We start from the raw sequence: 72089 nt of genomic DNA on the forward strand, positions 1-72089 counted from the left end.
AGCCACAACAATTAGATAAGAAAAAGAAATAAAAATCCAAATTGGAAAGGAAGAAGTAAAACTGTCACTGTTTGTAGATGACATGATACTTACATAGAAAACCCTCAAGACACCACCAAAAATTACTAAAGCTCATCAGTGAATTCAGTTGTAGGATACAAAGTTAATATAGCAAAATCTGTTGAAATTCTATACACTAACAACAAACTATCAGAAAGAGAAATTAAGAAAACAATTCCATTTACAACCATATGAAAAAGAATAAAATATCTAGGAATAAATTTAACCAAAAAAAAAAAAAAAAAAAACCCAACAACAACAAAAGGCCCAATGTGATTAAAAAACGGGCAGAAGACCTGAATAGACACTTTTGCAAATGAAACACCACGCTGGCCAACAGGCACACAAAAAGATCCTCAATGTCACTAATCATCAGGTACATGCAAATCAAAACCACAATGAGATATCACCACCTCACACCTGTCAGAAAAGCTATTATCAAAAACACAGCAAATAACAAGTGTTGGTAAGGATACAGAGAAAAGGGACCCTTCACACACTTTATAAACAAAGTAGACTTTTAAGTCAAAATCCATCATAAGAGACAAAGAAGGACATATAATGATAAAAAAGGTTGATTCACCAAGAAGATAAAACACTTATAAACATATATGTACCCAACATCAGAGCTCCTAATATGTAAAGCAATAATTTCTTATTAGCAAAATTAAAGGGAGAAATAGATTTAGAAAGACAGAAGAAAACTTCAAAACCCTCTTTCAATAATGGATAGAACAGCAAGACAGAAGATCAATAAGGAAATGGAGGCCTTGAATAACATTAGAGACATATACAGAAATGTGTTACTGAACAGTAGCTCTCAAGTGCATACGGAATATTCTCTGGGGTAGATGATACGTAAGGCTGCCACAAATAAGTCCTAATAAATTTTAAAGACTAAAACCATACAAAGCATCTATTCTAATCATAATGGATAAAACTAAAGAAATCAATAGCAAGAAGAAAACTGGAAGCTCCGCAAGTATGTGGAATTTACACAGTATATCCTTAAACAACCAATGGGTCAAAGAAATCACATGCAAAGTTAGAAAATACCTTTGAGATAAATGAAAATGAAAACACAACATATGAAACCTTACAAGATGCAGCAAAAGTCAAGCTAAGAGATAAATTTATAGTTGTAAATTTTTAATTAAAAAACATTAAGTCAGTAACCTAACTTTACACCTTAAAAAACTAGAAAAAGAATAACAAACTAAACCCAGAACAAAAGCAATAATGAAGATTAGAGCAGAGATAAAATTTAGAATAGGAAAAAAAAAAAAGAAAAAACAATAAAACAAAGAGCTGGTTCATTGAAAAGATCAACAAAATGAACTTTAGCTAGACTAAAAGAAGACTCTAAATAACTAAAATCAGATATCAAAGAAGGGATATTAGTATCAACTTTACAGAAATAAAAAGAATTATGAGGGAGTACTATGAACTATACCAGGAGTCCCTGGTGGCTCAGAGGTTAAAGCATCTGCCTGGAATTCAGGAGACCTGGGTTTGATCCCTGGGTCAGGAAGCTCCCCTGGAGAAGGAAAATGGCAATCCACTCCAGTACTCTTTGCCTGGAAAATCCCATGGAGGGATGGAGTCCCAGTCCATGGGGTCACAAAGAGTCGGACACGACTGAGCGACTTCATTTTCACTTTCACTATGAACTGTATGTCAAAGCAGGATAACCTAGACAAAAATGGATAAATTCTAGAAACACAATGGGCCAAACTAGAAACAGGAAAAAAACAGAAATATGAATAGACCTGTAATTAGTAAAGAGACTGAAATGATAATTAAAAGAAACCACCCAACAAGAAAACCCCATGACAAGACAGCGTCACTGGTGAACTCTAGCAGACATGAAAACAATTAACATGGGTTCTCCTCAAATTACTCCAAAGGAAACTCAAGGGGAGGGAACACCTCCAAACTCCAAATTCTGAGGCCAGCAGTATCTTGATGCCAAAAACAGAGAAAGATTGTACAGGACAAGAAACACTACAGACCAATATCCTGGAAGTATACAGATTCAAAAATTCTCAACAAACAAGGGGTGGGAGTGGGTGAAGGGGATCAAAAGGTACAAATTTCCAGGGTAATTAAGTCATAGGGATGTAATGTACAGCAAGCACACCAACTGTAGTTAATAGTACTGGATTGCATATTTTAAAGTTGCTAAGGGAGTAAATTTTATAAGTTCTCATCACAAGAAAAAAATATGAACTACGTATGGTGATGGATATTAATTAGACTTATTGCAGTGATTTTACAATATAAAGACTGAATCATGTTGTACATATGAAACTAGGAGAATGCTGCCTGTGAATTATATCTCAATGAAAACAAACAAAAAAACACTGCTTCAGACTGTAATATTAAAAAATCTATCTGAAAATAACCTTTAATTGTAGTAATTCACCCCTCCGTACCCCCCCACCTTTGTTACAATTCAGCTTAAGGAAGTATATCAATTCTTTAAGAGTCACATGTTTAAAAGAACTGTTACAATTAAATGGGGATATTGAACAAGATAGGTGGAAACATCCTCTACACAGGAGAATCATATAACAAAGTAAATAAACCTAATAAGCCGATATTAATCACATGTAACCCAGTGAAGGCCCTCTTCAGAATGACTTTTTGAATATTGCTATGACAAAGATGATTATGTATCAGGTGACTGTGAGGTTAAGTTAAAAATCTCTGATGCTATTAGTATCATTAGTGATAATTATTACTGATTGTCATTAGAGTAAAATTATCATTTCTAATTATTTCCAAGGTTATCAACTTCCTGAAATTGGGTTCATACTTTCTACACTTTGAGATTCCCTATATTATTAAGTATCATGATCTAAGTATAAATGTTTGTTAAACTGAATTTCTGCCTAAGTTGACAGCCTTTTATTTTCAGTCTAGGAAAATAAAATTTATTAAGCTAAAAAGACAGCGTCTTTGAATTATTTTATAAAATGTATTTTGACTAAGAAAAAAAGCTCTTAGCAATAAAAGTTATATAGATACTAAACAATTATCTCAACTTTCACTTTAGTTAAGAGATAACTTTATATATGGATAAACTGTATATATTACATTTTCAAAAATAACTTGTGTCAAATTGGATGTTAAAACAGAGCAGAGATTGCCCTTAAAATTCTGAATTGTCTGCATTACAGGTATTTGGCTAATTAACCCTTTATTCTACCAGTAGAGGCGGGTAACAGTCACCATGCTGTGATAATTCTCTTGCCGCCTATAATACCACTGTGTATTACACCAATTTAAGCAGTTGAACTAGGCCACACTGCCAGCATAGCCAGAAAAATAACGGTAACTTTAAAGTTAAAACACCAGTTGCTTTTTGTTAGGGAAGAACTATCAATGAGCAGGAAGAGCAAGGCCATCGTCTAGGAATCGCATGGCTACAGTGTACAATATAAACAAGAGTACGTTCATGAGCTATCACAGGTGTTCAATGCTTTCAACAGTTAAAACAAGACAGTATTCGATTAATATAGAGGTAAACACAAATTTTAATCACCTTGTGACTAATGTTAATGACAGCAACAAAATCATGGTATTTTTCCTAGTAAATGTTTTTTAAAAAAATCCTCAACAAAATCTTAGCCAACAAAATTCAATAGTACATAAAAGAATTATGTACTTTATAGTTCAAAACACAAATATCAATTAGTGTGATACATCACATTAACAGAACAAAGGGTAAAACCCACATGACCATCTTAATTGATGCACAAAAAGTGTTCGACAAAATTCAACATCTCTTCATGATTAAAAACATTTAACAAACTGAACAGAAGGAAACTATAACAACATAATAAAGGCAATACATGACAAGCCCACAGATAACATCATACTCTGTGGTGAAAAACTGAAAGCTCTTCCTCTAAGATCAGGAAGAATTAAGGATGCCCATTTAAAAAATATTTATTGGATTGACTGATGTGGCTGCTTCCGGTCTTAGCGGCAGCATGCAGGATCTTTCGTTGTAGTACACAGGCTATTTATTTGTGGTGCACAGGCTTCCTTGCTCTGTGGCATGTGAGGTCTTAGCTCCCTGATCAGTGATCAAACCCACATTGCATTGCAGGAGGATTCTCAACCACTGGACCACCAGGGAAGTCCCAGGATGCCTGTTTTTGAGACTTCTAATCAAACAGTACTAGAAGTCCTAGCCAGAGCAATTACCTAAGGAAAAAAAAAAGTTAACCAAATTGGAAATAAAATCTATTGGTAGACATAATCTTCTATGTAGATGTGCCAAAAGATTCTATACCCCACACCCACACACGTTAGAATTAACAAATTTAGCAAAATTGAATGATATAAAATATGTAAAAATCTGTTGTATTTCTACATGTTAACAATGAAAAATCCTAAAAGGGAATTAAGGAAACAATTCAATTTACAACTGCATCAAAAAGAATAAAATACTTAGGACTAAAGTTAACCAAGGAGGTGAAAGAGAGACTTGTGCACTGGAAACTACACTGGAAACAAAGCTGATGAAAGAAGTTACAGAAGATGACATATAGGAAGGCGTCATGTGTCCATAAGTTGGAAGATTCCCAAGATGTCAATACTACCCAAAGTGATCTACCAAACCAATTCAATCCCTATCAAAATCCCAATGATGTTTATTACAGAAAAATATAGTTCATTCTAAGATTCAAACAAAATTTCAAATGACTCCCAAATAGCCAAAACAGTCTCAAAAGATAATTAAGTATAAGGACCCACACTTTCTGACTTAAAATTTTAATACAAAGCTACAGTAGTCAAAGCAGTATACTGGCACAAAGACAGGTATACTGACAAGAGTCCAGAAAAAGACATAATAGACATACACGGTCAAATAATTGTTGACAAGGGTACCAAGATCATTCAATGGCAAAGGACAATATTTCCAACAAATGGTATTTTAAAAACTAGATATTCACGTCAAAAAAAAAAAAAAAGGTATATGCTTACCTTAAATCAAATGCAAGTTAACTCAAAATGGATCAAAGACCTAAATACAAGAGAGAAAACTCTTAATAAAAAACTGTAAGAAAAGCTTCAGGACATTGGATCCAACAATTATTTGTTGGACACCACAGAAGAACAGGCAGTTAAAGAGGAAACAAATAAAGTGAACTACACCAAAATTAAAACCAATTATGTGTCAGAGGGTACAACAGTGAAAATGCAACCCAAGAAGTTGGGGGGAAAAATTACAAATCTAATAAAGTTATCCAGAATACATAAAGAACTCTGACAACTCAACAAGGAAAAACTTACTTTTAAAATGGGCAAAGGATCTGAACAGACATTTCTTCAAAGAAGATATCCAAAGCCTCCAAAAGAATACAAATGTTCAGTATCACTAATTATTAGGGAAATACAAATCAAAACTACAATATAATACAATTTCACATCTATTAGGATGGCTACTATCAAAAAAAACAGAAAATAAGTGTTGGTGAGGATGTAGACAAATTGGTCCTGTTGGTGAGAATGTTAAATAGCCATTATGGAAAACAGCATGGCAGTTCTTCAAAAAATTAAACAATTACAGTATGATCCACCATTTCCACTTCTGGGTATATACGTGAAATTGAAAGTAGGGTCTCAAAAGAAGTATTTGTATACCCGTGTTCATGGCAGCATGTTATTCACAATGGCCAAAAGGTAGAAGCAACCCACCAAGTGTCTGTCAACAAAATGGACTGACAAAAGGTGGTATATACAGACAACGGATTATCATTCAGCCTCAAAATGAATGGTACAACATGGATGAACCTTGAGAACAGTAAGCTAAGTGATCAAGTCAAAAAAGGTAATATGATTCCACTTACATGAGATACCTAGAGCAGCCAAAATTGGAGACAAAGTAGAATGGTGCTTGCCAGGCTAAGGGGAGAGAGGAGAAAGGAGTTACTGTCCAAAGGGTAGTTTCAGCTTTGCAAGCTGAGATTTCTGGAAATGCTAAGTAGTGATTGCGGCACAACAAAGTGAACGCTGTATTGCCACTAACTGCATACGTAAAAACTGTCCTCTATGATGGCAAAATTTATGGGTATTTTACATATTCACAATTTCCCCGTTAAAATTAATTAACAATTAAAACTTGTTAACTGAATAAATAAATGATTCTGCATCACTGCCATCCATGTGGTCAAAGCTGCCACCACCAACACTGGGAAAAACTAAAGGTCCTCGTTTTGGAAAGAAATATGCTTAAGTATTTGGGGATCAAGAGGCAAGCTGTAAGTACCTCACACTTCTGTGAAAGCAAGCGTAGCACAATGTTCACACTTGCTGTACACAGGTGAAATGTATATGGGATTTATTTTTACCATTCTTGCAACACTACTGTAAATTGGAACTATTTCCAATTAAAAAAAAACGAGGCTATTCTTGGCCAGTTTTGAGACTAAAATAAACCATGCAGCAATGGCCATTTATACAGAAAACTATTTTTTTTGACATTTAAAATTTCTCAGGTATGATTATCACATTAATACCTGGCACCATCACAAATTTTCACCCTATATGCGTGAAAGTTTTAGGTGACTGGGACTTACCACTTTAAATGCTAGAATGGTGCACGGATAGCTTTCAAGTCTTTTTAAAGTGCTACTTTACTTTTCTTGTTTATAATTTTTAATGGTCAAGGTCATCAACATCTGCTTCAGTAGATGGCTGTGCTTTTTCTCACAAGTGTTTCTGAGAATATGATGCAAAAATGATGCTGCAGATAATAGCTGTTCTTCCATCTCCACCTAGTGGTTAGTTATTACCTCTATCTTTACCTACCTGCTTTTTACAATGATCACATTGGTACTTTTAAATTTATTGAAAATAAGGGTAAGAGATCCTGAGCGATTCTTTTGTTAAGTGCACAGACTTCACATTTTGGTTGTTCAAAGACTTTTACCAACAATCTCATGTGTTTCTGAATATCAACAGTCAGATAACCCTTCCCCAATTTGTAACATAAGACTTCTATAATTAAAATCAATGACTTATTCTTGGATTTAGTCATCTTGATTAATGAGATTTCTCATAAATAAGTCTGCAGAGACTATAAAAATGACTTTAAAGTATCACAAAAATAGAACGATACAGCTGTACGTTATACTATTCTCTGTCTCAACTGCCTGGCTGCTCATCAGCAGTTATAGCGATTTCCAATTATGTCCCTGTTTCCTCTTAGATAGCACTTCTTAATCTTTTCTCAAATTGTAGGACCCCGCTCCCCCAAAGAGAAAATGAATTTGAAGGTGAAGGTGAAGTTGCTCAGTCGCGTCCGACTCTTTGCAACCGCATGGACCGTAGCCCACCAGGCTCCTCCGTCCATGGGATTTTCCAGGATAGAGTACTGGAGTGGGGGTGCCATTGCCTTCCCCAGGGGATCTTCCCGACCCAGGGATGGAACCCCAGGTCTCCCGCATTGTAGGTAGACGCTCTAACCGTCTGAGCCACCAGAGAAGCCCTTATAATTAGTTTTATTATAAAGGATTCAAATGAGGATCAACCAGATGAAGACACACGGAAGATGAGCTAAGGTCTGGGAGGGAAGGCCGAGCTTCTGCACCCTTTGTGGAATCAAGGCACATCGCCATTGCAGCACATCAGCGTGTGCACTGACGAACACAGGAAGCGCCACTGAGCCTCAGTGGCCCGAGTTTTTAACTAAGGCTTCATTATTTGGGCACGACTGATTACAACATGGGGCATTACAACTAGGTCAGGTCAATCTCCAGGGTCTCCACCCACCCACCACAGGGCCTGCCCAAAATTCCAACCCTCTGTGTGGTAGGTCCTTTCTGGTGACCAGCCCCCATCCTAGTTACCCAGGGGTCTACCATGACTTGCCTCATTAGCAATATAAAGACATTCCTCGTGCTCAGGAAATCCCAAGGGTCTTAAGAGGCGCACAGTGAGGAACCAAGGATGGAGGCCAGACAAACCATACCAGAGTTGGAAGGTTGAACTTTGAAGGGTCAAACCACTGCAACAGCTACAATTTTCCTTCACTCACCAAGAACCAATTTTCACCCTGGTAGAGAATGCACCCTTGAAGACAATGAAGAGACAGCCCCCCAAAATCAGAATGGAATTTTATTGTGTAAAGTTTATAGAAGTATGACTAGTATTCTTCTGTACAAAGTGCACAACAAATGGTTTTAAATATAACTGAGAGAAATGCGAATCCTATGACGTTTGATACAAGCTGCATCATTTACAGGTACACTAAAAAAGTTTTTAAAATATCATCTTTCTCCAAAGAGTCCATTGCGCATTTCTGAAGAGTAGCGACGGGGAACCTCCCAGGCAGTCACAAGGGCATCTTATTGCCCTCGATGCTGATTTTTACTGCGTGTGCAGATCTGCTTTTTTTCCTGATGTCTGTGAACTTTCTCATCTGTTTATCCAGTCGACTGATACCCTTCTTGGAGGTCCCCTGAAACTAAGAATGGGGTAAAAATTAAAGAGCAAATTACTGAAACACATATATTTAGTTTTGTCGTTTACCTTCTTTTATCTGAAAGTCAGCAGACTGAAGAGTTCCCAGCTCTGGAATAACCAGAGTAAGCTTTGGTGACCTCAGGAACAACAGGGCAACAACCCTTTTATGGTTAAAGATTTGTTGTTAGGTAATTTCTTCTATATTTTTAAAAGACTGTTATGTCTCAAAAAAGTGTGGTTTCCAAGAAATTGACACCTTTAAGAAATGCTGAAAAGGTCTGCCATTTATGTTGGATCAGGGCAAACTCTTCTTGTTTGGTACAGTAATGCCAGCAATCCCAATCTTCATGAACGCTGAGTAGTTAAAAAGAAATGAGTTCTTTTAGTTCTTTTCCCCAGATATTTACTACTCAATTACCTGTGAAGCTTAATCCAAAGAATGCTAAATAAGGTAGAGACTAGGAGATACTTCAGGGCTGGTACTAGTGTGGTGAAGTTCTTTTGAGTTGGGGAACCCCTCCTAGGCTTATCTCACCTTTAGATTCAGCTTCTACTTCAGATGTAAGCAAGGCTCTCTAATAAAATCACTCTTGAATAAGAGCTACACTGATACCCATCCTAGGTTTTCTATGTACATCCCAATTACAAATATTATGTTAACATCAATTTTAGTATTTGGCACTAGTACTGTGAGGGGGTGTAAAAATTCATTATCAGACGAGAAAGCGCTATCACCCTATGCCATACCCCAGATTTCTGGACAGTCCCAAGTATCTGACTTCCTTTCAGACAATGTGCCCTGATTTTTAGTATGTGCAGTCAGTGCACACTGGAAGCCTTACCGGCTCAGGTCTCTGGCAACTGCCCAACTCCCAGCAGCTCTACACATCAGCCTGGACTTCTTGTCCACTCCCAGCACTTTCTGTAACAATTTGAGCCCTCTAACCTCAGCAACTGGGACATGCCCAGGCTGCGCTGATCTACCCCTTGCTATAGATCATAAGACCTGTAGCTGGCAAATGCCTGGTTACCCCAAGTCTGAAAACACACAAAACTGAGTGCCTAGCATGTCAGATTCAGTAGCTTCTCTCTTGATTACTTAACCCTATGCCACCTAGGACAGTAAACTGTATACTGCACCACTTTATCAGTGAAAATCAAAAGTAGCCTGAAAGATTAGCAAGATGGGTTTGCTTTAAAAAATATGGTACAATTATATTATAATACAATATTTAGTCACTGAAGAATGTTTCCTCAAATGAATTTTTACCATGTTAAGTAAAACACAAACCTAACAAGGTATAAAAGAATATGATCACAATTTTGCTTAAGAGTTAAAACTCTACCACCACAACAAAAGAAACCCCAAACCAGTAATATGTTTATGCACACATATATAAAGGATTAAAGAAATAACCCAGAATGTTAATATATGGTGTGGTGGGATTGTAAGTGACACTAAGTTTATTTGTGCTTTTTGTATTTAAAGATTTATAGAAAAACATGCACTGCTTTGTCATTTTAATGTTATTTTAAAAGCATTCCATGGAATAAATTAGCATATAAACATACAATGTAGTGCAGGTTATTAAATTATTTAGAAGTGAAATATCAGAAACCTTAGAACAATGAACAAATTATTAATATATTTTTACATGATAGCTTATGCAGCCATTACAAATGATAAATATATAAGGTGGTTTAATGAGAGGAAGTGATCAAAATTATATAATTTTAATTATATTAAAATATCAATAGGAAACAAGGCAAAATTTTTGTCAAATTGCTTTTGAGTGGTGAGTGATTTTTCTTTTTATAATCTCAAAATTTTCTACAATTATAAACAGGAAAAAATAAGTTTAAAACATTACTGAAAATACATTTAACACATCAAAATTGTTAACAGTGGTGCTTTACATGGAGGAAGAACAGAATTTTGGGGAATGGGATTTATTCTACAGTATATTTACTCATGTAATTTCAAAAATAAGAATTACACTTAAAACAAAAAGAGTTTCATGTGAAAGCCATTAATTCACTGCAGTTTCCTCTTAGGAAGCATGTTCTCCAGTGACACTCATAGTGTCTGCAGTGTGGGAGCCGGGAGGGAACATGTGAGGGATCTTAACAGGGCGACAGCGCAGGGCAATCACTGCAATGCAACACGGGATGTGCTGGCTTGTGGTTTAGTTGCTCAGTCGTGTTCGACTCTTGCGACCCCATGGACAGTAGCCCGCTAGGCTCCTCTGTCCATGGGATTCTCCAGGCAAGAACACTGGAGTGGGTTGTCATTTCCTTCTCCAGGGGATCTTCCCAACCCAGGAATAGAACCCAGGTTGCTTGCACTGCAGGCAGATCCTTTACCAACTTAGCTACGAAACCAGCTCCCAAAACATGCCTTAATTATTATTTTTTGGACAGAGCTCTAGAAGCCAGACAGGCCAAGATAAGTAACAGTCCATTTTGATGGGAATGCTGGACAAAGAACTCTGAACTTCCCTCTCGTCATGCTGGTCACGTCTCAGTCTAGCAGGAGGCTGGGCCACCTCTTCCCCCCTCCCCAACACCTACAGGGAAGGCGGGATCCAGACTGTCAACACCAGCAGACAGGCACGTGCCCTTCCAAGAGAGACTGGCCATTAAACTTTTTATTACTTTTTTCTCTGCCCTATTGTAGATCTTGATTTTCTAAAATAAGTGTGCTGGGGAAGAAAATATATTATGAAAAAGAAGAATAAAAGAAAGGAAGAGACAGTGAGAATAGTAAAGGTAAAGAAAAACAGGGGTGGTGGGGAGGGGAAGGAGGGATATCAAGGGAAACAGAAATAGAGGAGAAAAGGGAAGGAGGAGACTCCTGGTGGTCTTCTGGTTAGGACTTCAGGTTTTCACTGCCTGGGTTCAATTCCTGGTCAGAGAACTGAGATCCCACAAGCCACAAGGTGTGACCAAAAAGAGGAGTAGTGGGGAGAAAAAAGGGAAGGAAGTAGAGATGAAGGAATTCTTAGCACTGAACCAGTGCTCTTCTACCCTTTATTTATTCTCAATGAATAAGACTGTGCTTGGACTACACAGTAGCTTGACAGCAAAGTGAACCGGCAAGAAAGTGAGTGTGTCTGTGGAAACAGCTGCCCAAGTAGGTCTAACAGAGGAGGCACAAAAGGCAGGCAACACACTTGACTCTCAACTGTTCACTGCAGCAAAGTGCTGCTGCTGACCTGGGAGCACAGCGGGTCAGTGGGTCTGGCTTTGTGAATGTTCCAAAGTCGTCTTCATTTCAGGCCATGGACCAAATGTATATTAATTAAATTTATCTCCTAAATATTCAGTGTCAGGATTTATGCAATGAGCCCTCAAAGGCAGGTTACTGAGCCACTGACAACAGGAAGCCACTTCCCTTCCACCAAGATGTTACTAACCAGCTTATATGCCTGTAAGGCAGACCAAACACTATGAATCTGGGCCCTGACAAAAACCTTTTTAATAAAAAGGGTACCAGGCAGAAAGACCAAAATATCTATCAGTGAGGTAATTATGTACTGGGGTACTGATAAAGGAAGGGAACCTCATATCAATTTCTAAATATTCAAGATGACCAGAATGTCACTAGGTGCCTGTCACAGTCATTATGTCAGGACTAAAAGTGGTTTTGGCCTTTTCTGGTTAGGAAAGCACACACACACACTTGTTTCCGCTCTAGCTGCTCAAGCCCATGCACAGAGCATGCTTCCCTAGGGATACCTCCCATAACGCTCTGGCAGGGCCAGGCTACAGGGGCATCCTGTTGCCTTCAATGCTGAACTTGACGGCACGGTGCACTCGGCTGAGCCGCTTCTGTTCTGCAAATCGCCGCTTATGCTTTTCCAATCGGCTTAGGCCCTTTTTAAGAATACCAGGCTAGAAAGAGTAGTTTGAATGGAGAATAAAAAAAGATTACTGAGCAGCAATGAGGATCAGCGAGTAGTGTTTACAGTGATGGCGACAGTGTCTCCCCTAAACACCTCCTAGCAGGCTGACTGACAACAGCTCAACAGGAAGGGAGGGGTAGGCTGCAAAGCAGGCGAGTTCTGTTTCTCAGGGTTCTAGAAAATAGAAGACTACACCAAAACACTCTAGCCTTCAAGCTTCAGTTGAAACAAAAGGAGTTAACATGAAGAGACTTCCCAACTGATAATGTTTCTTTAAGTCTGAAATAATGCTCACCAGTAATAATGGTCAGAAATATTACCAAACCAGTAATATAACCAGATAAACTGGCTAGATAAAGAGAAAATAGCTCTCTTCAAATCAGATAAACCTTAAGAGCTGCTTAAGGGTTCTCAAACATAAAGTAAAAGATAGACAGTAATCTGCATTCCAGATCCACCTTGCTGTCCCTGGACTGATGACTTACCCTGGATGATTCCATTTCCACATTCCACTTGGGCCTGACAACATAGTCCTTGTTCGAGGGCATGGGGACCCTTGCCCGGGCGCAGAATCCAGGATCTCCAGGTCTAAGAGCTCTGAGAATGGGAAGAAGAGCATGCTGCTTATGTGGCCAGCCTCAGCTGGGCCCAGGCACTCATCTGCACATCTGTGTCAGACCTCCTCTGCCCTCCTGACGTCACCCCACCCATGCCCTGCTGTCTTAGATGGCTTCATCACCACTCACACTGCCCTATCAACTGCAACTTTCCCCACAGAGCCAGCTTCCTCTGCAGGATTCCCTATCTCCTCTTCTCAGCTTCAGATATAATCGTGCCTCTCTCCTTTCTAAGGCTGGTTCCTCCATGAGGACTCTGAATCTCAGTTTCTCTGGTCTAACGGAGTTGCTTGTGTTCACTTGTGAGATGAGAAGTCAGGCAGTTGAAATGACCTCCCAAACTGAGTATGCCCATAAAGCGGTTTACATGGTTGTGCATATGCAACTCATACAGTAATCTTTTGGTCTGTTTCCTGTTTTGTTAAAAAAAAAAAAACCTGAGATATAGATTCACATGAAGTTTTAAGAATTGATACAGAGAGATCCAGTGTCTCTCTCAAAAAACAGCATGCAAACCACTACAGCACACTCACAAGCAGGATAGTGATGGTGCTGTCACTCAATTCTTACTTACATTCTCCCCAGTTTTGCTCGCACGCATTAGTCTCTGTGTATGTGTTTCTTCATAAGAAACCACGACACTATTTTCCAGAGTGGCTGTACCATTTTACCTGCAGCAGTGGATGAGTGATCCAGTTTTTCTGCATCCTTGCCAGCATTTAATGGTGTCACATACACTAACTTTCACATACAAATTTAAGAACTACCATGCTAAAGTAAGACTGCCATCCTTCAAAAGTCAAGTCTATTCAGTGTCTGGGAATTCGAATCACTCAACTTTTAGTATATGGAGATTGTTATATATGGTATATGGAGATTGTTGGATATGTGGGTATGTTGGGGTGGGGGGTGGAAGAGAAGGCTAAAAGATTCTAAACTGTTTCTATTCCCTGGTATGGTTTGCTCTATTCTTAAATATCAAGCTTCTATAACTTTCATATATGTGAACAGATCAACTGACTAGAAAATTTCCCACAACTCTTACTTTCCCCCTGAAGCCACTATCAGCAAACCTATCCACAAGTAAATGTCACATGCTCCCTCCAACTCATTTCCTGTTTTCCTTTTGTGATGTGGGTGCTGCGTAATTGCCAGCATTCACTGCACAGCCCCTCTGAAGTCTACTCTCCGCCACAGCCCCCTCCAGGGCAGCCTTGTCCTTCTCTAGGTTCTCTTCCAATATGTAGGATCACAGCTCCTCACTGGCCTTTGGTGGCTACACCCCTTTTCAAAGCATTCAGTTTATTTTTTAATGCATTTTTTTTGTTTTGTTTTGTTGTACTGTGCAGCTTGCGAGATCTTAGTTCCTCAACCCGGGACTGAACCTGGGCCACTGTGGTGAAAGCACCCAGTGCTAACCACTGGACCACCAGGGAATTCCCCATTCAGATTATTTTTCACTCTGTTAATTTCATGATTCAACATCTTTTCTAGGGAGATAACTATCAATGTCTCTAGCTGAAACTCCAGCTCTAGACCCAGGATATTTACAGGACTATCTCATTCACCTTCTATTTAATATGTTCAAGAAAAAACTCACTTATGACTTCACATCAACTTTTCTCCACTCTAGTGAAGGGTAACACCATCATCTCAGTTAGTTAAGTTTAAAATTCTGGTTGGTATCTTCAACTCTAGCCAGCTCTTTGCCACCAAGTCACCAACTCCTGGCAGTTTTGCGCCTGCAAATTCTCCTCAACTTTCTGCTTCTCCATTAGTTTCAGTTGACCTGTATCACTACTTTCAGCTCTTCTACCCTGCAACCCATCCCACAGCATGCCACCAGCAGTGCATTCCAAGTCAAATTTAACTTCACATCCATGCTCAAAGAACTTTCTAGGAAACCAGAGAAGTAAACATCCCTCATCTTGATTTAAAGCACTCCAGAGTTTGGTCAGTATCTGCATTTCCAACCTTATCTTCCACCACATCAGGCACCAGAGTTAGTGCTCGATCACTTCAGCCTACTCAGTTCAGTTCAGTTGCTCAGTCGTATCCGACTGTTTGTGACTCCATGGACCGCAGCACACCAGGCTTCCCTGTCCATCACCACCTGCTGGAGCTTACTCAAACTCATGCCCATCAAGTTGGTGATGCCATCCAACCATCTCAGCCTCTGTCGTCCCCTTCTCCTCCTGCCCTCAATCTCTCCCAGCATCAGGGTCTTTTCAAATGAGTCAGTCCTTCGCATCAGGTGGCCAAAGTATTGGAGTTTCAGCTTTAGCATCAGTCCTTCCAATGAATATTCAGGACTGATTTCCTTTAGGATTGACTGGTTGGATCTCCCTGCAGTCCAAAGGACTCTCAAGAGTCTTCTCCAACACCACAGTTCAAAAGCATCAATTCTTTGGTGCTCACCTTTCTTTACAGTCCAACTCTCACATCCACTCATGACTACTGGAAAAACCATGGATTTTTAGATGGACCTTTGTTGGCAAAGTAATGTCTCTGTTTTTTAATATGCTGTCTAGGTTGGTCATAGCTTTTCTTCCAAGGAGGAAGTGTCTTTTAATTTCGTGGCTGCAGTCACCATCTGCAGTGATTTTGGAGCCTAAGAAAATAAAGTCTCTCCCTGTTTCCATGGTGTCCCCATCTGTTTGCCATGAAGTGATGGGACCAGATGCCATGATCTTAGTTTATTGAATGTTGAGCTTTAAGCCAACTTTTTCACTCTCCTCTTTCACTTTCATCAAGAAGCTCTTTAGTTCTTTGCTTTCTGCCATAAGGGTGGTATCATCTGCATATCTGAGGTTAATGATACTTCTCCCAGTGATCTTGATTCCAGCTTGTGCTTCATCCAGCCCAACATTTCACATGAGGTACTCTGCATATAAGTTACATGAGCAGGGTGACAATATGTAGCCTTGAGGTACTCCTTTCCCTATTCGGAACCAGTCTGTTGTTCCATGTCCAATTCTAACTGTTGTTTCCTGACCTGCATACAGATTTCTCAGAAGGCAGGTCAGGTGGTCTGGTATTCTCATCTCTTGAAGAATTTTCCACAGTTTGGTGTGATCCACACAATCAAAGGCTTTGGCATAGTCAATAAAGCAGATTTTTTCTGGAACTCTCTTGCTTTTTCCATGATCCAGTGGATGTTGGCAATTTGATCTCTGGTTCCTCTGCCTTTTCTAAATCTAGCTTGAACATCTGGAAGTTCATAGTTCACCTACTGTTGAAGCCTGGCTTGGAAAATTCTGGGCATTACTTTGCTAGTATGTGAGATGAGTGCAATTGTGCAGTAGTTTGAACATTCTTTGGCATTGCCTTTCTTTGGGATTGGAATGAAAACTGACCTTTTCCAGTCCTGTGGCCACTGCTGAGTTTTCTAAACTTGCTGGCATATTGAGTATAGCACTTTCATAGCATCATCTTTTAGGATTTGAAATAGCTCCACTGGAATTCCATCACCTCCACTAGCTTTGTTCATAGTGATGCTTCCTAAGGCCCACTTGACTTCACATTCCAGGATGTCCAGCTCTAAGTCAGTGATCACACCATCGTGATTATCTGGGTCATGAAGATCTTTTTTGTATAGTTCTTCTGTGTATTCTTGCCACCTCTTCTTAATATCTTCTGCTTCTGTTAGGTCCATACCATTTCTGTCCTCTATCGAGCCCATCTTTGCATGAAATTTTCCCTTGACATCTCTAATTTTCTCTAGTCTTTCCCATTCCATTATTTTCCTCTATTTCTCTGCATTGATCACTGAGGAAAGGTTTCTTATCTCTCCTTGCTATTGTTTGGAACTCTGCATTCAAATGGGTATATCTTTCCTTTTTTCCTTTGCCTTTAGCTTTTCTTCTTTGATCAGCTATTTGTAAGGCCTCCTCAGACAACCATTTTGCCTTTCTTTTTCTTGGGATGGTCTTGATCACTGCCTCCTGTACAATGTCAGAAACCTCTGTCCATAGTTCTGCATCTATCAGATCTAATCCCTTGAATCTATCTGTCACTTCCACTGTATAATCGTAAGGGATTTGATTTAGGTCATAGCTGAATGATCTAGTGGTTTTCCCTACTTTCTTCAATTTAAGTCTGAATTTGGCAATAAGGAGTTCATGTTCTGAGCCACAATCAGCTCCCATCTTGTTTTTGCTGACTGCATAGAGCTTCTCCATCTTTGGCTGCAAAGAATACAATCAATCTGATTTTGGCTACTAGCCATCCCTAAAATAGGCCTTGAATGCTTACCCTACATCTTTGCTTAAGCTCTCCCCTTTGCCTCTGATCCCTCTAAACACTTTGAGAGAATGTACTACTTTTAATATGATTCTGTATTTCTGTGGCCTAACACAGTTTATTATATAGCAGGTGGCAACAAAATCTTTACTCAAACTATTTTTCAATCTTCTTGTAGCCGCCAGAGCACCAATACAGTGCGGATATTCAATAAATACTACACTAAAAATCATCCCCCCTCACTCTGAACCATTATTTAATTTGCTATTTTTCTTAAGGCAGCAAGAAGAACATTTACAATATCGTGTAAGAAGAAAATCAATACAAAAAAATCTTACTTTTCCTCTCCTGTCAGCACCTTTTCCAGATCTCTTCGGGGTGTCTGACCACCAGTGCTGGGAGAAAAGCAATTGATGAGATATTAGGAATGTTAGAACTTTACAATTAAGGGGAAAAGAGCAAAGTGAAATATCAAACTCAGATCACAATTAGGTCCTTTATATTCGATCAGAGAAAAGTAATTTCTAATCTTATAAAAGTCCTATTTATTTCAGTCATCATTTGCACATCAGGTTTCACTCACCTGTAATGATCCTGCTAGATGCAACTGTATCCAGTTTACGGATACAAATTTAATCAGTAATATCCACCCCCCCACCCCCAGACCCCCTAAGAATCTGGAAATGGGACTAAGAAAGTTGTTCCTGTAAGTGGCTGCAACAACAGAAGCAACCTCCAAAACGGTGGCAGAGGCCAGATGCAACCAGGAAAGTCTGGGAGGGGAGCAGGTGACAAGCTTCACTGGTCACTGCTACTGCTAAGTCACGTCAATAGTGTCTGACTCTCAGCGACCCCATGGACTGCAGCCTACCAGGCTCCTCCGCCCATGGGATTTTCCAGGCAAGAGTACTGGAGTGGGGTGCCACTGCCTTCTCCAACTAATTCACTAGTTTGAAGTGAAGTCACTCAGTCGTGTCCGACTCTTTGCGACCCCATGGACTGTAGCCTACCAGGCTTCTCCGTCCGTGGGATTCTCCAGGCAATAATACTGGAGTGGGTTGCCATTTCCTTCTCCAGGGGATCTTCCCGACCCAGGGATCGAACCCGGGTTTCCTGCATTGGAGGCAGACACTTTAACCTCTGAGCCACCAAGGAAGCCCCGTAGTATGCAATAAAATAACAGAGGCTTTGAATAAGACCAGACTAGTGTCTAGTCACTAGACACTACCCACATTTAAACTTAAATGGTATTATGAACTACAAGAGATAGCAAGCAGAAAGACAAACTCCTATCATCTTATGGGTTTCTTAATCATCTTTATTTACCAAACAACAACAAAAACCCTGAGTTATCAGAGCAATAGTATTTGCTTCACTTACTCATACCTGTTCCCTCATACCTGTTCATTCTTCGCCTTTGGGGCATCTGTTCTAGGTCTCTCTGCTCCCTTTCTTCTCTTGTCATTCCTTTGTAGTTTGAGGTAAGACCAAATATAGGCCGAGACCATTCATCTACAACAAAGGGAAATTAATTATTTAGTCAACAGAGTGGCATTCTTGAAATACTCACACCCTATGGGAATGTCATAGTCTAGGCATTCAGAATATTCTCTCCTTAAAGACACCATTATTTCAGAACCATTTATAGGATAAATATCTATTTAAGTCTTCTGCCCATTTTCTGATTTTTTTTTTAATACTGAGTAGTATGAACTGTTTGTATATTCTGGATATTAAGCCTTGTTGATCACATTGCTTACAAATACTGAAAACAGAAAATCATGAAGTTCTCTATGTTCTTATTCTAATCAAAAACAAGCTCCTTTACTACTTAGTTGTCAAAGTGGCTTAAATCTTTATGCCACTGCTGATCTGACAGGAGGTAGAGCTCAGGTGCTAATGCAAGTGATAGGGAGCAGCTGTCAACACAAAAATACAAATGAAGTTTTGTTTGCTCGCCAGTCGCTCACCTCCTGCTGTCTGATCTGGTTCCCCTGGTACACACTATCAAAACAATAAAGGACCTTTACAGACAGAACACAGGTGTCATCAGACTAAGAAGGAAGCAAGGAGTCTCGGGGGTCTGTATCTCTTTAAAAACTGACATGCCTTCCTTATCTCTGGATTCAGAATCACTTGTAGTGCATCATGGGTCTCAGTAGGAACTGCTTCCCTCTGCCTAGGGCAAAAAGAAGGCTGAAAACCACTGCATCAAAGCATCAAAAGCTTATTATTTAATAGGCAGTAAACTGCAGATTAATAACAAGATGTAATACTCCTCTAGTTTATTTAAAAAATTAAATTTCTTCTAAAAGTTTTTGATAATCTTAAAATACACTGTATTCAGATATAAAGTCAAAGTGAAAGTGAAGTCGCTCAGTCCTGTCCAACTCTTTGTGACCCCATGGACTGTAGCCCATCAGGCTCCTCCATCCAAGGAATTTTTCAGGCAAGAGTACTGGAGTGGGTTGCCATTTCCTTTTCCAATTCAGATATAAAAGTAGTTACTACTTCAATCTAGTCTTAAAGTTTAAAAATCTTTCCAACACAAAACACGGGAAGAATTAAGGAGGGGGATGAAGATACACATGGTGGTGTTCAACACAGCAACTGATTAGATGAATTTCAGTTAAGACTTCTTGGGATTTCTCTGGTATCCTTAACTAATAACACACAAAAGGCTTTGGAGATCATTATAAAAAAGTAACAGCAGCAGCAGCAGCAGCAGCAGCTAACATTTCTTGAGGATTTACTGTATTCTAGGCACCATGCTTTATATATATCTTGTTTAATCTTTACGACAACCTCAATTAAACACACAGTTCTCTGTTTTACAGAGGAGGAAACGTGATTTAGAGCTTAAATCACTAGCCCAAGGATATGCAGTAAGGCAGGTGGGAAACGGGAACCCAGGTATGACTGACTCTAGGGCCTATATTCTAATCTCCCTCTCTCTACATTTTCTTGATCCATAATTAGAAAATGCATGATTTTATTTGTTATACACTGCGATAGCATCCTTAAATATACTGAGAAGCATTTTAAGTCTAAGGACAAAAAGCTTGGTGTCTCTAAGAAGGTATCAAAAATTTTTCTACTTTGTTTCATAGACTCATTTTAAAAGAATACTAGTGAAAATATAATTTATATATATATATATATATATATATATATACATGTCTCTCTATAAACATGAACACAAGAAACAAAAAGCAAAATGTACATACTGATTAATTTCCCTGCCATGTCCTTGTTGGACCTTGATTCCTTGGGGTGTTTATAGAGATACATCACTGCTCGTCCAATCCCACTATGCTTCAGGGTCTCCTGGCTCACACTAGGTAGCTGGGGAACATAAACACATACACACATATTAATCATTAAGAAGCTGGGAGTCCTGTCAAGCTACTCTAGCGGGCCTGCAACACCTGGTTCATTCACAACAGAACAAATGACAAAAAAGTTCTATTTTCAGTATCTATAGTCATTGAACACAAAGATACTCTGTGTTCCCATAAGGAGTTCAGAGTTCAGTACCACCACTGAGTTGAAGTAAAACTTAACAGTGTGAGAAAGTGTAAACTAAGCACCTCAGAGGTTGGCAGTTTAACAAATCAAGGGTCCTCTCAGGTCTTTGAACCAAACAGACCTATGTCTGGACCCATAGCCACTTGCTAGTTTTGTGACCTTGGACAAGTCATTTAACTTCTCTGAGTCTTAATTTCCTCATCTGTAAAATGGAGATAATACACCTATCCTGCAGGTTTGCTGTGAGGAATAAATGAACCTCTACGTTTAAAAAACACCTAGTACATAGCAGGTTCCTCAGGATTCCTTCAGAAGTTAAGCAGCTTGCCCAAGGTGTCACAGCCACATAAGGTGGCCCAGACCAAGATTTAAAGGCACATCTGAGGCTGAAGTTGTTGCTCTATGTCAAGTGCCTCCCTAAAACACGCCCACTACCATACTACTCTTCTCAGATAGACCAGAGAATCTAAAAGATCTACTGCAAGATCTTTTCTCTTCAATACCATAGTCACAAGAAGTTTTCAAAGGCCTTCCTTTCAAGTTCATTTTACTTGGTATGCTCCTGATAAACATACCGAGTACAATTCTTCTGATAGGCGATGGCAGACACAATACAAAAATACACAGTAAAATGCAGAGGTTATGATAATACAAGCCATGTCAAATAATTAATCCAGAGCAAACAAGTCAGATTATCTGCCTCTCACCTCTTGCAGAATCCTCAGCAGCTCTTCTCGAATCTTCAGTGCTGGCAAGCTCCTATCTGGTAGAGGGGAGAGCCATTCTTTGATGGCAGACATCACACCACTGTCAATAAATGTTTCTTTAAGGTCTTGCCTAAAACAATAACAATAATGGAAAAGGTCAAGGCTATAAACGCTGGTTCTACTGTCGCTTCCTTTGATTTTCTTATATATTTAGTGATGTTTCAAAAAACTGCTTAAAAAAATTATGCATTTTTTTTACTGAGCACCTGTTCATAGATTTCAACAGCTCTATGAAATTTAGTTCCTGTTTTCAAGAAACAGACACGATATGCAAAGGAAGATGGTTTGTTAATGGTAACCCGCCAACCCCCCAAAACACACCAACTTACACGAGGGTAGGCTAATGTTGGTATGAGTGGTGCAGACAGCAAGCATAATGAGCTTCAACTATCACACCTAAAAAACTTATGTTGAAGCTAGGAGAATAGTGACCCTCAAACTGTTTCAAGTAATAGAGAACCCAGAATTATGCTATTCTTTGCAGGCAGGAATACCACCACTCTCCCAGCAGAAAAAAAATCACAATGAAATACGGATTACTATTCAAATTCCATTTTATGTACCAGATCAATTATGTTAACAGAGAACATGGTATTATATATATGAAGTCTAGCACAGATAATTTTCTCTGTTGGCACAGAGGTAGCAATTTTCTAGTATAAAGTCCTAGACCATGTGTTTGGCTCATTGGTATACTAATACAAAGATAAAATTCATGACGTAACAGGTCGCAGGAGTCTTGTTCAATACATCCTCCAAGTAGTCTTCCAGGATTTGCTCTGCTCTCAATCATACTGGGAAAAGAGACCCAATGTATAGTGTATAAAGAACAAAATTAGTAGTTTCCAAGTTTTCTTTCATTAACATCAGCTTGCTATTTGTTCTGTTTTTATCAGGCATAAAAGTTTAAGAAAAATCTGTGAGAACGTAATAATTGAGGGAATTCTATTCATTACTATTTTTCTGTAAATTGATAGAAGGCGATCATTCTTTAATGTCTCTAGAACACCAGTACATAGCTTGAATGTCATTCCATTAAAAGGAAAGCACTTTTTAAAGAAAACAGAACACTTACTTCTTAAGGTGCATGACCACAGTAGGTAATAATGTTAATTTTTTCAGTGCTGGTTTTTTTTGATTATTCAACTGTCTGTCTTCCTATAGGAAGAAAAAGATTTTTCTAAAAAAAAAGTAAAAAGAAAGCAATGGCTTTTTTTTAAACTTTTTTAAAAAATTTATTTTTAATTGGAGGAAAACTACTTCACAACACTGTGTTGGTTTCTGCCATATATGAACATCAATTAGCCACAGATATACACGTGTCCCCTCCCTCCTCCCACCCCGTCACACAGCACTGGATTTGAGCCCCCTGAGCAATACAGCAGATTGCCACTGGCTGTCTCATCTTGCACATGGTGATGTCTATGTTTTAATGCTGCTCTCTCGATTCGTCCCACCCTCTCCTTCCCTTCATGCCCATGAGCCCATTCTCTGTTTCAGCTGCTGCCCTGCAGATAGATTCATCAGTACCATCTTTCTAGATTCCCTATGTATGTGTTAATATACCATATTTGTCAGAGAACAATCACTAATAGCAAATTATTAACACTATAATTCTAAGCTTTAAATATAACAAAGTGGCAATTTCTCTGAGACACTAGAGGTTTTCCTACAAGAAAGAACTACATACAATATAGGCATTTTGTAGGGCCAAAACCCACAAAATTGTTAGAATGATTAGTTTTAACAACTACAAATTGAGAGTAACAATTTTAATTTAAAATACTGGCACAAATGTCAGGTTTTCAGAGTTCATTCAATGTAAAATTATACATGGAAAAATTTAGTTTATCATCAAGAATAATATTCTAGCTATGCGGTTTGTAACAAAAAGAATATGTTATTAAAAACTTTTAGTCTTTGGTATTTGGGTATTTTTTTTCCTACTTTAAACACACACAGCCCATCTTGCTCACTGATCTCTCTAGCTGCTTTCCCCTTCACCCCTGAATTATTCTGGAACAAATCCTATACACATGGCAAACTACCTCAGCAAGTGCCTCTACAAGAGCAGGACTTGTTTTCAATCATTGTATTTGGCCAATTTTTACATTTGAGCACAATTTTAAAATGCAATGAATTAAATGTAATCTCTTAATCAGAGGCAAAAGCATGACACGTGAGTTTAAAACCTATTAGGCATAAGTTTATAATTTTTTTGTATGTGAAGAAACATCACTTTGTGGTAAACTAGCCAAACCTGAGAGCAAAATCATTCCTCCATAAAAACAGCAAACCAGAGACTTCCCTGGCAGTCCAGATATTAACATGCCATACTTCCAATGCAGAGGGTGCCAGTTTTGAACCCTGGTTGAGGAATTACATACTGTGTGGCCAAATAAATAAAATAGCAAAATATTATGAAAAAGGCAAACCAATTCAGCTAAAAAGGCTCATTTTACTAAATATTCAAGTCTTCATTTTTTTTCCCCCTAAAAAATACTACTAAGAATTTCCATGTTTAACATTTAGAACATTAAACACTTATCATAAAAAAATTAAGTATGTTTAATGTAAATTAAGCTTTTTTTTTTTAAAGGCAGGAATTCCCTGGTGGTCCAGTGACTTGGGCTTGGTGCTTTCACTGCCAAGGACATGAGTCCAATCTCTGGTTGGGAACTCAGCTCCTGCAAGCCACAAGGTGTGGCCGAAAAACAAAACAGGCTATACAACCATTTATGGGAGAGAAAGAAGGATGAAGCCGGAAGTGGCCCACCTCAGCAGCTTCATTCATCTTGACAATCATGGCGCTGACAACATCATCAGCATCACTAATAAAAGTGCCGCCATCGCGGTTGCGTCTGCGCTTGCCACTCATGCTCTTTTTCCGCTGTAACATCATCTCAAAGTCTGACAGAAAGTCCATGCTAAGCAGTAACACAAAAGCAAGTAAAATATAAATTCTCTTTTAAATACACATCTTCTTTTATGAGTTAAGAACCACCAATTTTTAAAATTCTAACTCAATGAAGTGCTACTTTTTTAAGTACAAGTACTTTTAAAATTGTTTTTAACAGAACACAATAAGTGATCATAAATTTTATGCTCAATTTTTCTACTATCCCAACTGTTACACATAAAACACATTTCAAATTTCAAGTTTTATCTGTCACTCCATGGTTCAGTTTTAACTGCACTGCCTTTTGGGGGAGGGAAAGAGTGGTGTTCAATCATCTAAATACTTCTGTCTTATATAGGAATAACTAGGGAAAAAACTGCTGTTTCTTAGTAACAAGAAGTACATAATATGTACTTCTCTCAAATAGTATGACTGAGATAAAGATGGAAATGTACAAATCTGCTGCTGCTAAGTCACTTCAATCATATCCGACTCTGTGCAACCCCACAGACGGGGGCCCACCAGCTCCCCCGTCCCTGGGATTCTCCAGGCAAGAACACTGGAGTGGGTTGCCATTTCCTTCTCCAATGTATGAAAGTGAAAAGTGAAAGTGAAGTCGCTCAGTCATGTCCCACTTTTTGAGATCCCACAGATTACAGCCTACCAGGCTCCTCCGTCCATGGGATTTTCCAGGCAAGAGTACTGGAGTGGGGTGCCATTGCCTTCTCCGACAAATCTGCTAAGAGCCTCAAAAAGTCATCTTAAGCGTTCACCTGAATCTTTACACTTAAGAAGGGAGCAAATATGCTCCACCAAGTAAGTAAGATGATATGGTTTATATAATTTAATTTCCAAAGGTACTGGAAACTCTCTCAGCTTAATTTTTGCATGTCACTAGGAATTAAGAAGGAAACTATTATTTACAGTATCATCTCTATAACCCTAACAGTAACTAATAAATCTTTCTATGTTTGGCACCTTTCAAGACACCAGATTTTTCTGTACAGATTCCTATCATCTCAACAAAAGTATGTGAAATACAATCAAGCAGTATCCTGTATCTAAAACTTTCCCCTCCGGGGCTCCTACATCAGCTTTCTCTTTCTCAACAAACTTTTATTGGGCTACTTTTTAGACTGAAAAGTAAGTTGAGATATGAATTAAAAAAGCCTGACAACCAAATAGCTCCACAAAGATAGCTAAGCACAGAGAAAATGAAAGAAAAATAACAAGTGCAAATAATTTTAAGATAGTAACTGTATATAGAGAAGTAGATGGGAGAACAAAAATGGAAGATTCTTTCCTACACTTAATCAGGAACCAAAATAAGAAAAACAAAGTTTGTTAGTCTTCATCTCATTTTAAAGTTCTCTTTAACAAAGTCCATTAAAAAAAAACAAACAAACTTACTGTTTTCCTCTCTTTATGTTATCATCAGAATCTGAATCTTCTGCTTCTTTTACCTGTGTTTCACTTTTTTCTTCTTCCAAATCTTCTTGGTTAAAACCCTAAATGCAGGGTAAGTCAGTCAGTTATCACAACCTCATTACAGACTCTTCCATGTAACTGCTTGCTCTTGGATACCAAAAGATATATAGCAAAAAAGCTCCCTTCCCCTCTAGCCATTAGTGTTACTGGTTTTGTTTCCTTCCAGAAACACTTATGCTTACAGAAGCACTTTTACTTACTACATTCTTTTATTATACACACTGAGTATGGTATACTGTTTTGCACATTTCACATTTAACAAAAGAATCTGGAGTCAAACTGATATTGGTACAAACTACCTTTGTTTTTAAGGTTTTGTTTGATTTCATCAAACAATTGCAGCCATAATTTAAATATTTCCCTACTGACATTTAGATATGTGTAGTTGAAATCTTGAGAAATATCTGCAAACTGTCTGCAAATTGGTTATACCATTAACTCTCCTTCCAGCAAAGCACAAGTGCACCTGTTTCCTCACCTTCTCAGGACTAGAGCAGGTTATCAAGCACTGACATTAGTAATCTCTGCACTGAGAAAAACAAAAGACATCTCTGTAGTTTTCTCTGCATCCACTTATTATGAGTAAGGCTGGGCCTTTTTCAGGTTTCAAAGCTATCTGTTATTCTCTGTGAACTCTCAATATCCAGTGGCCATTTTCCCACTGGATCTTTGTCTTACTAGTACAGAAAAATTTCTTTAAAAATGAAATCAGCCCTTGTTATGTGATGGGAACAGCACAATCCTCACACCTGTACAGTTTTGCAAATACAGTTTGATTTTGTTTATGGTCATGTTTTCCAGGCTCAATTTTTTAACTTAAATGGCCAGTCTTTTCTTCATAGCTTGTAACTTTCATATTATACTTAGAAAGACCTTCCCAATGCTTTCCCTAGGATGCTGTTTTTCTCACTGAACTGAACCTACCAGCTGATGTCCATTCTCCACACTAGAACAATATATCTTGTCCTTGTAAATGTGGCTTAATGTTGAGTATAAGGCCCATGAGGGCAATGTCCAAACAATCTCTGGCACTCATTGAGTGAATTCTTTTCTATTTTCTTTGGATTTGCTATTTTTCTACCATCTTGAACTATACTCTAAATTCATCTACTTTCATTCTCTCTTGCTTTAGTAATGAAAGTACTGACTTCTTTTTCAACATAAGAATTGTTTGACAAGTTTTAATTTTCTCTGGATGGCAAGGGTGTTTTATTTGCTAATTTTGTTTCCAACTTTTAATTTCACTGCATTCAGAAAATGCTGTCTACAGTTTCTATGTTTGGCAGAGGTTTAAATTTTATTTGGAAATGCAAAGAACCAAGAAAAGTCAAAGCAATCTTTGAGAAAAACAAACTTAAAGGACATAAAAAACCAAATATCCAGAGTTATACATTAATAGTATAAGGACAGACCAATGGAACAGAAAAGATAATTCAGAAAAAGACTAGAAGATATATATACACACTTGATTTATGACAAAGATGTCACTACAGAGTAGTGGAAAAGAATAATCTGGGTCAACTAGGGGGTGGGGGGCAGAAATCTTGACTATCTCATACATATTGTACTTGTTTTTTATTCACTAAGTCATGTCTGACTCTTACAACTCCACGGACTGCAGCCCACAAGGCTCCTCTGCCCATGGGATTTTTTCCAGGCAAAAATACTGGAGTGGGTTGCCAGTTCCTTCTTCAGGGGATCTTCCCGAACCAGGGATCTAACCTGTGTCTCCTGCAGTGGCAGGCAGATTCTTTACCACTGAGCCACCAGGAAAGGCCACATACTGCACATAAAAACTCATTCTAGACAGACATTATAAATTAAATGAAAAGATACGCAGGATTCTAAAGAGGTACTCACAAGAATGTTTTTATAACCCTGGGAATAGGCAAAATTTTCCTACAATTCGAAAAACTTTCAACATAAAGCAAAAGACTGGTAAAGCGGATTTACACTAAAAAGCTTTTGCTCATTAAAGACTCCATTAAGAAAGTGAAAAGGCAAACCACTGAATAGAAGATATTTTTATCTTTTATAATCTCCAAAGGGTTTCTATATCTGGATCATATCAAAAGAGAAACTTCTCGGACTTCCCTGGTGGTACAGCGGATAGGAATCCGCCTGCCAATGCAGGGGATGTGGGTTCAGTCCCTGGTCTGGGAAGATTCCACATGCCACAGAGCAACGGAGCCCATGCACCGCAACTACTGAGCCCGAATGCTGCAGTTACTGAAACCTACGTGCCGAGAGCCTGTGCTCCCCAACAAGAGACGCCACCACAGTGAGAAGCCCACAGACCACAACGGAGTAGCCGCTGCTCTCTGCAACTAGAGAAAGCCCTCACGCAGTAACGAAGGTCCGGTTCCAACAAAAATTTAAAATTAAAAAAAAAAAAAAAGACTCTTTCCTATCTTTGGTGGTATTTTTTGGTCTGATGGTTCTATTGTTTACATTTCACTTACAGAATTGTGCATTCTCTTTGCAATTCTGTCGATTTTTGCTTTGTATATATTATGTGTATTTAAAGCCATGTTACTAAGTACATGGCTAGGTACAATTTAAAACCTTTTTCCAATATAAAGTGACCCTCTTTATCTTGAACAATGGGGTTTTGCCCTAAAGTCTACCTCTTTGATATTCATATAGCTACATCAGCTTTCTTGTGGTTAGTGTTCAGAGAGAGTATTCTTTTCCATTCTTTTATTTTCAACGTTTCTTTATCTTCTGTTTTGGATAAATTTTGAAATGAGTAATATATATGCTCATTTAAAAAATCTAGTCTTTTTAAATTTGTTCTGTAACTGGAGCACTTAATACATTTCAGTGTGATATTATCAAAGTTTGTTACCTGTTATCTTACCATGTACTGTTTTCTAACTGTCCCTCTGTTCTGTATTTCCTTTATTTTTCTCTTTCTTGCCTTCTTTTGAATTGACTGGCTTTTATTATTTCCTTTTTCCTTTCTATTAGATTGGAAGTTACACATTTCAATAGTATTTTTAGAGATTACAATGTGCATCCTCACTTACCAGGCTACTAATGTCTTTTTACATACCTTTGCAAAGACCTGTGAACATTTCAATTTCATGTAAATGCCCAATTTGTTACTGCCATCATGTTTTAATTTTAAACACATTTTAAACCATATCAAACGTGACTTTGGCTTGCATGACCACTACCCATTTAGACTGAGCCACATGCCTTTGCTCCTCTTTTTTCCTTCCTGCATCCCTGACTTTCTGCATTTACCACTTCTTTCAGTTGGCGTTTTGATAAGATGAAATAAGAAGGGAATCTTCATTTGTGTAGAATACAAAAGAACTCTAAGTTTTAGTTACTAGATTCTATTACTTCTGCTGACAAGTCAGCCATTAAAATAACTCGCTCTCTGAGGGCTTCCCTGGGGGCTCAGACAGTAGAGAATCCGCCTGCAATGCAGAAAACCTGGGTTCAGTCCCTGGGTTGGGAAGATCCCCTGGAGAAGGGCAGGGCAACCCACTCCTCTCTGAATGCACTTGTTTATTACCCTTTGGCTGCTTTCAAGACTTTCCTGCAATTTTATTGTGATGTATTTATGGGCAGATTGGTTTGTATTTATCCTACTTGTAATCTGAAGAATTTCTAGACTCTATGATTTATGAATTGTTTCTTTAAATACTGCTTCTGATATACGTATATTTTTCCTTTCTCCTTCGAGGATTCCAATTCACCGTTAAACCTTCTCATTATGGTTTTTACATTTTCTACACTAATATCTCAGTATTTCATTCTACATGGTTCCTTCTAACTTACCTTCCAATTCACTCATTTTCTTGTCAAATATGTCTACTCTGTTGTTAAACTCATCCGCCAAGTTTTAAATTTCAGTTACTGTAGTTTCATAGTTTTTTAAAAAAATTAATTAATGTATTTAACCACCCTGGTTGTGGTGGTTTAACCATCACTGGTGTTTAACCATCCCAGTGTGGTTCACGGGATCCTTGCTGCACCACGCGGGATCTCTCCTTCCAGCCAGTAGTGGTGTATGGCCTCCAGAGTGCGCGGGCTCAGGAGCTGCGGCACACTGGCTTTGGCTGCTCTGCGGCACATGGGATCCCAGTTCCCTGGAAAGGGATCACACCCTCGTCCCCTGCACTGCAAGGTGAACACTTAACCAGTGGACCACCAGGCAAGTCCCCAGAATTTCTACTTGGTTCTTTTCCAAATATTTAAAAAAATAAACACACACACAACTATTTGCTCTAAGAAACTTTTTAATCTTTTATCTTGCTGAACACAGGTACTATCTAAAATTTCTGTATCTAGAGCCCTTAGGTCTATTTCTACCATCTATTGTTACTACTGTTTTCTTTTAAATTGTTAAGTGCATATTATGTATTTGAAAAACTACAGAAATAATTTGAGCTCTATGATTATGTTAACTTTATCCTGCAAGGTTTTTTTTTTTTTTTTAAACGTTTTGCCACATGGGATCTTAGTTCCCTGACCAGGGATAAAATCCAAGCCTCGTGTGGTGGAAGCACAGTCTTAATCACTGGACTGCCAGGGAAGTCCCTGTCCTGAAAGGATTTCTGTTTGAATATATCAGGTTCCTGAGAGCCAATGGGCTAATCACGGTAATCAAACTTCCGAGACTGAGGTTCTCCATGCTGCTAGATGACTCAAAGGTAACCTAAAATCTGAGCAAAGGCTATTTCAACTTCCAGTTCACCCTTAATCTTAGGAGTCTCAATCCAGAGCATGGGGTTTTCCGGGTCACCTAACCTCAGCAGGCCCTGACCTCGAAGATTTGTCTCTTGAGCATTGAGGCAACTGAAAATAAACTTACCCTCTCAGCCTGACTAGATGAATAGCCCAGAGAAAGCAATTCTAAATGCTGAGGTTACCTCTTTAGGTTTCTACCTTTCGCTGGGTTTTTTCTCATTTTTATGATGATGAGCAACTTTCTGAAACATTTTGTCTAGCCTTTGTAGTTGTCCTTAGCAGAAGGACAAATTACCCTGCCTGCCATTGCTATAATTAGAAGTTCCGTAACTACTGTGACTCTCTCTCTTTAGCACTGTAAAGTGCCTTTCATTGCACTTTAATGTGTTCCTTCCTGCCCTTAGTACAATTTTGCCTGTTATATTCCTTTTATGCCTTTGCAGGCCCTTTCATTTCACTTTCTGAATATCTTTTTTCTAGATTATTCTGCTGGATACATCATAGTTGTTTATTCTTACTTACTGGAATCCCTTAATAGAGAACCACTGCCATAAAAACAAATAAACAAAAAATATATACAAATAGGAAATATTTCCATCTTATACTTACTGTAAATTCTTCCTCCTCCTCATCACCAGATTCTCCAAATATGTCTGCAATAAGATTTCTAGAAAAGAAATATAAACAATTTTCATTTGTTTTCTTCTCATTTGCATACAAATCATGAAATCTTTTTCTACTAGGGTATAATTTACATATAGTAAAACATGTGGGTCTCATGTGTCCACTTCAATGGGTTTTGACAAAGGCATACATTTATGTAACCATTACCTTAACAGAACAACTCCATCTCCCAGAAAGTTCCTTTGTGGCCCTTTCTAGTGAGTCCAATATATAAATATCCCAGAGGCAACCGCCATTCTACCCACCATCACATTAGTTTTGCCTGTTCTTGCACTTCACATGCGTGGAATTAGATAACATGTCCCTTATACGTCTTTCACTTTTAAGATAGTGTTTTTGAGATTCACTCATGCTGCAGTATGCAGCAGTAGCTGAAGAATTAAAATCCTACATCTCCCACCGGCATGCAATTAGGCAGGGTATACTGTATTACGCTTCAACACAGAATTTTAATGTAAGGTGAAATAACTTAAAAGACAAACTCCTCTCTACCACCTTATATGAACCCTGGGAAGTTCAGGTTACACTGTCACTTACTCTTCTTCATTCCCTGACTCACTATCACTCCCAAACAGGTCCTTCTCTTCATTTTTCTTGTCAGACAGTTCTTTCCCCGCTTCTTCGTCACTGTCAGATGCTATCGTCTTCTCTCTTTTGCCTGATTTGTCCGATATAACATCACTGTCAGAGTCATCTGCATCAGAGACAACACGACTCTTCTTTGCTGCTGTTGGAAAAGAAAACCATCATGAGTCTTATTCACCATGGCTACTGTGTTAGTAAGTACAACAGGTGCTCTAAGATGGCAGTATGTGGCAAAAATCAAAGGTCTTATAGCACAGTTCAGAATAAAAAAAACTTAGAAGAGTCACCCAAGATTCATCTCACAATTAAGATGATGTTAGGAAAAAGAGGCCAAAAGATGAAGGTTTTCACCAAAATAAAGTGGGCATCAATAGCTACCTTTCCTTTGGGGGAACGAAGAAAATAAGACTAGAATCTCTTCCATGCTGCCTAGTATTAGCAGAACTCTTAAGGCTTGGATATTCTTTTGTGGAATCCCCGTTTCTCAATTATCCATCACTGCTCAATCTGGAATTTCAAACTGCACGTATGTTGCTCTTTTCCCTTCTCCTCTTAATAACTGTCAGGTTATTGGGGAATGTCTTTTCCTAAGAAGATATTTCATAAAAAAGTAATCAAGCAGTAAAGATCGGAATACTCTGTGGAGACACTGAGTCTCTAAAGAAGAGTACCTCACAAACTTCCCAGCACTCAGTGATGTTTAACAAATGAAGACAGGTACCCGTGGGAGCCCAGTCACTGTATGGATGGGATGTAGCCATTAGCTGTCACAGAGACCCACCGCTAACTCTGGATACAGCTGAGTTTTCATGTAAACATATTTCCTTGACCATTACCCTTTCTAGTAAAAAACAAACAAAAAATTCCCATGTGAATCTTCCATACTGCCACTGTCATGCAGCCTATCTTACCAACTGGCAGCAGTCAGAACTTAGCAAACACTGCGAAAAGAATTCAAAGGAAATTTAATATTAAGACTTGCCAATGAGGGAATTTCCTGGTGTCCAGTGGTTAAGATGCTGCACTTTCACTGCCAAGGGTCTGAGTTCAATCTCTAGTTGGGGAACTAAGATCGCATAAGCCAGAACTATGCTTCATAGTTTAAGTTTAGACAATAAGGAAAACTACTGATAAACAGCCCAAAATAATTCCTTACATGCTTTCTCTTCATCATCACTATCAGAAAGCACAGCAGCTTTTCGTTTTGCTACTTTCTCGTCCTCCCCTTCTTTTTCTTCATCCTCATCACTGTCAATTTTGGCCCTTTTAGGTTCCTCCTCCTCACTGTCAGAACTGTTGAACCGCTTCCTGTCTACACCAGCATCTGCAGGAAGGGAGTCTTTCTGCACTTCCGTATCCTCTCCCTTATTCTCCCCATCACTGTCCTCATCAGACTCTGGTTTCTGTTTGTGTCTGGAGGCATCCTCAGTTTCTGAATCACTGGCAGGTCCCTTCTGAGGCTCCTCACTCTCAGAGTCACTGACTTGGGGTTTGGGAAGCTCCTCATTTTCAGAATCACTGGCCTGGTTCCTTGGGGGGTCCTCACTTTCCGAATCACTGATCCGGGGTTTGGGAAGCTCCTCATTTTCCGAGTCACTGGCTTGGTGCCGTGGCGGATCCTCACTTTCTGAGTCACTGATACGGGGTTTGGGAAGCTCTTCATTTTCCGAGTCGCTGGCTTGGTGTCTTGGTGGGTCCTCACTTTCTGAGTCACTGATTCGGGGTTTGGGAAGCTCCTCGTTTTCAGAGTCACTAGCCTGAGTCCTCTGAGGCTCCTCACTTTCTGAGTCACTGATCCGAGGCTTGGGAAGCTCCTCACTTTCAGAATCACTAATTCGAGGTTTAGGGAGCTCTTCATTTTCAGAGTCACTGGCTTGGTGCCTTGGAGGTTCCTCACTCTCTGAGTCACTGACTTGAGGTTTTGGAGCACCTTCTGTTTCTGAGTCACTGGCAGGACTTTTGGGGAGCTCTTCAACTTCTGAATCACTGGCAGGAGGCTTCCTAACACCTTCATTTTCGGAGTCACTTGCGTGCCCATTAAGCAGTTCCTCATTTTCAGAGTCACTCGCAGGTAATTTCCTGGCCTCCTCACTCTCGGAGTCGCTCCCATGGTGACTGACGTCTTCATTTTCAGAGTCACTGGCAGGAGGCTCTGCGTGCTCTTCGGATTCAGAGGCACTGTCCTTTTGTCTCTGGAGCTCCTCACTTTCAGAGTCACTGGCATTAAGATGTGAGGGGTCATCATTGTCAGAGTCTGTCACCTGATGTCTTTTGTTGAGGCTATCTTCTCGATCACTAGGTTCATTCTGAAAAATTAAGGGAGAAAAAATTAGAAAAGTAAAAAAAAGTTTGGTAGTAAAAACGTTAAACTTTTCAGCCACTTTTTAAAAAATGTAGGAGTATGCCTGCTTAAATGTAGAATTCTTGTAGTATACATATATAGGAACACCCCACTTTAAAAGAGGCCCACTGATCTGTGAAATGGCTAATACAGTTTAGATATCAAAATGAGGAAAGACAGTATGACTTCATGAAATCTGTAAAGCATACCTACTCTATAGCACAGTTATATTTTGAAAAGCTAGATTAAAAAACAGCAACAAAAAAATAAACCTTAACTTTCTCATATAATTATAGCTCCTAAATAAATTCTTTAAATAAATACATGCAAACATATATGCAAGTTCTTTTTTAAAAAGGAACAGTCTTTGGTTTTATGAGGTTAAAGCTATTTTAAAGAAAAGAATTATAAAACTTTACTTAAAGGGCCAAACTGTACCTAAAGCACAGTCTCCCAAGTGAATCTGAACAAATGGGGAGCAAGCAGTTCACAGAGCCAAATATCAAGTGTTAGGGTTTCTCCTGCTGGTTTACTCCTCACAACAGTGTTTTTCATAAGAAAACTGAGGTTTAGAGCAGTCTTGGTCATACATCCAAGTAACCTTGGCACAAAAATTTAAGTTTTAGGGGATCATATAACATCACATGAAGTAATCTGAAAACTCTAGGGTACAAAGGTAATATAAGTATATTATAGCTGTGCTTTTTTAAAATGCAGAGAAAAACATATAAAATTAAACATATCAAAATACTAACAACTAGAATGCGGGGAATTTTTTCCCTTCTAGTATTTGAACTGTCAGTAATACGGTAATTAATATTCTGGCTTAAAAAGTAAAGTACTTCTGTGTTTGAGTTTAGCCAGTATTTTTCTTTATATGACAAACATTACCTGGACTTACTTTAGCACAGATCAATCCTCAAGCAGCAAAGAAACAAAGTATAAGCCCACCATATCATGCGATGAAATAATTAAGTAGTAAGACAATTCAATGACAAGATAAAAGGCTTATAAAATAAGCTTATAACATAAAAATTTGAGGGCTTTTCTCCCTCTGTATTTCACTGCCATCTTGACAGTAGAGTTCCAAAGACATAGTAACTGCTATAAATATATTCATTCAAATATAACATATTCAAGAAATTTTTTTAAATTATAAACTTTTCAAATTTCCCGAAGGTATTTTTCTTTTATTATCATGGGTCACTCACAGCCATAGCACTGTATTCCTTGTCACTTATACACCCTGTTACCCCAATAAAACTGGCATTTATCTATTAAATTAGGACAGGAGAAATAACAGAATTTTTTCATACTGTACAAGATATAGTACTCCATATATTGCTAGAGGCTTACTTTTGGCTGTATTTCATAATTTAATTTTTTATGTTTTAAAAGAATGTAGATGAAAAAATTATCTAGAATGTGACGCCTAAAAAGGCAGGCATTTTTTGGCCTGCTGTCTTCACTGAGAAGGCACACTCTGTGCTTCAGAGCACAGAAGGGTGTCTGGTATACACAAAATCATAGTAAGAGTTTGTTGAATGAATAATAAGAATTAAATGTTAATAATTTAAAGTGCGGAATAATTAACTCAACGAGTATTTGCTTCAAGTCTACTATATACAAGGTGCTAAGAATCAAGGCTGAACATGTCTCAGTGCCTGACCTTAAGGAAATATTATCTAGTGAGCTGGCCACATATATCGTAACAATAGTATAACATACACTATCATGAAGGTGATATTCCGAAAGCCAGGAAGTGATTTATAGGAAACTAAGCCATAAAAGGTGTGCAGACAACAGGTATTTAATTAATTGGTGATGACAGAGTTAAGAAGTTAACTACATTGAGGGTGGAAGGCAAAACATACAGGTACCAGCAGAGGTAACTAAAGCAGGAGGCAAAAGGGAAAATTGTTAACTGCCTTTTGGAATGCTTTCAATAACATATTCATGACATAACTCTAACAACATGTTCTTATGACTCAATTTATTTCAGCTGCAAACAACACAAATCATTTCAGGCTAACTCCAGAACAATCTTTCCAGAATCATAGCGGGATGAATGGTTAAAGGCTCTAGAAGGGTAGGAACCAGGGCAGTTCAGAGAGCTCAGAAAGGAAACTCAAGGACCTTTCGCTAGAGACTTAGCTCTCACCATTGATAAATTCTGGTGCCTTGGACCTCAATTTTAAGTTCCCAGAAGACACGATCTAACAGGTCATGGCAATAGAGGATGTCCAATGGGTTATAGCCAAATCAGAGGTGCAGCGCTGGGAGAAAGAAAGAAGACAGAAAGACTCCCAAAGAAAGAAGAGACGCCATGAACAGAGCAGTCATTCCAAGATGCATCTGTTACACTTTACCCTGGACTTCCCGACCAAGGACAGGACATGCAATAACGACTGTGAAACTTATGAATTCTCACCAATTTTTGAGGAGACTTGTAAGAACCTAGGTATCTACCCATCCGGTGTGGCACAATGGAAGAAAAGTGGGAAATCACTGTGGTAAGAAAGTACTGACTGACAGAATCAAGTTAGACAATGTACTTCGGTGATTACATTGTAAGACTTGGGAAAAGAGTATATTAGAAATTATATGGTAAAACTTAGAAGTTATCAAAACGATATTAAAAAAACTTTAGATGGTTTCAGCAATTAGTTTAAATTGTAAACTTAAAAATAGTGCTTTTTAAAAGTCATATTTGATACCAACAAATAAACAGTGGGATTCCCAGGTGGCACAGTGGTAGAGAATCTGCCTGCGAATGCAGGAGATAAAGAGATGCAGCTTCAAACCCTGGGTCGGGAAGATCCCCTGGAACAGGAAATGGCAACCTACTACAGTATGCTTGCCTGGAGAATCCCACTGACAGAGGAGCCTGACGGGCTACAGTCCACAGAGTCGCAAAGTCAACACGACGGAGCAACTCAGTGCACACACGCGCCATTTAAACACTATTTCTTAATATAAAAGCATCCCCAATTTTAACTGTCAGAGAAACTCAGCTCTCTAACAGTCCTTAGAGGCTTTAGACATGTCTATAATGCCTCATATCCCGCTCTTAAAATCATTTAGACTATAGTAGTTACCCATAATGAATGAATTGGTTGATGAATTGGTTGTTCATCTCAGCCAAAGGTAACAGATTCCTTACGACCAGTGCCACAATATGCAGAGATAATTAACATCCTAAATTAAAAATAATTAATTAAAATGATATAAAGCAAGTATCAATTTGTAAATGTCAAAGAAGTATAAGAATATCAAATAGAAGTCCTTGTAAAGAACCAAAAAACTTTGTGGGGAGGGGGGTGGGAGGGGGGTTCATGTTTGGGAACGCATGTACACCTGTGGTGGAATCATTTTAATCTATTGCCAAAACAAAACAGAATTTGAAAGTTAAAATTTAAAATGAAATTAAATAATTAAAAAAAAAAAAAAAAGAACCAAAAAACTGGGGAAAACTGTTTCCTCCTTATTAATGAAAAGAATTAAACTCAAAACAGTTGAACTTGCAAAGCAATCCTTCATCATAAATTGGTAAAACATTCAACACCAAGTCACACAGTAAATTCCATGAGGAAGTATTTACAGGAACATTTTCCAAAACATATTTCACTGGATCTTAGTTCAAGAAGATAAATTTTAAATCCTCATTGTGGAGCTTTGAGAATACATAATCACTGTAAGAGCATAAGGAAGGATCTGAGAAATCCAGTTTTTATTACACAGTGCTGTTAATCTAGTGTAGCTCCTGAAGGGCTGCAAGGCTTTTGACTTTGTGAAACTCCAGCTTTACAGCAATCATACACATAATAAAATAAAGATATATACCTAAGTGTCTTTTGTCAAAAGCTGGCTGATCTTAGAATCAGTCAAAATCAAAAACACTTCTGCTGGGTACTAGAAAATGTCTACACAAAGTTTAGGAGTTTATAATGATGGGACTTCCCTGGTGACTCAGTGGTAAAAAATCTGCCTGCCAATGCACGAGACACAGGTTTGATTCCTGGTCTGGGAGGATTCCACATGCCTCAGAACAACTAAGCCTGTGTACAACTACTGTGTCTCTGCTCTAAAGCCTGGGAGCCACAATTACTGAAGCCCACTTCCCTGGTGGCTCAGACGGTTAAGCGTCTGTTTACAATGCAGGAGACCTGGGTTCGATCCCTGGGTCGGGAAGATCCCCTGGAGAAGGAAATGGCAATCCACTCCAGGACTATTGTCTGGAAAAGCCCATGGACAGAGGAGCCTGGTAGGCTACAGTCCATGGGGTTGCAAAGAGTCGGACACAACTGAGTGACGTGACTTGACTTCACGCCCCCTAGAGCCCGTGCGCCACAAGAGAAGTCAGTGCAATAAAAAGCCCGCACAGTCCAACTAGAAAGTAGCCCCTGCTGGCCGCCACTAGAGAAAAGTCCACGTAGCAATGAAGACCCAGCAGAGCCAAAAACAAACAAACAAACAAATAAATCAAAATAAAAAGTTTATAATGATGACGCAAACTCCCATCCACCTCTCTAGACTCCCTTCTGCCCCTTCGCCAGCATCAGCTCTAGGCACTGCACCAGCAGTTCCCAAACTCTTGCATGAAGAATCACCTGGGAAGCTTTGGTGAAAACACAGATTTTTGTGCTTCTCATCTCCAGGTATTTAGATAGTAAATCTGGGGAAGGGGTCAAAGAATCTGCATTTTGACATCTAAGTGACTCTAACTGCACATTAAAATTTTACTGCAGACACATGGAACTACAGACTTCACTACACTACTCCGTGTTTTCACCTCACCTTGTCCTTTTCATATGTCAGCATAAGGTAAAAATGCCCCCTTTGTGAAGCCTCTTTCATCCTTCTCTCTAGGTAGAATGGATTCTGTGCAATATAATATGACAGTTCACAATGTGGACTTAAGAGTCTATAAGATCTAGGCCATCTAGGCTCGTGGCTCATCTTCTACTGTAAAATTTAGGGAAATCATCTTAATTTCCCAAAGTCCTCAATCTGACAGAGTCAGAAACAGTATTTACAACTTAGAGGTCGGTCTATTCAGAGGGCCAAATGCATGTGCCTGGGAGCACTCAATATATGCTGCTACGGGTTTTCCTGTGGTCACGTATGGATGCGAGAGTTGGACTGTGAAGAAGGCTGAACGCCGAAGAATTGATGCTTTTGAACTGTGGTGTGGATAAGACTCTTGAGAGTCCCCTGGACTGCAAGGAGATCCAACCAGTCCATTCTGAAGGAGATCAGTCCTGGGATTTCTTTGGAAGGAATGATGCTAAAGCTGAAACTCCAGTACTTTGGCCACCTCATGCCAAGAGTTGACTCCTTGGAAAAGACTCTGATGCTGGGAGGGATTGGGGGCAGGAGGAGAAGGGGACGACAGAGGATGAGATGGCTGGATGGCATCACTGACTCGATGGACATGAGTCTGAGTGAACTCCGGGAGCTGGTGATGGACAGGGAGGCCTGGCGTGTGGCGATTCATGGGGTTGCAAAGAGTGGGACCCGACCGAGCGACTGAGCTGAACTGAGGCATCCATGACCAGTCATTAACTGTGAGACACTCAGCCTGAGGACAGAGCTCGAATGCACCGTCTGTGCGGGCTGAGCTGGCCAGTCACTCCCCTTCTCATGTCTCCAGAGCATCCTGTGCATCTGCCTCACTCAAAGGTGATCTTTTTACATTTCTCTTCATAATATGAATGAAAAAAAGACCTTAAGATAAGAGACCATTTAAGAAAAGTAACCCCAAACCTATCTTTTACCTTTAGTATACAAATAAAACAAACCCCACAAGATAATGCTTAACAAAAAAGAACCAAAGCAAAATGTTTTTCTCATTAACCTGGTAGACTCAGAGACAAAGGCTGAAACCCAACACAAAGAAAGGACACAAATGGAATTGAAAGAAGTGCTAACAAATAGGGTAAACAAGGAGAGCAATGTCCAAAAATAATCTTCTACAGGCTTCAAGGTACTCCTCATAGGAATACTTTCCTTATAGTAGCACAACCTTTCTATGGAAAGACCCAAATGACTGCAGACTGCTATCTCTTCTCAATTCAAAGTAAAGCTGGGGCTAATGGGGCTGTCACCAACTTCAACCAAAGGAGGATACTTGTGCCCACGAGCCTCTGCTTACAGTCAGCAAAAAAGGAGAAGCCAGGCACTATTTCCAAACAGCCTCTTTCTGAATAGCCCCATACACTATTTTTTCCTGTGAGATCCTCAAGAGGGCAACATTACTTTTCTATATAGATAAAACCTATAAAGTGGATTCTAAAATGCACATTACTTTCCATATATTTTCTGTGGAACAAAAACCAGCTGATCACAATCCACAACTAATTTTATGCTGCTCAAGAGAATATTCAAATAAAACAACAAAAATTAGAACTGGCAACTAGTTATAACTAGGTTGCATTCATGCTCAAATTGCTTTATTTAAAAAATTGTGTTTCCAAAGCAGTTTAACTGTCACTGTTTGCAGATGACATGAAGATTCTAAAGATGCTACCAGAAAACTACATGAACTTATCAGTGAATGTGCTAAATTTGCAGGTTACAAAATTAATACTCAGAAAATCTGTTGCCTTTCTATACACAAGAAGGAAAGATCAGAAAGAGAAACCTCAAGCAGTGATTCTATTTACCACTGCATCAAAAATAATAAAACACCTAGGAGTAAACCTACTTTCTAGCCATAATACTCACTCCTGAAACACAAGTCCTTCTCAGTTCTAGGCCTTTGAACCAGTGGTTCTCTCCAGCTAGAATTATCACCACCACCTCTAACTGGCTTCTCTATCTGGTAATGTCAGTCATTCCTCAGAGTCTACTTAGCCTACCCTCCCATCCTCCTACAGTCCTTTGTATGTGCCCTTTATGTGATTTTAAAATATATTTAGTTATTTGATGCATGCTAATTAAAATAGATAACTATATAAAATGATGGGACAGTTATTCTAGTTATTTTCCTTTGATTTCAAATATTAATGTACAAACACAGAAAAGTATATTAAAATTGCCTTCAACAACACAACCCAAAGATCACCATTATTTACATTTTTTAGCTAGAATCACAATTTAATGGCTGGTATCTTTCAAGTAACACACTGAATTCTCCCATTTCACAAAATATTTTTTTGGAAACAACTGTAATGGCTGCATTGCCATTCTTAGAAATGTTCTCTTTATATTTTAATTACTAGTTTTCATTTTGTTGGATACTTATTGCTTCCTATCTTATGTTTTCTTATGCCTCATTTGTCCATTTCAGTGTTCTCAACCTGAGGGTGGTTCTGAGTCCTCCCCTAAGGGGACATTTGTGAATGCAAAGGCCCTTTGGTTAGCAATGACTGGAGAGGATATGTTACTACCATTTTATTTAATGCTTTGGAACCAAGATACTAAATGTCCCGCAACATAAAGGACTGCCTCTAAATACCAACAGCTGGCTTACTCAGAATCATCTGTTTAGCACTGGGCGGCTGTCCGTGCAGGGAGGCCACAGCCACACACAGGCAGGAGAACCAATGAGATGAAAAAGCCAAAGGGCCCAGTAGAGACTGTGTTAACAGAGCAACAAGTAAAGCATCCTGGCTTCTTCTGGAACGTGAACTGGGAAACACAGCTTCAACCAACTAGTAAAGAGAGAGAAAAATGAAGCGAAGTGAAAATTTCTGGTATGCTCTGCTGATGCACTCTACAGTGAAATCTGTTATAAGTATTTAAAAACAGCCATTCAGGGACTTCCCTGGGGTTAAGACTCAGCACTTTCACTGCAGTAGGTGAGGGTTTGATCCCTGGGCAGGGAACTAATATCCTGTATGCCATGGGGTATGGCCAAAAAAAAGAAAATTTGAGAGGAAATGAAAAGACACACCTTTAAATGTAAATTAAACAAATTAAAACAACCATTCAAAGCCTCTGGAAATGGTACTAAAGACAAAGAGCAAATGAAGAAGCATCTATCCAAGAAGGTCTACAAAAATTTGGTAAGAAAGGCAAAAATAGCTGGTATTTGAATCAATACTACTCCTTACTTCCACCCTCAGAGATCAGCAAGAAAATGATTCTACTCCAGGCTGCTGCAGTCAAAACCAGGGTACTCTCCTCCTCTAGCTCCCAAGGGTGGGGTTTCTTCCCAGGAGAAGCATGATGTCAGTGTTTCTCATTCTGCCTCCAGGTATTTGTTGTTGTAGGTAAGTTCCCAGCAAGTGCAGTTGAAACTGGTGGCTCCCAACCACAGTAAGAAGGCTCTACTGGGGGCAGAGCACACTGAGGATGCTGGAGCCCTCATCGCCTTTGCCCGGATTTGTGCACCGTGGCTCCATGCCCAGAGAGGAAAGCCAGGAGCGCTTCAGGCTGCTATCCAATTCCCACCCCACACTGCGGGCTCAGCTTCTGGAACCGGGATGCCACTCAGGAGAGAAGCCTGCCGTCACCCTCTCCCTCCCCAAACTCCAGATCCCTGGCTCAGAGATTTTGCTTGGGGAAAAAGCAGGCAGTAGGATTTCTCTGGTGGTCCAGGGGTTAAGAATCAGCCCACCAATGCTGGGGGACACAGGTTTGATTCCTGGTCTGGGAAGATTCCACATGCTGTGGGGCAAGTAAGCCCGTACACAACTACTGAGGCTGTGTGCCTAGATCCCGGGCTCTGCAACGAGATGAAAGCCACCACAATGAGAAGTCCATCCACTGCAACTAGAGAGTAGCCACCACTTGCCGCAACTAGAGAAAGCCTGCATGCAAAGAAGAAGACCCAGCATAGCCAAATATATACATAAATAATAAAAAGCAGGCAGTAAACCAGATAGCTTCTAATTTTTCCCCAAAGAAACCAACTTCATCTGTAACCAAGCTTGGGGAAGTTCAGACTAAGGCACTTTTTCACTGGAAGTTGTGGTGAAATACACTTAGGAGGAGATTCAAAATATAGATAAACTGTAGGCCAGCTAGTTTGCAGGAGATGAGCAGGTAATAATATAGCTGGAAGGAGCCAGACTAACTTGTTGAGCAATTTATGCCATAGGGCAATGCTGAAGAAAACAGCTGATGACGGTCACAGAAAGAGCCCTATTAATACTACTATCATCCCAGGTAACAGTCAGCATGTCCCAAATTGCACATCTGAGGATGCAACATCAGAGATTTAAAGCTGTGGGGAGGAAACAGAAGTCACTAAGATAATCCAGCCAGTCATTAAACAATTCAAAACATCCAGTTTCCAACAATAAATGAAAAGGTATGCAAAGAAACTGGAAAGTTGACCCATAACCAGGAAAAAAGCAGACAACAGAAACTGCCTGTGACAGCAAGCAGATACCAGATTTATCAAAAAAGACTTCAAAGTGGCCATTTGTAAACATGTTTAAAGAAATAAAGGCATGATGACAATATCATATCAAATACACAATATATATAGAAACAGAAATTTGATCACTTTATAACAACACAATAAGATTAACAACTGACTCCTCAATGGAGACAATGGAGGCCAGAAAGCAGTGGGATAACATATTCAAAGAGCTCAAAGAAAAACTGAGTAAAGGAGATGGCAACTCACTCCAGTATTCTCGCTTGGAGAATCTCATAGACAGAAGAGCCTGGTAGGCTACAGTTCACGGGGTTGCAAACAGTCAGACACGACTGAGCGACTTCACTTTCTTTCTTTTTTCAAAAAAAAAGTTAACAACAAAAAAAGAAAACATTCCCAGATGACCAAAAGAGGAAGAATCTGTCTAGCAGACCTACCACACAAGAACTGCTAAATGAAGTTCCTCAGGCTGAAAGCAAGTGACCTCAGTGAATCTACATGAAAAAAACAATAACCACCAGTAAAGGTAACTCTGTGACTATAAAATCCGTATTTTTTCCTTTCTTGATGTGATTGATTGAAACAACAGTGCATAAATATGTATATACTGTATTGCTGAACCTGCATTTCCCAATGACAACCAAATGGCAACCCACTCCAGTATCCCTGCCTGGAAATCTCATGGACACAGGAGCCTGGTGGGCTGCAGTCCATGGGATCGCAAAGAGTTGGGCATGACTGAGAGACTAACACTTAACACTTCCCAATGACAGTATAAAGAAGGTGGACAGGAAAAAAGTTGTATTACATTAAGGAATAACTTTAGCATGCACTTGAAGTTATCAGCTTAAAAGAGACTGGTAAAAGATATTTTACATAAGCCTCATGGTAAGCCCCAAAGCAAAAAGGTGTACGTAATCTTAGTATACTGCTACAGAAAATCATCAAACCACAAAGGAAGAGAGCAGGAGAAAGAAAAAAGGAATGGCAAAACAGTAAGAAAACAATGAACAAAATTGCAATAATAAGCCCCTAACTATCAATATTTACTTTAAAGGTAAATCGCCTCAATTCTCCAACCAAAAGACAGAGTGGCTGAATGGATGGGGAAAAAACAACCTGAGCTATGTGCTGTCTACAAGAGACACTTCAGCTTTTAGGACACATGCAGGCTGAGGGAAAAAAGGGATGGAAAAAGATATTCCATGCAAATGGAAACCAAATGAAAGCAAAGGTAGCTACATTAGTTATATTTATAATAAGAAAATAGTTTTAGCAAAAACTATAAGATACAAAGGAAATCATTATATAATGATAAAAGAGTTACTCCAACAAGAGAATTTAACAGTTGTAAATATTTATGCACCCAAATCAGAGCACCTAAATATTAATAGACCTGAAAGAAGAAATAAGATATCAATGCAATAATTGTAGGGAACTTCAACCTCTCACTTTCAACAATGGACAGAACAGACAGAAAATCAATAAGGAAGTACTGGGCTTAAACCACATGTTAGACCAAATGGACTGAAGAGACACTTACAGAATGTTTCACTCAACAGAAGCAGAGTACACATTTGTCTCAAGTGTACATAGAACAAACTCCAGTATAGATCAGATGTTAGGCCACAAAATAAGTCCTAATAAATTCAAGAACACTGAAATCATACCAAACATCTTTTCCGACCACAATGGTATGAAAGTAGAAATCAATTATGAGAAGAAAACAGAAAATTTCACAAATATGTGGAGATCAAACATCATGTTACTGAACAACCAATGAGTCAAAGTTGAATTCAAAAAAATATTTTTGAGACAAATGAAAATGGAAATACCATATGCCCAAACTTATGGAAAACAGTAAAGTAGTTCTAAGAAGGAAGGTCACAATGGATGCCCACAGTAAGAAAAAGAAATATCTTAAATAACAACTTTATACCTCAAGGGACTGGAAAAAAAGAATGAACTAAGCCCAAAGCTATTAGAAGAAGTAACAAAGATTAGAGCAAAAATAAATGAAAGAGAGACTAAAAAGAGAACAGAAAGATCAATAAAATTAAGAATTGTTTTTTAAAAAGATAAACAAATAGGCAAACTTTTAGCCAGACTTACCAAGGGGGAAAAAAAAGAGGATGGAAAGAAGTTAAAACTATAAAGGAAAGAAAAGGTGTCAACATTACAACTGATACCACACAAATACAAAGGATCATAAAAACTAAAAAACTGTATGCCAAGAAATTGGACAATCTATAAGAAACAAATTCCCAGAAACACTGAAACCAAGACTGAATCAAGAAGAAACAGAAAATCTAAACAGATGGATTACCATGAAGAGACTAAGTCAGTAATGAAAAACTTCCCGACATGGCAAAGTTTAGGACCAGATGGCTTCCCTGGTGAATTCCACCAAACACTGAGAGGAATTAATACCAGTCCTTCTCAAGTGCCAACCGAAGAGGAGGGAACATTTCCAAAATCATTTTATGAAACCAGCATTACCCTGATACCAAAACCAGACAAGGACCCAGAAAAGAACATTACAGGCCGATATCTCTGATGAACACAGATGCAAAAATTCCCAAAAAATTATTAGCAAACTAAATTCAGTAAGACATTAAAACAATCATACACTATGATCAAATGGAATTTATTCCATGGATGCAAGGATGGCTCAATACCCACAAATTAATGTGACACACCATATTAACAAAATGAAAGCTAAAAATCACATGATCATCTCAATGGCTGCAAAAAAAAAAAAAAGCAGACAAAATTTTACGTCGATTAAGGACAAAAACTCTCAACAAACTGGATAAAGAGAGAATGTATCTCAGCATAATAAAGACCATGTGACAAGCCCACAGCCAACATTACACTCAATGGTGCAAAGCTGTAAGCTTTTCCTCTAAGATCAGGAAAAGACACAAATGCCATCCCTCACCACTTTTATATAACACTGTATTGGAAGTCTTAGTAACTGGGCAAGAAAAAGAAAGAAAAGGCATCCAAAACAGAAAGAAGCAACAGGGTCATTATTTGCAGATGACATAATATATAAAGAAAACCCTAACGACTCACCAGAAAACTGCTAGAAATAATCAGGGAATTTGGTAAAGATGCAGGGTACAAATCAACATACAAAAAAAATCTGTTGCATTTCTTTACACTAAAAATGAACTATAAAACAAAAAAAATTAAGAAAGGAATCCCATTTATAACTGCATCAAAAAGAATGAAAAATCTAGGAATAAATTCAACCAACAAGGAGAGTACACTGAAAACTATGACACTGAGGAAAGAAACTGAGGACACAAATAAAAAGAAAGCTAATCCATGCTCATGGATTGGAAAAATTGATGTTGTTAAAATGACCATATTACCCAAAGCAAGCTATAGGTTCAATCCAATCCCTTTCAAAACTGCAATGGCATTTTTAACATAACTAGGAAAAAAAATAATCCTAAAATAAACAACAAAAGAACCTAAACAGCCAAAACCCTGAGAAAGAACAAAGCTGGAGATATCACATGCCCTGATCTCAAACTATATTATAATGCTACGTAGTCAAAACAGTATGGTACTGGCATAAAAAATAGACACACAGATTGACACAACAGAATAGAGAGCCCAGAAATTAATCAAAGCACCTATGGTCAAGTAATCTACAACAAAGGGGTCAAGAATATACAATGAGAAAGAACAATCTCTTCAATGAATGGTGTTGAGAAAACTGAACAGCTACATGCAAAAGAATCAAACTGGATTACTTTCACACCATATACAGTAATATACTAAAACTGGATTAAAAACTTAAATGTAAAACCTAAAATCCATAAAACTCTTAGAAGAAAACATATGTAGTGAACTTCTGACGCCAGTCTTAGCAATATTTTTTTAGACACATCTCCTCAGGGAAGAGAAACAAAAACTAAAATAAACAAATGGAACTATATCAAACTAAAAAGCTTTTGCACAGCAAAAGAAACTACCAACAAAACAAAAAAAGCTGCCTACTTAATGGGATAAAATATTTGCAAAAAACGTATCTGTTAAGGGGTTAATATCCAACACACACAAAGAATTCACACAACACACTAAGAAAACAAATAACCCCAAAACAAAATGTGCAGAGGATCTAAATAGCTATTTGTCCAAAGAAGACATACAGATGGCCAACAGACACATGAAAAGATCACTCATCATCAGGGAAATGTACATCAAAACCACAGTATCAGTCGTATCGCCTCACACCTGTCAGAATGGCTCTTATCAAAAAGACAAGAAATAACAAGTGTCGGCAAAGAGGTGGAGGAAAGGGAACACCTCGGCACTGTTGGTAGGAATGTCAACTGATGCACCAACTATGAAAAAAAAACAGCGGAAACAATTTAAATGTCCATTAACTGACAAATGGATAAACAAAATGTGGTTTATCCGAAGAAAAGAATACTACTGATCACAAAACAGAAAGAAATACTAACACAGGCTACAACTTGGATAAACACTGAAAACACTAGGTGAAAGAAACTGGTCATAAAAGACCATATGTTATATAATTCTATTCAAATGAAATGTCAAAAATAAGGAGGGGCTAAAAAAAATAAATAAATAAAATTAAAAAAAATAATAAAAAAATAATAATAATAAAATAATAAAAAATTAAAAAATTAAAAAAATTAAAAAATAAAAATAAATAAATAATAAATAATAAAATTAATAAAATAAATAAAAAATTAGGAGGGGTTGGGGGGTGGGAGCACAAGCTGGAATCAAGATTGCTGGGGGAAATACCAATAACCTCAGATATGCAGATGACACCACCCTTATGGCAGAAAGTGAAGAACTAAAGAGCCTCTTGATGAAAGTGAGAGAGTGAAAAAGTTGGCTTAAAGCTCAACATTCAGAAAACTAAGATCATGGCATCTGGTCCCATCACTTCATGGAAAATAGATGGAGAAAGTGGAAACAGTGGCAGAGTTTATTTTCTTGGGCTCCAAAATCACTGCAGATGGTGACTGCAGCCATGAAATAAAAAGACACTTACTCCTTGGAAGAAAAGTTATGACCAACCTAGATAGTATATTCAAAAGCAGAGACATTTGCAGACTAAGGTCTGTATAGTTAAGGCTATGGCTTTTCCAGTGGTCATGTATGGATGTGAGAGTTGGATGGTGAAGAAAGCTGAGCGCCAAACAATTGCTGCTTTTGAACTGTGGTGTTGGAGAAGACTCTTGAGAGTCCCTTGGACTGCAAGGAGATCCAACCAGTCCATCCTAAAGGAAATCAGTCCTGAACGTTCATTGGAAGGACTGATATTGAAGCTGAAACTCCAATACTTTCGCCACCTGATGCAAACTGACTCACTGGAAAAGACCCTGATGCTGGGAAAGAAAGATTGAAGGCAGGAGGAGAAGGGGACGACAGAGGATGAGATGGCTGGCTGGCATCATCGACTCAATGGACATGGGTTTGAGTAAACTCTGGGAGTTGGTGATGGACAGGGAGGCCTGGCGTGCTGCGGTTCATGGGGTCACAAAGAGTCAGACACGACTGAGTGAGTGAACTGAACTGACTGACTAACCAGGGGGTGGGAGCGGGAAAGAGGTAACAGCTAAAGGGTTTCCTTTTGATGTGATTAAAATATTCTAAAAAGGACTATGTTGATCGTTGCACTGCTGTGAATATACTAAAGATCACTGAATTGCACACTTTAAGCAGGTGAATTGTATGATATATTAATTCAGTTCAGTTCAGTCGCTCAGTTGTGTCCGACTCTTTGCGACCCCATGAATCACAGCATGCCAGGCCTCCCTGTCCATCACCAACTCGCGGAGTTCACTCAGACTCATGACCATTGAGTCGGTGATGCCATCCAGCCATCTCATCCTGTTGTCCCCTTCTCCTCCTGCCCCCAATCCCTCCCAGCATCAAAGTCTTTTCCAATGAGTCAACTTTTCACATGAGGTGGCCAAAGTACTGGAGCTTCAGCTTTAGCATCATTCCTTCCAAAGAAATCCCAGGGCTGATCTCCTTCAGAATGGACTGGTTGGATCTCCTTGCAGTCCAAGGGACTCTCAAGAGTCTTCTCCAACACCACAGATCAAAAGCATCAATTCTTTGGTGCTCAGCCTTCTTCACAGTCCAACTCTCACATCCAGACATGACCACTGGAAAAACCATAGCCTTGACTAGACGGACCTTTGTTGGCAAAGTAATGTCTCTGCTTTTGAATATGCTATCTAGGTTGGTCATAACTTTCCTTCCAAGGAGTAAGCGTCTTTTAATCTCATGGCTGCAATCACCATCTGCAGTGATTTTGGAGCCCCCAAAAATAAAGTCTGACACTGTTTCCACTGTTTCCCCATCTATCTGCCATGAAGTGATAAGTTTATCTTAATAAAGCTCTGTTAAAAAAAAAAGGTGTTATTTTTAAAGGTCAAATTTGACATATAAAAAAAAATCCATGATGAACAAAGTATCAAAGTTTAAACACTGGGATATGTATTACTTATTTTTTCTTTGCTTCAGGCTCTAATATGGATCACTAAAGCACTGTTACAATCCTGACTTTAAGATTTTGCCATTTTTTTCATCATATTGATTGTGTTAACTTTAAGTTTTAAAATATTATCTTGATCTTCTTCAACACTTTCCTTAGAGATCTATAGAAACACATGCAGAGTGAGTACTACAGGTAAAATGAACTAGAAAACAGACAAAACCTGGCCTGTAGAACTCCAAAATCCAAATGGGAAAAATATTATTTGGAAAATCAAGTTGTGAGTACCATCTTGCACCAGGCAAAATAATGCCCCACAAAAGATGACCACAGAACGTGTAAATATGCAAAAGCAATGTACAGATATAATTAATGATAGGGAGATTATCCTGGATTCCCTGAGTAGGCCCAATATATTAATAATTATCCCTATGCAGGGGTGCTTATGCAGACTTCCCTGGTGGCTCAGAGGTTAAAGCGTCTGCCTACAATGTGGAAGACCTGGGTTCAATCCCTGGGTCGGGAAGGTCCTCTGGAGAAGGAAATGGCAACCCACTCCAGTACCCTTGCCTGGAAAATCCCATGGACGGAGGAGTGTGGTAGACTATAGTCCATGGGGTTGCAAAGAGTTGGACACGACTGAGAGACTTCACTTCACTTCACTTATGCAGGGGAGGGAGGAAAGTCAGAGAAACAGACGTATGAGGAAGTAAGCAAAGGTCTGAGAGATCTGAAGATGCTACAGCTCTAGCTTTGAAGATGGAAGAAGCCATATGTCAACCAGCGCAAGCGTCCCATAGAGCTGAAGAAGGCAAGGAAGCAGATTCTCCCTTAGAGAAAGAACACAGCCCCAGTGACACCCTATTTTAACCCAGTGAGATCCACTTTGGACTTCCAACCTCTGGAATTTTAAGAAACAAATCTGTGGGGTTATTTTTAGCCACTAAATTTGTATCCAGTTGTTATGGCAGGAAGGGGAAACTAATACACATCTTTCAAATTATGGGGCTATAATCTGCACTGCTCCATATAATGTAACTGTAGTTTTTCAAGGGTACAACTGCCACTCAAAACTACTAATAATTAGGATAACCCTTCTGGAGGGGAAAATCTATACGAAAAGCACAAAAGTATGTTCATGGCAGACTTCACTGACAATTGCTAGACAGTCTAAATATTAACAATTAGGAAACTGTTGAATAAGTAATAGTTCATGTTATGAAATATTAAGCAGCCATTAAAAATTACACTTAGCGAGAATCTTTAATGACATGGGGAATATTTAAAATCTTAAGAGATAAAAATGTTATACAGACATATATATATATTTGAAATAACTTAAAACATATATATACATTCTATATAAGAATAAAAATGCAGGAGAAATAATATTAAAAAGTTAATAGTCATTTCTGTGACAGGAATACGCTGACTTTAATTTCTTTTAAAAACTTTCATATAATCTCTAAATTTACAACATGCACATTTATTTATTTAGACTCTATCTCATTAAAAAAAAAGTAGTTGAAAAGAAGAACGTCAACACTACATTTGTAACACACTTATAACTGAAGCATGACGCCATGAGTCAATCTCCTGATGCTGTTTTCCAAAATGGGAAATTAAGATGTTACACGCTAAATATCCTATAACAACGTTTACATTATCAAGTAATTTCTACCTATCAATTATATGCTAATTAGAATTTAGTCTAAATGCTTAATAGTATACAAAAAACCGAAATGACGCCAAAATAACTGAAAGAAAAGCCCTCCTCCCACTTCTGCCCTCATCAGCCCCGTATTTATCCTACGGCAGCCACAGTGGCTCCCACCTTAGGTCTCTGTTGGGAATGCTCATTCGCTACAGAGCCATGTAGCTATTCCTTCACCACCTTTCGCAGCTTGAGTCAAGCGTCACTTTCTTAATAAGGCCTACGTGTACCTTCCTATTCAACACTAAAGCCTGCCCTCCACCCCGGCACCCTTCACTCCGTTCTTTCTTTCCTCTTTCTTCACAGCAGTTACCATCTTCTAACAAACTATACAATTTTCTTTTTTTAAAGTATACTGTTTAATGTCTTTCTTCTGCTACTGGAAAACAAGTCCAAGAGAAGGATTTTCATGGCAGTGGATCCTCATTAAGTCACTGATACGTCAAAAGAGCCTGACACATAGCAGCTGCTCAATAAGTATTTGTTGGATATATGGCTAAACTAGAGACATATCAAAGGACAGAGTCAGTAAGACAGTCTCTAACAATTGCATCTATTATTGCATGTAATAACCTAAAATTGGGCAATTTTCTGTGCAGGTGTAGTTAAGCAAAATAGATGGCATATTGGCCATCTTTATCATTCCTACACTTCAATTTGTGTTTTATTGAAAACTTACAGCTGAATTTTTTTAAAAGCCTCCATTTTATTTTGTTAACATTGTGCAGTACAAGACTGTATAACCAGGCAAGCAAATTAAAATGACACAAAGGTAACAGGTGATAATCCCCATAACTTTCTGTTTCAATTGGTATTTCTTCAGACTGCAAATCCTCACTGTCGCATTAAGACATCATTCTGGGAATGAGGAAGTCTAGTCAAATATCAAACACCTGACCTATTTTCTGAATCAATAAGCACAGTTGAGACTGCCTAATATCCAAAATGAGACTCAATCAGTTCTTACTCCCTATGATTTCATAAGTAACCAGACTATCCCTATTTATTTTTAAAGCCGTTCTCTATTATTTTTGAAGGGTTTGCAGCCTAGACCCCATGACAGGGTCTCTACATCTCCTAAATAAAACAAGTCTCATAGAATAAGCAAGGGAAAAGCCTCCCCAAAGATGTTGTTTAGCCAATACCTCTGAATGACGTTCTACACTTCCAGTGTCTGATCCAGAGTGCTGCTCATTTACATCATCCTCAACGTCTGACCCTGAATCCCGTTCATCCTGTACTGGGGTAGCGCCACCATCATCTGCTTAAAAATAAAACAAAAACCCACTTAAGGAGTAAGATGGATGACATCCTCAACTGAAATGAACACAATGAATCAAGAATAATGTAAGAGCAAAGGTTACCACTGATGAAGCATAACTAATAATGCTAATTTGTGAACAAGTACAATACATACATAAATACAGTCATAACCTGCACTGTTGACATGTGGCAGTGAAAATATATCATTAAAGGAACGTGAAGCTTAAGAAATGCCACCAAGAATCAAGTCAACAAATTGTAAATAAGAGTGTGCACTTTCAACTTTGTTAAAATAACGAAGTCTGTTTTCTCCACAGCACGCACTTACCACCACCTAACGGACTACATGAGTTTCCAAGTTAATTTTGTTTAATGTGACTCTTTCCTCACTTGAATAAAAGTGCCAAAAGAGCAGAGACTCTAGTTCACTGATGAATCCCTGGAGTGGAAAAGACTACCTGGAACAGTATTTGTTTATGAAGAGCATACAGAATTCCATTCCAGAAATAGTGTAAACTCCTTGAAGCAAAAGCATATACTACTATACTATTATAAAACAAATCGCTACCTAGCTTTAACCAATACTTTAAAAACAGAAAGTAAAATTGTACTGAGAGGAATTCAGAGCTGTTGGAGGATACAGGAAGCCTTGGTTAAAAGTTTAATAAAAATAAAATTTAAAATATGAATCAGCCAACTACAGGAAAACCAAAAAACAAAAAGAAGTTTAAGAATGAAATCACTATCATACTAATGAACTATTCTACTCAGCTAAGCAGTACTGAATATACATATATTTAACCTTTTATGATAAGGTCGTAATAAAAAAAATTGGAAGTGTAATGAAAAGTTATGCTTCAACGGTCAGAACTGGGGTGGGGAGGGGCAGAAGAGGTTAAAACCCTGTCCTAGCATAATAGGAAATAATTACAGAATGCCTAAAAATGATGCAACAAGATAGCATAAGTTAGGAATACAGGGATAAACATCAAAAACGGCTAAAAAAAAAAACAGTCGGGGAATTGCTAACTTTTCATATCTTTCAGCATGTTAAATTTAAAAACACAAGTGACTACAACTATTTTGAAAACATCAGGAAAACGTTTAAAGCCAAACAGCAGAATATGTTTGGAAACGTGTTTGCAGTCTACTATTCGTCGTCATATACTAGAATCGATGCGAACGCAAAAGAGAAAAGAAGGTAGTTAATGCTTAGAAATTTATTTAAGCACTTCTGACAGAGAATACTCTCTGGAACTAGAACACAACAGAAAAACAAAAGTAATGTTTTTATTCCCCATGAATAAAAACATGCCTTATTCGTCTTTGGTTCCCCGGTGCCCAGCACTGTGTTAACAAAGTGGGGTCCCGTGTTTATTAACAGGAAAAGCAAGCACTTAAGGGATGAGAAAGAGGAAAGATCTCAAGGTGAAGGAAAGGCACAAAAATCACTAGTAAGCCCCAGAGGTACACACCTTATTCTAAAATACGTATACAACTCAACTCCGATGTTTTATTTAATGGGAGAAACTAGTTTGCAGGCGTAGTCAAACCAGTTTCAACTCCAAGTGAAAAGTCTAGGTAAGATCCTGCACCCCCACTGAACAGCTAGCTAGCTCCCCGGGATTCTCGAAAATCACTCTCAACCCCTCAAAGAAACTCCCTATCAGGAGAGGCCATTCCTAGTACTTTACACACAGTAAGCATTTGATATATAGAAGTGGCTCCCATTTCAGCATCATCCTTCGCCGATCTGGAAGACGGCTTTCCGTCCAGAATTCCCTCTCCAAGGTTCTAACTTCTGGGTCCGCTGCCGGGCTGCCAGCTCTCCTCGCTACGCCTCAGTCAACACCAGACCCAGTCCCGGGAGAACGTCTCTGGGGCCTCCTTCTCTTCCCCGCGGGAGTACGTGGCCCAGCCCGGTCGAGTAATCGCACCGCCCCCCAGCCCTGTCCCCTACGTCCCTGCCTCACCTGACTGGTCGCCGCTGTAATACTCCGAGTCCATGGCAGGCGGCTCTCGGCGGGGAGTGTCTGGGCCCCGCGCCGCCCCCGTCACTTCCTTGCCGGCGCTGTGACCACCGATAGCGCGGCCCGGTGCTCAGAGGCTCCCGCCCAACTGGAGGTTTGGGAGACTGCGGAGAGTAAGGCAGCAACGGCGGCAGACGCGCACACTTGGACCTACAAACGCCGGCAGAAAAGGCCGTACCCTGCTGGCGACCAAGGCGCGCGGGTCGGTAATCTACTTCCCAGAAGCACCTCTGGGCCAAAATGGCGTCTGCCCACGACCCTCAAAAGAGTGCAGTGCGCAGGCGCTGTCTCATGTCATCTGGCCAATGAGAAGACTCAACGGTAATGACGCACGGCATGGCCGGAAAGGAGACTAGTGGGAAAATTGAGCGGGAGCCGCGACTGCAATTACAATCTTCTCCTTGGAGGAACTTGGTCTGTTCCCCATGGAGATGATAGTGTTACTTTATGGGTTCTTCGCCCGCGCTTTGTTTGAGTGCTTTCTGGACTATTGTTCCGAAAAATGAAGACTCGCTAAAATTATATTTTCCATCATACGGAAATTAACTATCATTCCCATCATGCAGCGAGGCGCTTGATTCCCGCCCTTAGTACGGGAAGTGGCGCATTTCCTTCTGGGACTTGTAGTTCGAAGCCTAGCGAGCTATGATGTGTTTCTAAGTGGCCTGATCAAAAGAGCCTCTTTTCAAGATATTTTTCTTCCTTTCTTTTTAAAAATTACGACTTAATTTCCATCTTAAGAAACCATTTGGTTTACACTGGGAAGTACAGGTTTTTGCTTCCAGAAGGGTTCCCGGATGAAATCTTGCTAAAGTGACAATGTTGAACTTCACTTGAGAGAAACAACAATGGCTGAGAAACTATCTGACCTGTCAGAAAGCTGACTGTAAAGAACCATCCTTCTTCCTATCTCTCAAGTAAAAGTTATTCTCCACTCTTTTTCATGAGACCTGTAAGACTTTACCGTCTGAGCCACCAGGAAAGAGTCGGACACGACTGAGCGACTGAACTGAATTGAACTGTAAGAATTAGAGATGACTCTCTAGTTTACCCATGACAAGGCAGAAGACCTTTCCCCTTTCTTCTGAACCTGCTCATATCTTGCAAATTTCTGTTCGTGTCTTTGCCCCTCTAAAACTAGTGCTGTGCTGTTGCTGTGCCTAGTCGCGCAGGCGTGTCGGACTCTTTGAGACTCCATGGACTGTAGCCCTCCAGGCTCCTCTGTCCATGGGAATTCTCCAGACAAGAATACTGGAATGGGTTGCCATGCCCTCCTCTAGGAGATATTCCCAGCCTAGGGACGGAACCCAGGTCTGCTAGCGGATTCTTTACCGTCTCAGCTACCAGGGAAACCCAAGAATACTGGAGTGGATAGCCTATCCCTTCTCCAGGGGAACTTCGTGACCCAGGAATTGAACAGAGGTCTCCTGAATTGCATGCAGATTCTTTTCCAGCTGAGCTACAGGGAAGCCCCAAAATAACTAGATGCAGGAATAAGCATTTTTCTGTTCTCATTACTGACTGAAACTTCTGATTGCAAATCAATCACAACTATAAATCATCACACATTCCTTTCTAGGAAAGTCTCAGACAACCCCATCTCCCCTGTACTAGATACTCTGATCTTCATATCTGGTGTGCTCTCCCTATTGCAATACCCTGAATAAAGTCCATTTTCTTGCTTATTTTTGTCTTAAACAGAGAGGACAATATTACTGCCTTTAGATTGGAGGACGTATAGGAAATATTCCGCAGGAGGTGTAGACTTGCAGAAATAAGGCCTTTCATTTGTTAGTTGGTAAAGCATACATCTTGGACTGGATTTCTAGGCATACCTAGCCTGCTGTAAGGACCCATGTGGTGCCCTGAAAAGTCCACATTCTACCTTGGAGTTCAGATTTATGAATTTTATGATGTTAGCTATGCTATGAATTCTCAGAATGTCATTAGTGAAGCCACACCCCAGCTTTGATAATCCTGGAACCATTACTAGGCAGTCAGAATACTCTGGCAGAACCCAGTTCTAGGCTCCAGAAAAGGACATGGAAAGGAAGAGAGAGGGGTGGTTTCTCTAGAAATTACCATTTTCTTGCAAGAGAGTTCATAGGCAATCTTTCCCCTCCACATACAGTGGAAAACAGCTTTGAAATCCCAGTCTACCCCTCCAGCTGTAGGAATGACATCCTATTAAGCTATTGTAAGAATCAAGAGCAAGGAATTAACAGTGCCTGGAACCAAAGGTAGAAAATTTAAAAATTCATTTCCTTCCATTTAATAGAAGAGGGCTCAGGATCCACCTCTCTTCCAAAGAGATCAACCTCTCTTCTAAGAGGCTGTACCTGTGCAATAAGGTGAGTGAATAGGGCAGAAATCCAGGAAGAGAACATGCTGCAAATCCTGTCAATAAAGATCTTGTAGTTTCACCAATGGAGAAGGCAATGGCACCCCACTCCAGTACTCTTGCCTGGAAAATCCCATGGACGGAGGATCCTGGTAGGCTGCAGTCCATGGGGTCGCTGAGGGTCGGACACGACTGAGCGACTTCACTTTTCACTTTCATGCACTGGAGAAGGAAATGGCAACCCACTCCAGTGTTCTTGCCTAGAGAATCCCAGGGACGGGGGAAGCCTGGTGGGATGCTGTTTATGGGGTCGCACAGAGTCGGACACGACTGAAGTGACTTAGCAGCAGCAGCAGTTTCACCAAACATACACAACCAACAGCTATGAAAGTAATTGGGCTAAGCAATGCAATTACAAAAGGATAATGAGTCAGTTTTAACATAAAAATTCTAACTGTCCTGATGGTTTAGAGAATGGAGAAATAGAAGCAGACTGAACACAGCATAATGTGCAGAGAGCCAGAAGGCTGTAAGGAAGTGTCAGGTCTATGTTTTGTACTCAAGAAGCCATTAACTTAGTGAGATAGGACAGGCTTTTTGAAATAAGCATAAGTCTTAGTTAAAGCATTGTGCTTGCAAATGCAAGCACAGCTCCAGGAGAGTTTTCCAGAGCCCCTTTCCACCAGGTGGCTGTCTTTCAGAGCCTCCAAAGGACAGATCTTGGAGCAGAACAGATACACTTTCTGAGGTTCCAGTCCCAGCACAGCTGGTGGTAGAGAGGCCACTCGGAAGGGAGGCTGTTTTTTCCTCCTAAGGATACTAAAGATAGAGAAGGGACAGGAGAGGCATGGGAGAAATGAGCTTGTGGCATGAACTCTGTTTCCCTTGACTGATAACCATGAAAGAACCATCTTCGCAGCCTTTTGAGACACTGCAACTTGCTGAATATTTCTGGGAGTGAAAAGTCATACGATTTCAAGAGCAGCCTGGCACTAGCAGAACTTCAGACTCGGGGGTCAGAAATCTGGGTTCTGTGTCAAGCTCTGAGCTTATTGTGTTAGATGAGGGAGTTGAATCAGAAGATTTCAAGGCCCCTTGTTGTGTTCAGTTGCTAAGTCATGTCTGACTCTTTGCAACCCCATGGACTGTAGCATGCCAGCTTTCCCTGTCCTTCACTATCTCCCGGAGTTTGCTCCAACTCATCTCCATTAAGTCAGTGATGCTATCCAACCATCTCATTTTCTGTTGCCCCCTTTTTCTCCTGCCCTCAGTCTTTGCCAGCATCAGGGTCTTTCCCAATGAGTCCGCTCTTCCCATAAGGTGGCCAAAGTATTGGAGTTTCAACATCAGTCCTTCCAATGAATATTCAGGGTTGATTTCCTTTAGGGTTGACTGGTTTGAGCTCTTTGCTGTCCAAGAGACTCTCAAGAGTCTTCTCCAGTGCCACAGTTTGAAAGAATCAACTCTTTGACACTCAGCCTTCTTTATGGTCCAACTCGCACATCTACATATAAGTACTGGAAAAACTATAGCTTTGACTATACAGACATTTGCTGGCAAAGTGCTTTATAATAAACTGTCTAGGTTTGTCATAGCTTTCCTTCCAAGGAGCAAGTGTCTTTTAATTTCATGGCTGCAGTCACTGTCCACAGTGATTTTGGAGCCTGAGAAAATAAGATCTGTCATTGTTTTCACTTTTCCCCCTTTTATTTGCCATAAAGTGGTGGGACTGGATGCCATGATCTTAGTTTCTTTGGGTATTGAATTTTTAAGCCAGCTTTTTCATTCTCCTCTTTCACCCTCATCAAGAGGCTCTTTTGCTTCTCTTCATTTTCTGCCATTAGAGTGGTATCATCTGCATATCTGAGGTTGTTGATATTTCTCCTGGCAATCTTGATTCCAGCTTGTGATTCATCCAACTTGGTATTTTAATGGCATATTCTGCGTAGAAGTTAAATGAACCAGGTGACAATATACAGCCTTGACGTACTCCATTTTGAACCAGTCCCTTGTTCCAAGTCTGGTTCTAACTATTGCTTCTTGACCTGCATACAGAGTTCTCAGGAAACAGATAAGGTGGTTTGGTATGTCCATCTCTTTTAGAATTTTCCACAGTTTGTTGTGATCCACACAGTCAAAGCCTTAAGCATAGTCAGAGAAGCAGATCTTTTTTGAAATTCCCTTACTTTCTCTATTATCCAATGAATGTAGGTAATTTGATCACTGATTCTTCCACCTTTTCTAAATCCAGCGTCTACATCTGGAAATTCTTTCTGCTGAAGACTAGCTGAAAGGATTTTAAACGACATTACCTTGCTAGGATGTGGAATGAGCACAATTGTGCGGTAGTTTGAGCATTCTTTGGCATTGCCTTTCTTTGAGATTGGAATGAAAACTGACCTTTTCCAGTCCTGTGGCCCCTGCTGAGTTTTCCAAATTTGCTGACATACTGTATTTTAACAGCATCATCTTTTAGGATTTGAAATAGCTCAGCTGGAATTCTATCACCTCCACTAGCTTTGTTCATAGTAATGCTTCCTAAGGCCCAGCTGACTTCACACTCCAGAATGTCTGGCTCTAGGTGAGTGACCACTATTTTCATTATTCTCTGTTTCATTATTATTTTATTCTCTGTGAGAGAAGCCATCTCCAAGTCTGACCTGCCTTCTTGTGCTTGAGCCACTAGGGGTCCCTGCAGGTGAAGAAACAAATGAAACAAGTGTGTTCTAAGCCTGCTTTCCAGCTCTGTGCAGTGTTCGCCCATTGCAGACTCACCACTCACTAAGACACATGCAAGATTTGTCCTGCCACATCGTTAGAATAGTGAAAATTTGGACCCACTTGAAAGCCCATGAGTAGTGGATAATGAATCATTAAACATCAATACCATGGCACACCACATCGCCACTAATACAATTTAATTGAATCTTTAGCCCTCACATGGAAGGATGGCCAGAATATACGAAATTAACAAAATAGTCATAGAATACTATAAATGGCAAAACTTTGTGTGAACAACCAAAACCCCACCTAAGAATTCCCTAGTAAAAATGGAGGGAAAAAACTTTCAGACAAAGATTGAAAAGCCAAAAGCCAAAGTCTGAAAATTTTGACTACACACAAAAAAGTAAACGTAATAGTAAAACAACTGTAAAAACATATGCATGGCAGAAACAACACACCATTAACAAAACCAAAAGATAAATGACTAGGAATTTAACATTTTTTTATTCAACTATCATTGAGCCTTCTCTATGTGGTTAAGAGAAACGATTAAGACTTCACCTTCTAGGTAAAGTTCCATCCCTGGTCATGCAGCTAAGATCCCACATGCCTCTTGGCCAAAATACCAAAACATGAAACAAAAGCAATATTGTAACAAATTCAATAAAGACTTTAAAAATGGTCCACATGACCCTGGAGAAGAAAATGGCAACCCACTCCAATATTCTTACCTGGGAAATCCCACGGTAAGAGGAGGAGGAGCCTGGTGGGCTACATTTTAAATATGAATTTATTTTCCATTTTGTTACCTGGAACTTTTAAACCAGAGGGTGGACTTTGTGTCATTTGATAAAAGGGAATTTCCTGGCTCAGGTCTTCAGTACTGTTCTGCTCTATTACCAGCAGAACAGTACAGTACGATTCACTTGGTTGTAAACAACAACAGATCTATTACTAAGGATGATGTTTAACATTTCCACTTGTGCTGAGCAAGGACCGGGGAAAAGTCAGGCCTCAGGCTGTTGAATTTAAATGTCTTGTGATAAGTAAAGCCCTACCGTGTAGCACTGGGAACTATATTCAGGATCCTGTGATAAACCATAATGGAAAAAAATATTTAAAAAAAAGAATGTCTATATATATATATAACTGAGTCACTTTGCTCTACAGCAGAGATTGGTACAACATTGTAAATCAGCTATACTTAAAAAAAAAAAAAAAAACTAAGAAAAAATGGTCCACATTAAAAAAAAAAAATTTATAGAACAAAAGGTTAATCTCCTTAATGAGTATAGAAACCCCAGAAATCAATAACTCAATAGAAAAAGACCAATAAACCAGTAGAAAAATGGACAAAAGATATGACAGTTCACAAAAGAGAAAATATTAAGGGCTCTAAAATTCATAAAAGATATCCTAATACAAGATCAAAGAAAATTAAAATTATACTGAGATATTATTTTTTACTTCTCAGATTGCAAAAATCTGAGAGCATTCCACTGGTTAGGCCATGGAGGAAGAGGCCCTCTCCCAGGGTACTGGTGGGAGTATATTACAGCAGCCCTTACTTTCTTACTACTTGCCAGAAAGTAAGCTGGAATATTTATAAAAATTACAAATGCATATACTCTTTAGCCTAGTAATTGAACTTCAGAAAATGTATCCTACAAATGCACTTGGCTATGTACAAATGATGTATCTACAAAATTAACTTATTGCAGCATTAATTGAAAAATGCTGGAAATAACCTAAATATCTAATCAGGAATGATCACAATATTATGATACATCTGAACAATGGAGGGTTATATAGCTATAGTGAAAAGCAAAGAAACTCTCTTATGTATTGATACATAAAAAGATTCCTAAACTGTGAAAAAAGGCAAAGCACAGAACAGAGTATGCTATTGTGAAAAGGGGAAGAGTACATATATTTGTTGATGCTTTTAACTATGTTTTTAAAATCTGAGATTGTATAAGAAACAAAACATTGGTTTTCTGTTGGGGGAAGGGAGGACAAGGGAAAATGGTGCAAATAAGCTTCTAAGGTTGTTAACAGCATAAAACACTTACTCTTGTTCCACATGATAACTTCTACTCAGTTCTGATTTTGTCATATTATACCTGTGAAATGGATGGCAGAAGCCTTAATGGAGTCAGTAGGTCAGAAAGGGGAGCTCTAATGCTCTACCGCTTCACATCAGTTACAGAGCCAACAGAGAGAGAAGTATCTTTACATCTCCAACAGGAAGAAGATTACTGCTCTACTACCCAGCAGGAGCTAGGAAAAATTTTTCCTGGCTGGCAACCATCAGCCAATGAGAAGCTGTCACAACTTACACAATGAAAAGCCGCTACACTTCAAATTAGAAGTTTCATTCAGTGGACTCTGTGTAACAGCCTCTCCCAGTGCCCCCTCCTCTATAAAGAAAATGGGCCTCTCTTTGGTTCTCTGGATATACCTGCAGTTCACCATAGATTGCATGTCATGAACTGCAATTCTTTGCTGTTCCTGAATACACCTATTTTGCTGGTAAAATAACTGATTGTTTTAGGTTAGCAGATCAAATTAACTTCACATCCCACTAATGGGCTTACTACTCATAACCTGAAAACCAGAAGTGCCGGTCTCCAGTTGATCATGATGTGGAAGCTAACCAGACCAATTTGCTATGCTTGGGCCCCATCTCTTGGCCCAATGATCAGGCAGAGATATCTTCATGGATGCTGGTCTTGCTTTGTATAGAAACCATCTTTGTATAGATGTGTGCCCTGTCCTGAGCACAGCCTCTTCAACACACAATTATGTATGTGGCTGAATAATTATGCAAGTTACAAAAGGAAGGACGTCCCTGATGGTCCAATGGTTAAGACTGTGCTCTCCCAATGTAGAAGCCATGGGTTGGACCCCTGGTTGGGAAATTCCACATGCCATGCCATCAAAATAAATAAATAAAAACTTGATTAACTTAAAAGAATTTTTTTTTTAAGTTACAAAATGACCCTTTTGTTTTGTTTTGTTTTAGTTCGCTTTGGTTTTGGTTTGTGATGAGCACCACCTTCTTGGAAGTGTGGGAGCTGAGATCGTCAGTATGTCATAAAGGGGTCAGCTGTGAAATCATGGTTGGACCAAGTGAACTTCACAGTCTTTTTTTAAGCCATTTTTGTAATTTGGTAAAATATATATAACATAATAAAACCTGCCATTTTAAGTGTACAATTCATTATATTTATAATGTTATATAGCCATCACCACTATTTCAAAAAATTTTCATCATCCCAAACAGAAACTCTGCACCCATTAAACAGTAGCTCCTCATTTTGCCTTCCTCACAGCCGCTGATAACTTCTAATCTTTTCTCAATGAATTTGCCTATTCTTTATATTGCATACAGTGTCTGCCCTTTTGTAACTGGTTTATTTCACTTAGCATATTTTCAGGGTTCATCCATGTTATAGAATGTGTCAGAACTTCATTTTTCAGGGTTAAATTATTGTACATATATATGGATATCCATATTTATCCATATATGCAAAGCACAGATATACTTCATTTATCCATTCTTCTCTTGATGAATATTTGCATATTTGCCACCTTTTGGCTATGGCGAATAATACTTCTATGCAGACCAAAGTTGCCATACAAAATCAGCACACAAAGATTAGTTTTTTTCTATACACTAGTAATGGACAATCTGAAAAGAAATTAAGAAAGCAATTCTATTTATCAGAGCATCAAAAAGAATTAAACACTTAGGAATAAAGTTAACCAAAGAAGTGAAAGACTTATGCACTGAAAATACAAAACATTTCTAAAAACAAAGAATATATAAATAGAAAGATATCTCATGGACATGGATTGGAAGACTTACAGTGGTAATACTACCCCCAAAATGATCTACAGATTCAGTGCAATCCCTATCATAACCCCAATAGTATTTTTTTTTTTCAGAAATGGAAAAACCTGTCCTAAAATTCACATGCAATCGCAAGGAAATCCTGAAGAGTCAAAACAACTTTGAATAGGAACAAAGTTGGGAGACTTTCACTTTCAAATTTTACTACAAACCTTCATTAATCAAAGCAGTTTGGTATTGGCATAAGGACAGACGTATAGACCAATCGAATAGAACTGAGAATCCAGAAATAAATGCTCACATCTACAGTCAACTGATTTTGACTAGGATGCCAAGACCATTCAGTGGAGAAAGATCAGTCCCTTCAACAAATTGTGACAGAAAACTGGACATCAACATATCAAAAAAACTAGACCCTTATCTTAACACCATATACAAGAATTAATTCAAAATGGATCACAGATCTAGACGTAACAGCTAAAGCTATAAAACTTTTAGAAGAAAACATACAAGCAAATCTACATGACCTTAGATTTAGTGATAGTTTCTTAGATACGACACCAAAGGCATAGGTAACAACAGTAATAAAGTGAACTTCATAAAATGAAAAAAATCTGTACATCAAAGGAGCTCTACCAAGAGAGTGAAAAGATAATCCATGGAAGAGAACATTTTTGCAAATCATATAGCTGAAAATTGCTTAATATGTAGGACATATGAAGAACTCCTACAGTTCAGGAACAAGAGGACAAACAGCCCAATTTAAAAACAGGCAAAGGACTTTAATAGACATTACTCAGAAGATACACAAGTAGCCGACAAGTGCATGAAAAGATGCTCAGCATCACTGGTCATTAGAAAAATGCAAATCAAAACCAGTGGGACACCATGTCACACCAACTAAAATGGCTGTAATCAAAATAGCGGAAATTAACAAGTGCTGGTGAGGATACAGTGAAATTGAAATCTTGGTACAGTTGCTAGTGGGACTTGAAAAAGCTTGGCCATTCAAGCTTGGCCATTCCTCAAAAAGTTAAACATAGGATTACCGTATGACCCCACAAATCTACTCCTAGGTATGGATACCAAAGAACTGAAAGCAGAAACTCAAATGGACTCTCTGTCTTTTAATACATTTTAGATTTTGGAATAATTTTAGTTTACAGAAAATTTGCAAAGAGGTTTAATTTCCATATATCCCTCGTCCAGTTTCCCCTAATATCAACAACCTACATTACCATTTGTCATTACTATTTTCAAAAGCCAGAAGCCAACACTGGTACACATTCTTAACTAAACTCTAGTGAGAAATTTCATGGACAGAGGAGCCTGGCAGGCTACTGTCCATGGGGTTGCAAAAGAGTTGCACATGACTTAGCGACTAAACAGCACACGAAGACTTTCTTTAGATTTCAACAGTGTTTCTGCTGGGGTGCTGCCTTTGTCCTAGGACCCCCACCAAGATATAGTATTGTATGGTCGCCTTAGTCTCCACTGGTCTACGAAAGCTTCTCAAACTTCTCTTGCTTTTCATGATCTTGACAGTTTTGAGGCATCCTGGAAAAATATTTTATAGAATGTCCTTCAGTTTGGGTTGTCTGATGTTTTTCTCACGATTAGACTGGGATTGTGGGTTTGGGGGAAGAATACCACAGAGATCAAATACTGTTCTCATCACAGCCTGTGAGTATGATGTATCACAGGAAATGATGACCCAGAGAGATGTTGTGGGGGGGAAGGTGGGAGGGGGGTTCATGTTTGGGAACGCATGTACACCCGTGGTGGATTCATGTCAATGTATGGCAAAACCAATACAGAATTGTAAAGTAAAATTTAAAAAAAAAATCACTTGGTATATTAGTCTTATAGGGATGCTGCACAACACCACAGATTGGGCAGTTTAAACAACAGGGGTTTATTCTATCAGTTTTGGAAGTGGGAAGTTCAAGATCAATGTGCCAGCAGGTCTGGTTCCTCCTAAGGGTTCTCTCCCTGGCTTGTAGGCAGCTGCCTTTCCCCTGTTACTCCCTTGTCTCTCTTCATCTCTACGTCTCAATCTCCTAAGGACATCAGTCAGATTGGACCATGTAAGGCTCTACCCTAATGACCTTGTTTAATCTTAATTACTAGTATTCTTGCCTGGAAAATTCCATGGACAGAGGAACCTGGCAGTCACAGTCCATGGGGCTGCAAAAAGTTGGACACAACTGAGTGTGCGCACACACACGCACACACACACACACACAACCTTAATTATTACTTCTTTAAAGGTCCTGTCTCCAAATGCAATTCCATAATGGGCTGTCTCGAGACCCTAGACTTCCATTTGGCTCTAATAGTCAGGGTTTAACAGGAGACACAAAGCTAGAAAGTTAATTATATTAAAAAAAAGATTTAAGAGAAGTTGCTAAAAGTTGTAATCTCTGCTTTTGGGACTACGCAGGAAAAAAGGTTACTTGTTTTTTTCCCAAAACTAGTTTAAAGCAGCAGTGAGGTTTCCTGAATTATTTGACACCGTTTCCAGGGCTCTGGGTGGTAAATACAGATGGCATAAGAGCAAATCCTGCCCTGCGCACACAGCTGGCTTCCAGCTGGCCTGCAGTGGTGGGGGGTGACAGATCCTCTGCACCTGGCCAGCTTCAGATATAAGAACAAATGAGATCAATACCAATGTTCCCTGTCCAGGCAGGGTCCAACTTAACTGGACATACAAGCTAACAGTCCTTTAATTATGGTTAAGATGGTATAATTATTGGACACTCACTCAGTACTCAGGTTTCTAGGTGTGAATCCTAGCTCTGTCACCTTCTAACTTATGATGACCTTGGACAAATTGCTTAACCTTTCTGTGCTTAAACATCTATAAGCTGGGGATAATAGTAACATTCATCTCATAGAGTTGTTATGAAATGAAATGTGTTTATGTATAAATAATGACTCCTGGGACATAATATATATATTAATTATTATCATTGTTATTATTAGGAATTGTGAAGATACAAAAAAAACTGTAATGTATTATTCTTGCCTCGAGAAACTTATCATCCATCAGGAAGTCCTACTCTGAAAAAAATACATGCTAACAGGTAAGTTATGTGATGTGTGTAATGAGTACCTTAGAAATTAAAAGGGGGGCAAGGCTAGAGTGGCAATCAGGGCCAAGTTCCTGGGAGGAGTGCTTGTGCTGGTGTTTGAGAGACAAAGGCAAATTTGGAGGGCAGAAGGATCATGTTTTAAAGATGGTAGATTAACTGTTAAACAACAACAAATTTCAGTGACTTGAAATGAAAAATTTATTTCTTGTCCTTGTAAATGGGTACTGGGCTCAGTGGTGGAACTCTGCACCCTAGAGTCATTCAGAACCCCAAGGTTTTTCCATATTGTGGCTCCACCACCCCTTAGGGCCTCAGAATACACTCTTGGATGTTCCGCATGCCACCAACAGAGAGCAGAAGAGAGACTGTGCAGGCTAGTGCAGGAGGTTTAAATGGGGCAGGCTGGGAAGTGAAGCATATTACTTACCCTCATTCTGTGGTTGATCCTAATCATGAGTGAGGCTGAAAAGAGTATTCCAGCTGTGGAACCAGGAGGAAAAGAAACTAACCTTGGTGTACACAGAGCATTCCAGTCAGTGGTAAGAAATCCATCCTAATGCTTCTTCTTCTTCTTCTTTTTTTATTTAGAAATAAAGCTTTTAACAATGGACCTTTCACCCTTAACCATTTCCAAGAGCTGGACAAAGTGTTATCATCATTATCACAATCAACATCATCAGCATCATTTAACTGGTTTATTGAGTTGCCATGTAATCAGATTTTGCTGTTCCTTCCACCACTTCAACTTCCCAGGGCAATCATATTAGTCATCGGGATGCTATTGACTCTGGTCATGGGGCAGAGGTCCCCCTGTTTATGACCAGTAACTGGACTTTAAGTGCCAGGGCCCAAGACCGAGATTTATTCACTGGACTGCCACGGTTTTCCAGAGAATGACATATTTTGTGCCCTTGTGGTCAGATTACGCAAGACGATTGTTTTCTTGTTCTCTGTACATCCCCTGCTGGACCAGGGCCTTCTTCACCTACATCCTACTCACAGGACTGACCTTCCTACATATTTGCCACAGGCCTTAGCTAGTGATTGCTCTTATCAAAGAGGCAATGAGGGGTGTGTCCCTCTGCTGGTTTCCCTGGTAACTAATAAGTCAAACTGATGTCAGTTTCACCCTATAACTGGCTGTCGTGTCCTGCCTGCTGTTAGCCACTTCCAGTGGGGGTGTCCTCAAGGACCTCGCTCTGACTCTGTCATCCATTAAACCATTGATATCACTGTCGCTGACTCTCAGCTCTTTCTTTGGTCTTAAAGCCAGGCAAGTGTGGGCCTTAGAGCAGGTTATAACACAATTGTGCCCCTCCTGTTGCCTAACTCTAACCCCAACCTTTGGACAAACCTCTGTGTGGGTCCTTCAGATGGGTTATGATAAGCCCAATCAGAATGAGTCATTCCTCCTGGATAGGGGTAGTGGACGCCCCCTACCCAACCCCAGCCCATCAGGACTTGGGTTCCAAGCTTTGCCCAGTCTAGTGATGGTGCTGATCCAGGGAGGATGCCGCACTAAGACTTCTCTGTCGATACAGGCATTTTCTTGGTGTGTCAGAACGAAGGTCCTCTAGGGAGCACCAGCCTCTTCCCTCTACCTCCCAAATCTTCTGAGCTGGATCTTTTTGCCACTCTAGGAGGCCAGTTTCGGCATCACTTCTTCCAAGGCATTCCATCTAGCCCTTGCTGGCCTCCTCTTTCTCCCAGCCTTAATTGTACTCGAACCTTTGAGCCATGTATTGGTTCTCAACAGGAGCTGATTTTCCCCTCTAGGAGACATTTGGAAATACTTGGAAGCAATTAATTGCACCACTGGGGGAGAGCACATAGTGAGTAGAGGCCAGGGATGCTGCTAAAAAAAAAATGCTGCAGTGCCTAGGACAGCTCCTCCCAACACACCCATAAAGAATAATGTAGCTCGAAGTGTCAATAATGCCAAAGTCAAGAAAGTCTGAACCACACAGATAGAATGTTTTCTATACTTCGCACAGCTGTTTCCAAGGAAGCATTTAGGCCTGGTTTCTTCCCAGATAATTTAGTCGTAGGACGTTGGTGATCACAGAAATTAAAGGAGAAATTATCTTTGGATCCTGTGCTAGGATGAGCAAATTGGAGAAGCACCTTCCCTAAAAATCTCTGACAATGGATGTCTTATTCAAACTTGAGGGAGTCCAGGTTTGTTTGGAGGTTGGTATGGGGTAATATAGTGCAGTGAGCCCTGGCCCTGGAGGCAGGCAGACCTCCATTCAAATCTTGCCCCCACCACTTTTAGCCACGTGACTTAAGCAAGTTTTTTTAACTTCTTTGGTTTTAATTTCCTTACTGTGAAAAGAGTCAGATAAGCACCTCTAATCTGTAGGGTTTTGATGAAAGTTGAATGAGTGGCACGTGCAATGAACCCATTCCATAGAAAGCAGGTATTAAATGCTCGTTTTCTTTGAGACGGAGAATTGTAAAACTCTGTAAACAGTAACTCAGTCACGGAGGTCTGTGCTTACAGCTGTGCTATTTTATAGTGTTAATGGATAACTTCAGCTTTGGTAGGCTGGATGGGAAGATCGGGGCCACTGGGAAACAAGCTGCTTCGGGTCTCTCTATGACGGGTTTGGCAGAGCTGAAATCAAATACTCTCTGTACATGGAACTCTCATATCTGCTCAGAGTTACATGACAGGTGGATGGTAGGGGAGTTTGGAGGAGAATGGATACATGTATACATATGGCTGAATCTCTTCACTGTTCACCTAAAACTATTACAACATTGTTAATCAGCTGTGCCCCAATACAAAATAAAGAGTTTATTTATTTATTTATTTTAAAAAAAGCAGTGCTCACTGTGTGCTGTCTTTTAGTTGCCATGCAGGTACTACAGTGGGCTTGACCTTTGGACAGAATGGAATGGAACACAGGTTGTCTCATGGAGGCCTTTTGGTCCAAGTCAGAAACATATTTTTAAAGGTTAGCAGACTCTGCATCTTGAGAATTGTGGAAGTAACATTAGGCTGTGGGACAGTCAAGTCTGGCCACACGTGTGACAGATAAGAGTTCTTAGGTTGGCTGCGGCAGGCTGAGTTCCCAGACTCTTTCCTTGATTTCCAGGAGTTGGGGTACCCTCAGCAACAGAAAACCCGAGGCTCTCAGAGGACTGCCCCTCAGGAGTTCCCTTTGGGCTCTACCAACTGACGCAGCAATCAGGCCAGGTCCTGGAAGTTTCCTGGACACTGTCTGCTGGGAGGGACAACTTAATGTGCTGCTTGAGAGAGGTTAGTGACTAAGCATTCAGGCCCCTTGTTTCGGTAAGTTCCCAGTAAGTTCCCTTCTGGAATTTCCCTGTAATGACATATTGCAAACACAGCTGTGAGCACAGGTTTGTACACTGCAGTGTTGTGGGTGGTAGTGATGGACTGACTGCCACCCCACATCCATCCAGGGGTGATGGTTACACAAACGATGGAGCATGGACCATGCTGCCTTTTTTAAAAATTAATTTTTATTGGAGTGTAGTTAATTTACGATGTTGTAATTGTTTCTTCTATACAGCAAAACGGGGCTTCCCAGGTGGCTCAGTGAGTGGTAAAGAATCCACCAGCCAATGCAGGAGATGTGAGTTTGATCCCTGGATGGGGAAGTTCCCCTGGAGACAAAAATGGCCACCCACTCTGGTATTTTTGCCTGGGAAATCCCATGGACAGAGGAGCCTGGCACGCTACAGACCATAGGGTCAAAAAGAGTTGAACATGACTGAAGCAACTTAGCACCCATGGAGTTTGTCAATTCCAATCTCCCAACTTAACCCCCGCCTCTCTTTGCCTGGGGGCTCAGGCAGTAAACAATCTGCCTGCAGTGCAGGAGACCTGGGTTTGATCCCTGGGTTGGGAAGATCCTTTGGAGAAGGGAATGACAACACACTCCAGTATTCTTGCCTGGAGAATCCCATGGACAGAGGAGCCTTGCGGGCTACAGTCCATGGGGTCACAAAGAGCGACTACTGAGTGACTAACACTTTGACTTTCATTTGTCCCTAAATAACTGTTTGTTTTCTTAATCTGTGACTCTATTTCTGTTTTGTAAATAGGTTCATTTGTACCATTTTTTTTAGATTCCACATATAAGCGGTATCATATGATATTTGTCTTTGACCATGCTGACTTGAAGACTCATGGTTAGTATTTGCTATAGTGTAAGAAAATACTTATGATTTAATGTCAATCTATTAAAAAAAAAAAGCAGGAGACAAGTCTGTAAGTATCCAAATTGTGTTTCTATCAAATTTTAAGACAGGCTCTGGAATAAAAAAAGTCTTATGAATCATTTTGTTCTACACAAATATTCTGTTCCACTATTTTTTTGGAAGAGGACAGTGGAATGAGGGACACAAAGGACCCAGTCTGGTCTCAGGAGCCCCAAAATAGGGGGCTCATCATTTCCAGGAGCTGCCAGGGTTAGCAGAACCCATCCTGTGGGAGTGAAATGTTTCCTTTCTAACCCAGAAAAGCCACCTGCCATGTGAAACCCTCTCAAAGCAAGTGTTGACCCAGAAACTGGATGAGGTTTTAGGGGCCAGGAAGCTATCTGGAGCCGGACAGAACTTGAGCACAGCACTTTTGGGGAGTGGGTAGGAAGTTGACTGGATGCCTCAGAGCCCGTGCTTCCTCCAAACGGCCCTTTCTAAGTCACCTCCCAATTCACTTTCCTACCTCTGGCATCACCAACTCAATGGACATGAGTTTGAGCAAGCTCTAGAAGATGGTGAAGAACAGGGAAGCCTGGCCTGCCTCAGCCCATGGGACTGCAAAGAGTCAGACACGACTGAGACTGAAGCTTTGTCCTGGGCTGGTTGGTCGCGGGAACAGAAACTCCTTCCAGCTGTCTCAGCAATGGAGTGTGTAGCAGCAGGAAGCTGGGCTTTTGCGGAGCCCACAGCAGGGCCCAC

At 39.5% G+C, this 72089-nt stretch overlaps 1 protein-coding gene across 6 annotated transcripts; it reads right to left on the reverse strand.

Moving 5' to 3' along the window:
- Positions 1 to 3579: 3579 nt before the first annotated feature.
- IWS1 (interacts with SUPT6H, CTD assembly factor 1) lies at positions 3580 to 55408 on the reverse strand. Of its 6 annotated transcripts, none has more exons than XM_040227809.1 (17): positions 55082 to 55408; positions 52991 to 53106; positions 33117 to 34266; positions 31913 to 32102; positions 31301 to 31358; positions 25910 to 26007; positions 24377 to 24527; positions 22676 to 22758; positions 21541 to 21670; positions 20533 to 20650; positions 18706 to 18817; positions 17644 to 17700; positions 12932 to 13043; positions 12280 to 12435; positions 5925 to 8542; positions 5059 to 5098; positions 3580 to 4275 (listed from the first exon to the last, which is right to left on the reverse strand). In XM_040227809.1, exons 1-14 carry the CDS (start codon positions 55113 to 55115, stop codon positions 12307 to 12309), a joined length of 2538 nt encoding a protein of 845 aa, XP_040083743.1. In that variant the 5' UTR covers positions 55116 to 55408; the 3' UTR covers positions 3580 to 4275; positions 5059 to 5098; positions 5925 to 8542; positions 12280 to 12306. The 6 variants fall into 6 exon arrangements, with proteins under 6 accessions (XP_040083743.1, XP_040083741.1, XP_040083740.1 ...); XM_040227807.1 differs by having other exon boundaries at positions 52991 to 53109; positions 55082 to 55374; XM_040227806.1 differs by lacking the exon at positions 12280 to 12435 and having other exon boundaries at positions 55082 to 55394.
- Between the last annotated feature and the right edge of the window lie 16681 nt (positions 55409 to 72089).

The sequence above is a fragment of the Oryx dammah genome, unplaced genomic scaffold (assembly GCF_014754425.2).
Source record: "Oryx dammah isolate SB20612 unplaced genomic scaffold, SCBI_Odam_1.1 HiC_scaffold_27, whole genome shotgun sequence".
NCBI classification, from domain to species: domain Eukaryota; kingdom Metazoa; phylum Chordata; class Mammalia; order Artiodactyla; family Bovidae; genus Oryx; species Oryx dammah.

Excerpts from the sequence above, each read along its gene's own strand:
- IWS1 (XM_040227805.1), bottom strand. The coding sequence starts at position 55,115 with ATGGACTCGGAGTATTACAGCGGCGACCAGTCAG. Across the intron at positions 18,818-20,532 it reads CATGGCAGGGAAATTAATCA|ATGAATGGTCTCGGCCTATA; the intron begins GTATGTACATTT and ends CCTTTGTTGTAG. Across the intron at positions 13,044-17,643 it reads GTGCTGACAGGAGAGGAAAA|AGCTCTTAGACCTGGAGATC; the intron begins GTAAGATTTTTT and ends TCCCATTCTCAG.